Below are 72,089 nucleotides of genomic sequence, written 5' to 3' on the forward strand. Positions count from 1 at the left end.
ATTCACCCCCTGGGGTCCCCACCCCCTCTCATTCACCCCCTGGGGTCCCCTCTCATTCACCCCCTGGGGTCCCTTCTCATTCACCCCCTGGGGTCCCCTCTCATTCACCCCCCTGGGGTCCCCTCTCATTCACCCCCTGGGGTCCCCTCTCATTCACCCCCTGGGGTCCCCTCTCATTCACCCCCTGGGGTCCCCTCTCATTCACCCCCTGGAGTCCCCTCTCATTCACCCCCCTGGGGTCCCCTCTCATTCACCCCCCTGTGTCCCCCTCTCATTCACCTCCTGGGGTCCCCTCTCATTCACCCCCCTGTGCCCCCCCTCTCTCTCGGTGTTGGTGGTGTTTGGGGAGTTTATCTCCCGCTCGCGGCTCAACCCACACCCAGTGACGGCCGTTATCTGAACCGGTCCTGGGCCTCCCCCAGTCCGACTCAGCCGCAAATAAGTAGCCGGTGTGGCGGTGTAGTAGAGCGGTGAACATCGTTAGCACTGGGGGAGACAAAGGCGGCCGGGCCTGGTGCTGGCCACCCGCCCCCTCGTGTGCCACAGTGACGGTAGCCTTCATAGGTGCTGCTACTCGCTAACAGCACTTAACAGCACTTGTCCCTGTCGCACCCCAAGGTGTACAGGGAATGGCTCTGACTCCCTGCCACGTAGTTTTACCCGGGCCCGCTCACCATCATGAAGGTCCTTAATGATCTTGATCAGAGGGTCAGGGACTCCAAAAGTACGAAGAACAACCCAGAGCCCAGGCCTACTGATGGTATCATAGGTCTTGACCAGGTCAATAAAGCAGAAATGTAGGTCCTGTTGGAATTCCCTACATCTCTGCTGTAGCAGACGGACAGAAAATATGGCATCTGTGCAGGACCGCCCTTTCCTGAAACCGCGTTGGGGCTCCGCAAGCTTCTCCTCAGCGTGCCTGGCAAGGCGATGCTGAATAATCCTTGCCAGGACCTTTCCCGGCACACTGAGGAGTGAGGTGCCCCTGTAGTTGTTACAGTCTGTGCGGTCCCCCTTCTTAAAGAGGGGGACCACCAGGGCATCCTTCCAATCCTGCGGAACCCGTCCAGTGGTCCAGACTGTTGTTATGATGTCATATAGGGCAGTCTGTGCACAAACGCCACCCTCCCTCAGCATTTCGCTTAGGAGATCATCTCTGCCCGGTGCCTTTCCTGGTCTCAGACTCTGGATCGCCTTCAGTACTTCCTCAACAGATGGCACCTCAGCCAGCCACTCACAGGGGGTGACTTCTTCCTCCAATATTTGAGGCAACGCAGCCTCGGTAGGGTCATCACCACTTTGTCCCATGTTGTTTTCCTGGGTGAGGGATTTCCCCTCCCCCAGGACCTCACAGAAATGCTCAACAAATCTGAAAACCTGTTGCTGGGGGTCGGAGATTGGATCACCGTTCTTTCCCCTAAAATGGTAATAGGAGTGGGGCTGCAGGTTACTTTTATGATGTAATTAAAGAGCGATTTGTGATCGCGGGCCGCTGAGGCAGACTCCATCTCCTCAGCAACCCGCGACCACCACCCATCCTTGCAGCGCCTCACGGCTCTCCGAACGTCCGAGCGAAGGCTGCGGTAAGCCTCCTCATTATCCGACATGGGATGCTGTAGCCGATGAGAGGGGGCCTGTCACTTTTTCTCAGCCAGCTTGAACACCTCCTCTGTCAGCCAGGGTCTCTGGGAAGGTCTGGACTGTGTACCCAAAGCGGCCATTGCAGCTGCATGAGCCACAGTCCTAAACCTCGTCCATTTCCCCTCGACATCAGGAGGAGTCAGGGACGATGCCAACCCCAGCCGCAAGCGATGATGAAATTCTCGCTTGCAACTTTCATCAGCTAGCTGAGACCAGGCCACTGTGGGTTTGAATGGGTTCCTGGGTGTACACCCACCGCCGGAGTGGAAGAATGGCAGGTGCATCTTACAGATGACAAGTCGATGGTCAGTGGGCAGATCAGCTCCATGGTAGGTACTGGTGTCAAGGACATGGGCCCGCATCCGCTGTTCCGTCACTGTAGTCCAGCAGATGTTCTTGCTTAGACCTGGCATGCATCCATGATGTAGTGTGGATGCGCCGATGATGGAAACACATTTGGTAATTACAAGCCCATGGGCTACACAAAAATCTAGCAGCCTCCTGCCGTTGTTATTGAGCTGATCTGGTCCATGCCTTCTAATTACTCCAGACCAGGTGCCCGCATCATGACCAAGATGACTATCCCGAGGAGTCACTTTAGCTAGCGCCTGTGACAGGAGGTCATAGAAGGCAGCTGACTCATCGGCCTTGCCTGCATCCCTCCATGGATGTTCGTTTTCAGTGGGGGCATAAGTAACCACTACCACCATTCTTCGCCTCTGGTTGATGGGAAGGCGAGCCCAGAGTAGCCTGGGGCTTACAGCTTCCCACACCTCACCGCCACGCTCCCACGCCTCATTCATTCTTTTATTCAGAAGAAGAGCCACACCCTGTTGTTTGGCAGTCTGCTGCCCCGAGGAGAGGACTGTCCACCTCTCATGGTGGCAGGAGCCAGAGCCGGTCCATCGGACCTCCTGAATACCACAGAGATCCAGGCGCTACCGGTCCAGCTCCCGACAGAGGAGTGGCAGCCTCTCCTCCGCAGTGAGCGTTCGAACATTCCACGTGGCCACACAGTGGTTTTTTGTTGTTTCTTGAGGAGCCCCGAGGGTAAGGATTCAGTCTCCTGGCTCTGCCAAATGGAGTTTTCGCCAGGAGACGTCATAGATGCTTATCCCCCCGAGGCCTCGTGTACAAGCTTATTAATTAGATATTTTAAACGTGGTTTAGTGGTAATTAATTGAAGGTGAAGGGGTTACCAGCCCTTCGCACCCATCCAGAGCCCCCAATTAGCTGCTGTGGTGGTTACATGGGACAAAAAGCCAATCGGAATTCGCCCTCCCCCCACGGCACTGCCCACGACAGCGTTGCCCGTCCGGCACACACGTACACACACACTTACACGCATACACACACACGTACACACAGAGACACACACACGTACACACACTTACACACATACACACACACGTACACACACGCGTCACTATCTGGCCAAATTCCGTGTCGTTAAGAATCCCTCCACCAGCCGACAAAAGGAATGAAGTGGCCTCGCTCACGATGACGTTTGGTGTCGTCTTCACCGCACCCCGCACAGGGAGAGCGCGGGGAGAGACGCGTGGAGGTGGTGGAGGTGGTGGAGGTGGTGCAGCTGGAGGAGAGAGACGAGGAGGAGGTGGAGAAGGAGGTGGAGGAGGTGGAGGAGGAGGTTGAGAAGGAGGTGGAGGAGGAGGTAGAGGAGGTGGAGGAGGAGGAGGAGGAGGAGGAGAGAGACGAGGAGGTGGAGAAGGAGGTGGAGGAGGTGGAGGAGGAGAGAGACGAGGAGGAGGTGGAGGAGGAGGTGGAGGAGGAGAGAGACGAGGAGGAGGTGAAGGAGGTGGAGGTGGTGGAGCTGGAGGAGAGAAATGAGGAGGAGGAGGTGGAGAAGGAGGTGGAGGAGGAGGTGGAGGAGGTGGAGGAGGAGAGAGACGAGGAGGAGGTGGAGAAGGAGGTGGAGAAGGAGGTGGAGGAGGAGGTGGAGGAAGAGAGGGATGAGGAGGAGGTGAAGGAGGTGGAGAAGGAGGTGGAGGTGGTGGAGCTGGAGGAGAGAAATGAGGAGGAGGTGGAGAAGGAGGTGGAGAAGGAGGTGGAGGAAGAGAGAGACGAGGAGGAGGTGAAGGAGGTGGAGAAGGAGGTGGAGGTGGTGGAGGTGGAGAAGGAGGTGGAGAAGGAGGTGGAGGAGGTGGTGGTGAGGTTCCAGCAGCCAGGCCAAGGTGCGAGTCGTCGTCGCTGGAGACGGGCCTGGCTCATCCCCAAGGTGTCCGTGCCCGAGAATGACCGCGGGCCCTTCCCCAAGCTGCTGGTGCAGGTGCGCTGTGTGATGGACGTGGCGCGTTCTCATTCTTATTGTCGTATAACCTCATCCTAGCCCTAACCTACCCCTAACATAACCCTCAACTAGCCCTAACCTAACCATTAACTAACTCTAAACTAGCCCTCAACTAACCCTAAACTAACCCTAACATGACCCTCAACTAACCCTAACCTAACCATTAACTAACTCTAACCTAACCCTAACTTAACCCTAAACTAACCCTCAACTAACCCTAACCTAACCATGAACTAACTCTTAAACTAACCCTAAACTAACCCTAACCTAACCCTAACCTACCCCTAACATAACCCTCAACTAGCCCTAACCTAACCATTAACTAACTCTAAACTAGCCCTCAACTAACCCTAAACTAACCCTAACCTAACCATGAACTAACTCTATACTAACCCTAACCTAACCCTAAACTAACCCTAAACTAACCATGAACTAACTCTATACTAACCCTAACCTAACCCTTAACTAACCCTAAACTAACCCTAAACTAACCCTAACCTAACCATTAACTAACCTAACCCTAACTTAACCCTAAACTAACCCTCAACTAACCCTAACCTAACCATAAACTAACCCTAAACTAACCCTGAACTAGCCCTTAACTAGCCCTTAACTAGCCCTAAACTAACCCTAGCCTAAGGTTAGGACGCGTGGAGAAGGTGGAGGTGGTGGAGCTGGACCAGAGAGACGAGGAGGAGGAGGTAGAGGAGGAGGAGGGGGAGGAATCCGTAGAGCCGGGAAGCTCTTTTCTGCCACGCTCAGTAGGGGGCACGGTGGGGGGTGACAGAAACGCTTCTGGCGGTGGCGCAGAGTCCAGGGAAAGGTCAACGAATCGACGAGACGCGGACAGCCGAGACATCCGCACGCCGCCGTGGGAGGTCTGTGGGGCATTGTCGAGAGTCGAGGGTGAGGTGAGCGTGAGAGCGCTGGAAGAAGTCCAGCGTAGGAGCAGCCGTCACAGCATCATCGCCGCCCCCACGTTCGTCACGGCACCCCAACAGGTGAAGTCCGACACCGCCGGGGTGGACATCCGCTATGCCTTGCTGGGGGACGGCGCCGACCAGCATCCCGTGGGGTTGTTCGTCATGGACACCGTGACGGGGAGAGTCTCAGTCACCAGGAGCCTGGACCGGGAGGTGATCGCTCAGTATCGGGTACGGACCACTCACGCTACACTACACTATGCACTGCTACACCATATACTATACACTACACTACTACACCATACACTACACTACTACACTACACTATACACTACACTATACACTACACCATACACTACACTATACACTACACTACTATACATTACACTATACACTACACTACTATGCTACACTATACACTACACCATACACTACACTACTACACTACACTATACACTACACTATACACTACACCATACACTACACTATACACTACACTATACACTACACTATACACTACTACACTATACACTACACTACACTATACACTACACTATACACTACACTATACACTACACTATACACTACACTATACTACACTACACTATACACTACACTATACACTACACTATACACTACACCATACACTACACTATACACTACACTACTATACATTACACTATACACTACACTACTATGCTACACTATACACTACACCATACACTACACTACTACACTACACTATACACTACACTATACACTACACCATACACTACACTATACACTACACTATACACTACACTATACACTACACTATACTACACTACACTATACACTACACTATACACTACTACACTATACACTACACTATACACTACACTATACACTACTACACTATACACTACTACACTATACACTACACTATACACTACACTATACACTACTACACTATACACTACTACACTACACTATACACTACACTATACACTACTACACTATACACTTCACTATACACTACTACACTATACACTACACTACACTATACACTACACTACTACACTATACACTACTACACTACACTATACACTACTACACTATACACTACTACACTATACACTACTAGACTATGCACTACACTATACACTACACTATACACTACACTATACACTACTACACTATACACTACACTATACACTACACTATACACTACTACACTATACACTACTACACTATACACTACACTATACACTACTACACTATACACCACTACACTATACACTACTACACTATACACTACTACACTATACACTACTACACTATACACTACTACACTATACACTACTACACTATACACTACTACACTATACACTACTACACTATACACTACTACACTATACACTACTACACTATACACTACTACACTATACACTACTACACTATACACTACTACACTATACACTACTACACTATACACTACTACACTATACACTTCTACACTATACACTACACTATATACACTACACTATATACACTACACTATACACTACACTACTATACACTACTACACTATACACTACTACACTATACACTACTATACTATACACTACTACACTACACTATACTACACTATACACTACAACACTATACACTACACTATACACTACTACACTATACACTACTACACTATACACTACTACACTATACACTACTACACTATACACTACTACACTATACACTACTACACTATACACTACTACACTATACACTACTACACTATACACTACTACACCACAGTGTTGTGACTGCAGCTCAAGTGCTACGCTGTGGACACGAGTGGGCGTCATCTGGAGAAGCCAGTGGACCTCGTCGTTGATGTCATTGACGTCAACGACAACCGTCCCACGTTCGCCAAGGAAGTCTTTCACAGCAGCGTCGTCGAAGGATCCCCGCGAGGTGCGCTGACGATGATGACGATGATGACGATGATGATGATGATGACGATGATGATGATGATGATGACGATGATGTTGATGATGATGACGATGATGACGATGATGACGACGATCATGACGATGACGATGATGACGATGATGATGATGATGACGATGATGGTGATGACGATGATGACGATGATGACGACGATCATGACGATGACGATGATGACGATGATGACGATGATGATGATGATGACGATGACGATGATGACGATGACGATGATAACGATGATGATGACGACGATGATGATGACGATGGCGACGATGATGATGATGATGACGATGATGATGACGATGATGACGATGATAACGATGACGACGATGATGATGACGATGATGATGATTATGACGATGGCGACGATGATGATGACGATGATGATGACGACGACGATGGCGAGGATGATGACGATGATGTCGCCATGGCAACCACTCACTCACACACTCACTCATGCACTCACTCACACATACACTCACTAACTCATACACTCACTCATACACTCACTCATACACTCACTAACTCATACACTCACTCACACACTCACTCATACACTCACTCACACACTCACTCACTCATACACTCACTTACTCATACACTCACTCATACACTCACTCATACACTCACTCACTCATACACTCACTCACACACTCACTCACTCACACACTTGCTCATACACTCACTCATACACTCACTCATACACTCACACACTCACTCATACACTCACTCATACACTCACTAACTCATACACTCACTCATACACTCACTCATACACTCACTCATACACTCACTCATACACTCACTCACTCACACACTCACTCATGCACTCACTCACTCATATACTCACTCACTCATACACTCACACACACTCACTCATACACTCATACACTCACTCACACACTCACAGGTACACACACACAGACACACTCACACAACAACCGCCATTCGCCACTAAGTGGCGGTGACGTCACCACGACGCTTGTGCCAGGCTATGTGCACCCTGAGGCCATGTGAAGTGTCGAACGCCCGCTGGCAGGAGGTCACGGGGCAGACCTAGATGTCACAGGTCGACTGACTGAGATGACTGGCTGATGCACCACCTGTGCCCCCTACTGTGCCAACCTGCTGTGCTTTAGCCACCCGGCGCTCTGCTCGTTGTTGTGAGTGTCGCTCCTCCGCCCTCCGTTGTTGTTGGAGGGCAACTACCTCCAACTGCCCAATAGCATCCTTCACGAGCCTCCTCCACAGAGGCCTATCTTGACACCGCTGGTACCAGTCATCGGCAAGTCCACTCAGCTCCACGTCCTCCTGTACCACATCACTCCATCTCTTCTCTAGCCCATGCCGCGTCCGCTTAACCCCCTCAATCCGGCCAAACAAAAGCTGTTTCGGCATGCGGTGGCTGGGCATGCGGGCTACATGACCCAGCCATCGTGCCCGCCGGAGGAGCTCACCGATGGGACCTTGCCCAGATCTTTCAAGGATTTGTGAGCTCCTCACACAATCCAGCCTGGTTTAACCCGGGATGGATCGTAGACAGGCTATCCTAAATGTTTCTAACCGGCGAAGATGTTTCAATAGGGGGGTCCACGTTTCGCAAGCGTAGAGAAGGGAGGGAATGACCGTGGCCGAGAAGACCTGAAGCTTAGTGCGGAGCAACAGACCAGGTAGCTTCCACACAGCGTTACGCAACCGATGAAAAGATATTGCCGCTCGACTGATTGAGTGAGACCTCTGCTGTTAAACTGGAGCCGGTCATAAGCACACTGCCCAGGTATGGGAAACTCTCCACTCGCTCCACAACTGCCCCATCACCGATTGGGAGTTGTGGGGGTGTAGTGTCCGATGGTACAAAATACCCAGGCAGGTGCTTAGTTATGGTGGGGCTGATGGTAAGGCCCCACCTCTTAGTGGCACGCTCCAGTCTCAGCAGCAGCGTCTCCAACTCCTCCTCTGAATGAGCAGCTATTACCAAATCATCAGCATACATAACGTGGTTGAGCAATAGGGAGCCATCCCTTGACCGCACCCGGGCATCGATCAGCCTCCCATTATATCTGTACCATATGGAGATTCCCCCGGTACAGCTATTGAAGGCTTCACGAACTACGTGGTCAAAATAGATGTTAAATAATGTGGGAGCCAGAGGACATCCCTGTCGCACCCCAAGGTGTACAGGGAATGGCTCTGACTCCCGGCCATGTAGTTTTACCCGGGCCCGCTCACCATCATGAAGGTCCTTAATGATTGTGAGCAGAGGGTCAGGTACTCCAAAAGCACGAAGAACAACCAAGAGCCCAGGCCTACTGATGGTATCATAGGCCTTGACCAGGTCAATAAAGCAGAGATGTAGGTCTTTTTGGAATTCCCTACACCTCTGCTGTAGCAGACGGACAGAAAATATGGCATCTGTGCAGGACCGCCCTTTCCTGAAACCGCATTTGGGCTCCGCAAGCCTCTCCTCAGCGTGCCTGGCAAGGCGATGCTGAATAATCCTTGCCAGGACCTTTCCCGGCACACTGAGGAGTGAAATGCCCCTGTAGTTGTTACAGTCTGTGCAGTCCCCCTTCTTAAAAAGGGGGACCACCAGGGCATCCTTTCAATCCTGCGGAACCCGTCCAGTGGTCCAGACTGTTGTTATGATGTCATATAGGGCAGTCTGTGCACAAACGCTCCCCTCCCTCAGCATTTCGCTTGGGAGATCATCTCTGCCCGTTGCCCTTCCTGGTCTCAGACTCCGGATCGCCCTCAGTACTTCCTCAACAGATGGCACCTCAGGCAGCCACTCACAGGGGGTGACTTCTTCCAATATTTGAGGCACCGCAGCCTCAGCAGGGTCATCCTTACTTTGTGCCACGATGTTTTTCTGGCTGAGGGATTTTCCCTCCCCCAGGACCTCACAGAAATGCTCAGCAAATCTGCAAACCTGTTCCTGGGGGTCGGAGATTGGATCACCGTTTTTTCCCCTAATGATGGTAATAGGTGTGGCGCTGCAGGTTACTTTTTTGATGGAGTTAAATAGAGATTTGTGATCACGGGCCACTGAGGCAGACTCCATCTCCTCAGCAACCCGCGACCACCACCCATCCTTGCAGCGCCTCACGGCTCTCCGAACCTCCGAGCGAAGGCTGCGGTAAGCTTCCTCATTCTCTGACGTGGGATTCTATAGCCGATGACAGTGGGCCTGTCGCTTTTTCTCAACCATCCTGAACACCTCCTCTGTCAGCCAGGGTCTCTGGGGAGGTCTGGACCGCATTCCCAAAGCAGCCATTGCAGCTGCATGAGTCACAGTCCTAAACCTCACCCATTTACCCTCGACATCAGAAGGAGTCGGGGACGATGCCAATCCCAGCCGCAAGCGATGATGAAATTCTCGCTTGCAACTTTCATCAGATAACTGAGACCAGGCCACTTTAGGTTGGAATGGGGTCCTGGGTGTACACCCACCACCGGAGTGGAAGAATGGCAGGCGCATCTTACAGATGACTAGTCGATGGTCAGAGGGCAGATCAGCTCCACTGTAGGTCCTGGTGTCAAGGACATGGGCTCGCATCCGCTGGTCCGTCACTATGTAGTCCAGCAGATGTTCTTGCTTGGACCCGGCATGCATCCATGATGTTGTGTGGATGCGCCGATGCCGGAACAGCGTGTTGGTAATTACAAGCCCATGGGCTGCACAAAAATCTAGCAGCCTCCTACCGATGTTATTGAGCTGATCTGGCCCATGCCCTCCAATCACTCCAGACCAGGTGCCAGCATCATGACCAACTCGGGCATTGAAGTCACCCAACATGATGACTCTATCCCGAGGGGCCACTTTAGCCAGCACCTGTGACAGGAGGTCATAGAAGGCATCTGACTCATCGGCTTTGCCTGCATCCCTCCACGGATGTTCATCTTCGGTGGGGGCATAAGTAACCAGGACCACCATTCCTCGCCTCCGGTTGATGGGAAGGCGAGCCCAAACTAGCCTGGGGCTTACAGCTTCCCACACCTCACCGCCACATTCCCACGCCCCCTTCATTCTTTTGTTCAAAAGAATAGCCACACCCTGTTGTTTGGCAGTCTGCTGCCCGGAGTAGAGGACTGTCCAACCCTCATGGTGGCAGAACCGGTCCACCGGACCTCCTGAATGCCACATAGATCCAGGCTGTACCGGCCCAGCTCCCGACAGAGGAGTGGCAGCCTCTCCTCCGCAGTGAGCGTTCGAACATTCCACGTGGTCACTCCTGGCTCCGCCAATTGGGGTTTGGCCAGGAGACGTCATAGACGCCTGGCCCCCCGGGGCCTCCGGCACAAGCTTATTAATTATATATTTCAGTTGTAGTTTAGTGGTAATTAATTGAAGGTGGAGGGGTTACCAGCCCCTCGCACCCGTCCAGAGCCCCCGTTTAGCCCCTGTGGTGGACACAGACGCCATGAGGGGAGGAGCCAATCGAAATTGGACCTCCCCCCACAGCACTGTCCACGACAGAGTTGCCCGTCCGGCACATACACACATACACACACACACATACACACTCACACATACACACTCACACACTCATTCACACATACACACTCACACACTCACACATACACACTCAAACACTCACACACACATACACACTCACACATACACACATACACACTTACACACTCACACACTCACATACACTCACACATACACACTCACACATACACACTCACACACTCATTCACACATACACACTCACACACTCACACATACACACTCAAACACTCACACACACATACACACTCACACATACACACTTACACACTCACACTCACACACTCACATACACTCACACATACACACAGATACACAAACTCACACATACACACATACACACTCACTCACACACACACTCACACACTCACTCACACACTCACACACATACACACTCACACATACACACTCAAACACTCACACACACACATACACACTCAAACACTCACACATGCACACTCACACATACACACTTACACACTCACTCACACTCACTCACACACTCACATACACTCACACATACACACAGATACACACACTCACACATACACACTCACACACTCACACATACACACTCACACACACACACTCACACACTCACACATACACACTCACACACTCACACATACACACATACACAGACACACTCACACATACACACTCACTCACATACACACACATACACACTCACACACTCACACATACACACATACACACACTCACACATACACACTCACTCACACACTCACTCACTCACACACTCAAACACACACAGACACACACACAGACACACACACACATACACACAGATACATTCACACACACTCACTCCTTCCCCTCCCTCTCCCTCCGGCCATGTCAGGCACTTTCGTGATGAGGGTGGTGGCGAGTGACATGGATGACCCCTTGACGCTCAACGGAGCGATTCGCTACCATATAGTGTTGCAGGTTCCCATGGTGACTGCACACCGCGTGTTCACCATCGACAGATTCACAGGCATCATCACCAATACTGTCCGGCTGGACCGAGAGGTGGGTATCACGTCTGTGTGTGTCTGTGTGTGTGTGTCTGTGTGTATGTCTGTGTGTGTGTCTGTGTGTGTCTGTGTGTGTGTCTGTGTGTGTCTGTGTGTGTGTGTGTTTGTCTCTAGTGTGTGTTTGTCTGTGTGTGTGTGTCTGTGTGTGTGTGTCTGTGTGTGTGTGTCTGTGTCTACCGCGTGTTCACCATCGACAGAGTCACAGGCATCATCACCAATACTGTCCGGCTGGACCGAGAGGTGGGTATCACGTCTGTGTGTGTCTGTGTGTGTGTCTGTGTGTGTGCCTGTGTGTGTGTGTGTCTGTGTGTGTCTATGTCTATGTGTGTGTCTGTGTGTGTGTGTTTGTCTCTAGTGTGTGTTTGTCTGTGTGTGTGTGTCTGTGTCTATGTGTGTGTCTGTGTGTTTGTCTCTAGTGTGTGTTTGTCTGTGTGAGGTGTGTGTCTGTGTGTGTCTGTGTGTGTGTGTGTGTCTGTGTGTGTGTCTATGTGTGTGTCTGTGTGTTTGTCTCTACTGTGTGTGTCTGTGTGTCTCTGTGAGGTGTGTGTCTGTGTGAGTCTGTGTCTATGTGTGTGTCTGTGTGTTTGTCTCTACTGTGTGTTTGTCTGTGTGTGTGTCTGTGTGTTTGTCTCTACTGTGTGTGTGTGTCTGTGTGTGTGTCTGTGCGTGTGTGTCTATTTAACTACAAAAAAGTAATCTGCAGCGCCACACCTATTACCATCATTAGGGGAAAAAACGGTGACCCAATCACCAACCCCCAGGAACAGGTTTGCAGATTTGCTGAGCATTTCTGTGATGTCCTGGGGGAGGGAAAATCCCTCAGCCAGGAAAACATCGTGGCACAAAGTGAGGATGACCCTGCTGAGGCTACGGTGCCTCAAATTTTGGAAGAGGTCACCCCCTGTGAGTGGCTGGCTGAGGTGCCATCTGTTGAGGAAGTATTGAAGGCGATCCGGAGTCTGAGACCAGGAAAGGCAGCGGGCAGAGATGATCTCCCAAGCGAAATGCTGAGGGAGGGCGGCGTTTGTGCACAGACTGCCCTATATGACATCATAACAACAGTCTGGACCACTGAACGGGTTCTCACTCTTCAGTGTGCCAGGAAAGGTCCTGGCAAGGATTATTCAACATCGCCTTGCCAGGCACGCTGAGGAGAGGCTTGCGGAGCCCCAATGCGGTTTCAGGAAAGGGCGGTTCTGCACAGATGCCATATTTTCTGTCCGTCTGCTACAGCAGAGGTGTAGGGAATTCCAAAAAGACCTACATCTCTGCTTTATTGACCTGGTCAAGGCCTATGATACCATCAGTAGGCCTGGGCTCTGGGTTGTTCTTCGTGCTTTTGGAGTACCTGACCCTCTGCTCACGATCATTAAGGACCGTCATGATGGTGAGCGGGCCCGGGTAAAACTACGTGGCCGGGAGTCAGAGCCATTCCCTGTTAACCTTGGGGTGCGACAGGGATGTCCTCTGGCTCCCACATTATTTAACATCTATTTTGACCACGTAGTTCGTGAAGCCTTCAATAGCTGTACCGGAGGAATCTCCATATGGTACAGATATAATGGGAGGCTGATCGACGCTCGGGTGCGGTCAAGGGATGGCTCCCGAATGTTCAACCACGTTATGTATGCTGATGATTTGGTAATAGCTGCTCATTCAGAGGAGGAGGTGGAGACGCTGCTGCTGAGACTGGAGCGTGCCACTAAGAGGTGGGGCCTACCATCAGCCCCACCAAAACTAAGCACCTGTCTGCATATTTTGTACCATCGGACACTCCACCCCCACAACTCCCAATCGGTGATGGGGCAGTTGTGGAGAGAGTGGAGAGTTTCCCATACCTGGGCAGTGTGCTTATGACTGGCTCCAGTTTAACAGCAGAGGTCTCACTCCGAATCAGTCGAGCGGCAATATCTTTTCATCGGTTGCGTAACGTGTGCAAGCTACCTGATCTGTCGCTCCGCACTAAGCTTCAGGTCTTCTCGGCCACGGTCATTCCCTTCCTTCTCTACGCTTGCGAAACGTGGACACCCCTAATGGAACATCTTCGCCGGTTAGAAACATTTAGGCTGGCCTGCCTACGATCCATCCTGGGTTTAACCAGACTGGATTGTGTGAGGAGCTCACAAATCCTTGAGAGATCTGGGCAAGGTCCCATCGGTGAGCTCCTCCGGCGGGGAAGGCTGCGATGGCTGGGTCATGTAGCCCGCATGCCCAGCCACCCCATGCCGAAACAGCTTTTGTTCGGCCGGATCGAGGGGGCTAAGCTAGCGCGGCACGGGCTAGAGAAGAGATGGAGTGATGTGGTACAGGAGGACGTGGAGCTGAGTGGACTTGCCGATGACTGGTACCAGCGGTGTCAAGATCGGCCTCTGTGGAGGAGGCTCGTGAAGGACGCTACTGGGCAGTTGGAGGTAGTCGCCCTCCAAAACAACGGAGGGCGGAGGAGCGACGCTCAGAACAACGAGCGGAGCGCCGGGTGGCTAAAGCACAGCAGGTTGGCACAGTAGGGGGCACAGGTGGTGCATCAGCCAGTCATCTCAGTCAGTCGACCCGTGGCACCTGGGTTTGCCTCTTGACCTCCTGCCAGCGGGCGTTCGACACTTCACGTAGCCTCAGGGTGCACATAGCCTGGCACAAGCCTCGTGGTGACGTCACCGCCACTTAGTGGCGAATGGCGGTTGTTGTTGTTGTGTGTGTGTTTGTCTCTACTGTGTGTGTCTCTGTGAGGTGTGTGTCTGTGTGTGTGTCTATGTGTGTGTCTGTGTGTTTGTCTCTACTGTGTGTGTGTGTCTGTGTGTGTGTCTGTGTGTGTCTGTGTGTGTGTCTGTGTGTTTGTCTCTACTGTGTGTGTGTGTCTGTGTGTGTGTGTCTGTGTGTGGCTGTGTGTCTGTGTGTTTGTCTCTACTGTGTGTGTGTGTGTCTGTGTGAGGTGTGTGTCTGTGTGTGTCTGTGTGTGTCTGTGTCTAGAACATCTGACTGTTGTTGTATCTGTAAAGCAAAACAAATACGGTACATTTTGTGCACTGATGCAGTTTTCCGCATCGTTTAATCTGGCTTCTGCCGCACATCACGGACACAACGTTCGTGTGACGATTGTCTGAACCGGTCCCGGGCCCCCCTAGGTCGACTCGGCCTCAAATGAGTACCTGGTGCGGTGTGTAAACATTGCCACTAGGGAGACAAAGGCAGTCGTGCGTGGTGCTGGCCACCCACCCCCTCGTGTACCGTTCCAGCCTTCATAGGTGCTCGCTAACAGCACTTGCCCCTACAGTCTGTTAAGGCTATATGGGGGATCTTTGTCCTTGTATGTGTCTATGTGTGTGTCTGTGTGTTTGTGTCTATGTGTGTGTCTGTGTGTTTGTCTCTACTGTGTGTGTGTGTCTGTGTGAGGTGTGTGTCTGTGTGTGTCTGTATGTGTCTGTGTGTGTGTGTCTGTGTGTGTGTCTGTGTGTGTGTCTGTGTGTATGTCTCTACTGTGTGTGTCTGTGTGTGTGTGTCTGTGTGTGTCTGTGTGTGTGTGTGTCTGTGTGTTTGTCTCTACTGTGTGTGTCTCTGTGAGGTGTTTGTCTGTGTGTGTCTGTGTGTGTGTGTGTCTGTGTGAGGTGTGTGTCTGTGTGTGTCTGTGTGTTTGTCTCTACTGTGTGTGTGTCTCTGTGAGGTGTGTGTCTGTGTGTGTCTGTGTGTGTGTGTCTGTGTGTTTGTCTCTACTGTGTGTGTCTGTGTGAGGTGTGTGTCTTTGTGTCTGTGTATGTGTGTGTGTTTGTCTCTACTGTGTGTGTGTCTGTGTGTGTCTCTGTGTGTGTGTGTCTGTGTGTTTGTCTCGTGTGTGTCTGTGTGTGTGTGTGTGTGTGTTTGTCTCTATTGTGTGTGTGTGTCTCTGTGAGGTGTTTGTCTGTGTGTGTCTATGTCTGTGTGTGTGTCTGTGTGTGTGTCTGTGTCTATGTGTGTGTCTGTGTTTGTCTCTAGTGTGTGTTTGTCTGTCTGAGGTGTGTGTCTGTGTGTGTCTGTGTGTTTGTCTGTGTAAGGTGTGTGTCTGTGTGTGTCTGTGTGTGTGTCTGTGTGTGTCTGTGTGTGTGTCTGTGTGTGTGTGTTTGTCTCTAGTGTGTGTTTGTCTGTGTGAGGTGTGTGTCTGTGTGTGTCTGTGTGTTTGTCTGTGTAAGGTGTGTGTCTGTGTGTGTCTGTGTGTGTGTCTGTGTGTGTCTGTGTGTGTGTCTGTGTGTGTGTGTCTCTGTCTCTCTGTGCACGCCATGTATAGCGGTTACCGCTCTGCACTACAAACCCACTCCGTGCGTGTGCCGGGGGGTGACGGTGTGGGAGTGTCCGCTCTGTGTAGAGAGTGGCGCACTTTTCGCTGGTGGTGATGGCTTCGGACATTGAGGGAGACGCCAACATCGGACTCTCGACCACGGCCACCGCCATCGTCACCATCACCGACATCAATGACCACGCCCCCGAGTTCACGAGTAGAACCGTACGGCACGCCGGCACCACCACCGCCACCACCACACACCACCCACACTCACACCGTCACCACCACCCAACCTCAACACTGCACCGTAGACTCAACACTGCACCATAGACTCAACACTGCACCATAGACTCAACACTGCACCATAGACTAAACACTGTACCATAGACTCAACACTGCACCATAGACTCAACACTGCACCATAGACTCAACACTGCACCATAGACTCAACATTGCCCTTAGACTCAACACTGCACCATAGACTCAGCACTGCACCATAGACTCAACACTGCACCATAGACTCAACACTCCACCATAGACTCAACACTGCACCATAGACTCAACACTGCCCTTAGACTCAACACTGCACGATAGACTCAACACTGCACCATAGACTCAACACTGCCCATAGACTCAACACTGCACCATAGACTCAGCACTGCACCATAGACTCAACACTGCACCATAGACTCAACACTGCACCATAGACCCAACACTGCACCATAGACTCAACACTGCGCCATAGACCAAATACTGTACCATAGACTCAACACTGCACCATAGACTCAACACTGCGCCATAGACCAAATACTGTACCATAGACTCAACACTGCACCAAAGACTCAACACTGCACCATAGACTCAACACTGCACCATAGACTCAACACTGCACCATAGACTCAACACTGCACCATAGACTCAACACTGCACAATAGACTCAACACTGCACCATAGACTCAACACTGCACCATAGACTCAACACTGCACCATAGACTCAACACTGCACCATAGACTCAACACTGCGCAATAGACTCAACACTGCACCATAGACTCAGCACTGCTCCATAGACTAAACACTGCACCATAGACTCAACACTGCACCATAGACTCAACACTGCACCATAGACTCAACACTGCACTATAGACTCAACACTGCACCATAGACTCAACACTGCGCCATAGACTCAACACTGCACCATAGACTCAGCACTGCTCCATAGACTAAACACTGCACCATAGACTCAACACTGCACCATAGACTCAACACTGCGCTTAGACTCAACACTGCACAAGAGACTCAACACTGCACCATAGACTCAACACTGCCCATAGACTCAACACTGCACCATAGACTCAACACTGCACCATAGACTCAACACTGCTCCATAGACTCAACACTGCACCATAGACTCAGCACTGCTCCATAGACTAAACACTGCACCATAGACTCAACACTGCACCATAGACTCAACACTGCACCATAGACTCAACACTGCCCATAGACTCAACACTGCACCATAGACTCAACACTGCACCATAGACTCAACACTGCGCCATAGACCAAACACTGTACCATAGACTCAACACTGCACTATAGACTCAACACTGCACCATAGACTCAACACTGCACCAAAGACTCAACACTGCACCATAGACTCAACACTGCACCATAGACTCAACACTGCACCATAGACTCAACACTGCACCATAGACTCAACACTGCACAATAGACTCAACACTGCACCATAGACTCAACACTGCTCCATAGACTAAACACTGCACCATAGACTCAACACTGCACCATAGACTCAACACTGCACCATAGACTCAACACTGCACCATAGACTCAACACTGCACCATAGACTCAACACTGCGCCATAGACCAAACACTGTACCATAGACTCAGCACTACTCCATAGACTAAACACTGCACCATAGACTCAACACTGCACAATAGACTCAACACTGCACCATAGACTCAACACTGCACCATAGACTCAACACTGCACCATAGACTCAACACTGCTCCATAGACTAAACACTGCACCATAGACTCAACACTGCACCATAGACTCAACACTGCACCATAGACTCAACACTGCACCATAGACTCAACACTGCACCATAGACTCAACACTGCGCCATAGACTCAACACTGCACCATAGACTCAGCACTGCTCCATAGACTAAACACTGCACCATAGACTCAACACTGCACCATAGACTCAACACTGCGCTTAGACTCAACACTGCACAAGAGACTCAACACTGCACCATAGACTCAACACTGCCCATAGACTCAACACTGCACCATAGACTCAACACTGCACCATAGACTCAACACTGCTCCATAGACTCAACACTGCACCATAGACTCAGCACTGCTCCATAGACTAAACACTGCACCATAGACTCAACACTGCCCATAGACTCAACACTGCACCATAGACTCAACACTGCACCATAGACTCAACACTGCTCCATAGACTCAACACTGCACCATAGACTCAACACTGCGCCATAGACTCAACACTGCACCATAGACTCAGCACTGCTCCATAGACTAAACACTGCACCATAGACTCAACACTGCACCATAGACTCAACACTGCGCTTAGACTCAACACTGCACAAGAGACTCAACACTGCACCATAGACTCAACACTGCCCATAGACTCAACACTGCACCATAGACTCAACACTGCACCATAGACTCAACACTGCTCCATAGACTCAACACTGCACCATAGACTCAGCACTGCTCCATAGACTCAACACTGCACCATAGACTCAACACTGCACCATAGACTCAACACTGCTCCATAGACTCAACACTGCTCCATAGACTCAACACTGCACCATAGACTCAGCACTGCTCCATAGACTAAACACTGCACCATAGACTCAACACTGCACCATATACTCAACACTGCACCATAGACTCAACACTGCACCATAGACTCAACACTGCACCATAGACTCAACACTGCCCATAGACTCAACACTGCACCATAGACTCAACATTGCACTATAGACTCAACACTGCACCATAGACTCAACACTGCACCATAGACTCAACACTGCACCATAGACCAAACACTATACCATAGACTCAACACTGCACTATAGACTCACCACTGCACCATAGACTCAGCACTGCACCATAGACTCAACACTGCCCTTAGACTCAACACTGCACGATAGACTCAACACTGCACCATAGACTCAACACTGCCCATAGACTCAACACTGCAACATAGACTCAGCACTGCACCATAGACTCAACACTGCACCATAGACTCAACACTGCACGATAGACTCCACACTGCACCATAGACTCAACACTGCACCATAGACTCAACACTGCCCATAGACTCAACACTGCACCATAGACTCAACACTGCAATATAGACTCAACACTGCACCATAGACTCAACACTGCACAAAAGACTCAACACTGCACCATAGACTCAACACTGCACCATAGACTCAACACTGCACAATAGACCAAACACTATACCATAGACTCAACACTGCACCATAGACTCAACACTGCACCAAAGACTCAACACTGCACCATAGACTCAACACTGCACCATAGACTCAACACTGCACAATAGACTCAACACTGCACCATAGACTCAACACTGCACCATAGACTCAACACTGCACCATAGACTCAACACTGCACCATAGACTCAACACTGCGCCATAGACTCAACACTGCACCATAGACTCAACACTGCACCATAGACTCAACACTGCGCTTAGACTCAACACTGCACAATAGACTCAACACTGCACCATAGACTCAACACTGCCCATAGACTCAACACTGCACCATAGACTCAACACTGCACCATAGACTCAACACTGCTCCATAGACTCAACACTGCACCATAGACTCAGCACTGCTCCATAGACTAAACACTGCACCATAGACTCAACACTGCACCATAGACTCAACACTGCCCTTAGACTCAACAATGCACAATAGACTCAACACTGCACCATAGACTCAACACTGCCCATAGACTCAACACTGCCCTTAGACTCAACACTGCCCCATAGACTCAACACTACACCATAGACTCAACACTGCATCATAGACTCAACACTGCACCATAGACTCAACACTGCACCATAGACTCAACATTGCACCATAGACTCAACACTGCACCATAGACTCAACACTGCACCATAGACTCAACACTGCTCCATAGACTCAACACTACACCATAGACTCAACACTGCACCATAGACTCAACACTGCACCATAGACTCAACACTGCACCATAGGCGGTATACAACAACAACGTCACCCCCCCTGTCCGCCCCCTTCTCTCGGCATCTTCATCGCCGTAGTGGTTCGGCACGGTCCGTGAGAACGCCGTGGGGGTGCCGGTGACGATGCCGCCCCTCTCAGTGATCGACTCGGACGAGGCCGGCACGGCGGCTTGGCGTGTCCGCTATTCCCTCCGCGGGGGGGGGGCAGGGGGGGGGAGTGGGGGGCGGGAGACCCCGGCGACCTGTTTGTCGTGGAGACCGACCCCGGCACCAACAATGGCAGGATCGTCGTTGTCAAGGTAATGCGTGGGAGGGAGGGGAGGGGGTCAAAGGAGGGAGGGGAGGGGAGGGAGGGGAGGGATGGAAGGGGAGGGGGGGAAAGGAGGGGAGGGAGGGAGGGAGGGGAGGGATGGAAGGAGGGGAGGGATGGAGGGGGGGAGGGAGGGAGGGAAGGGAGGGAGGGGAGGGGAGGGGGGGATGGAAGGAGGTGGGGGAGGGAGGGGAGGATGGGGAGGGGAGGGAGGATGGCGAGGGTGGGGAGGGAGGGAGGGGAGGGATGCAAGGAGGGGAGGGGAGGGGGGGATGGAAGGAGGTGGGGGAGGGAGGGGAGGATGGGGAGGGGAGAGGGGGATGGAAGGAAGTGGGGGAGGGAAGGAAGGGGAAGGAGGGGAGGGAGGGGAGGATGGGGAGGGAGAAGATGGAGGCAGCTAGGGAGGTATTTTTTCACAGACGTCCAGTGGGGGGTGAGGGGGGGGGGCACGGGGTCCGAACGTCAACGTCGCGAGCACTGGGGAGACAAAGGCGGATGGGCGTGGTGCTGGCTCCCCACCCCCACGTGTGCCATTCCAGTCTTCATAGGTGCTCGCTAACAACACTTGGCCAAACGGTCTGCTAAGGCTATACGGGGGATCTTTGCCTTTTGTACGTGTGCGTGCGTGTGTGTGAACGTGTGTCCGTGTGTACGTGCGTGTGTACGTGTGTCCGTGTGTGTACGTGTGTGCGTGTGTGTACGTGTGTGTGTGCGTGTGTACGTGTGTACGTGTGTGTACGTGTGTGTACGTGTGTGTGTACGTGTGTACGTGTGTGTACATTTGTACGTGTGTGTGTACGTGCGCGTGTGTACGTGTGTGTACGTGTGTGTGTACGTGTGCATGTGTACGTGCGTGTGTACGTGTGTGTGTACGTGTGTACGTACGTGTGTGTACGTGTGTGTGTACGTGTGCGTGTGTACGTGTGTGTGTACGTGTGTGTGTACATGTGTGTGTACGTGTGTGTACGTGTGTGTGTACGTGTGTGTGTGTACGTGTGTACGTGTGTGTACATGTGTACGTGTGTACGTGTGTGTGTACGTGTGTACGTGTGTGTGTACGTGTGCGTGTGTACGTGTGTGTGTGTACGTGTGTGTGTGCGTGTACGCCGCAGCCCTTAGACTTTGAGACGTCATCGTCATACCAACTCATCGTCTTCGTGGATAACGAGGAGCCGCTCGTGAAAACCATGCGGCCCCCTCCAGAGAGTACCGCCACCGTCACGGTGAGTGACCCCCACGGCCCCCACATGGCCCACGCACGGCCCCCCCACGGTCTTCCCGTGCCACCCGCACCCGGCTCTGGACACCTGCGAGCTGCTCAAGAGCTTCACAGCTGCTGGGATTCTCCCGCCACGAACAAAGATTCCTGCGGAAAAGCCGCCACCCCCGACCTCTCCCCGTGTCTCTCCCCGCATCTCTCCCCGCATCTCTCCCCGCATCTCTCCCCGTGTCTCTCCCCGTACCTATCTCCATGTTTTTACCCGCGTCTTTCCTCGTACCTATCTCCATGTTTTTACCCATGTCTCTCCCCGTACCTATCTCCATGTTTTTACCTGTGTCTCTCCCCGTACCTATCTCCATGTTTTCCCTGTGTCTCTCCCCGTGCGCGTCTCTCCCCGCATCTCTCCCCGCATCTCTCCCCGCATCTCTCCCCGTGTCTCTCCCCGTACCTATCTCCATGTTTTTCCCCGTGTCTCTCCCCGTACCTATCTCCATGTTTTTCCCCGTGTCTCTCCCCGTGCGCGTCTCTCCCCGCATCTCTCCCCGTGTCTCTCCCCGTACCTATCTCCATGTTTTTCCCCATGTCTCTCCCCGTACCTATCTCCATGTTTTTACCCGTGTCTCTCCCCGTACCTATCTCCATGTTTTTCCCTGTGTCTCTCCCCGTGCCTATCTCCATGTTTTTCCCCGTGTCTCTCCCCGTACCTATCTCCATGTTTTTCCCCGCGTCTCTCCCCGTACCTATCTCCATGTTTTTCCCCGTGTCTCTCCCCGTTCCTATATCCATGTTTTTCCCCGTGTCTCTCCCCGTGCGTGTCTCTCCCCGCATCTCTCCCCGCATCTCTCCCCGTGTCTCTCCCCGTACCTATCTCCATGTTTTTCCCCGTGTCTCTCCCCGTGCGCGTCTCTCCCCGCATCTCTCCCCGCATCTCTCCCCGTGTCTCTCCCCGTACCTATCTCCATGTTTTTCCCCGTGTCTCTCCCCGTACCTATCTCCATGTTTTTCCCCGTGTCTCTCCCCGTACCTATCTCTATGTTTTTCCCCGTGTCTCTCCCCGTGCGCCGTGTCTCTCCCCCCCACAGCTTGTCTCCCCGTGCGCCGTGTCTCTCCCCGGCAGGTGAGTGTTGAGGATGAGAACGAGGCTCCGCTGTTTGAGCCGCGGCTACAGCAGGTGATGCTGGCCGAAGGCCTCGCCCTGGGCAGTGCCATCACCACCCTGGTGGCACGGGACCCGGACACCGCACAGAAGCAGAGCCTGCGGTGAGGACAACTCCCCGCCAAGCGGATAACAACCAAAACAACAACCACAACAACAACCACAACAACCACAACAACCAAAACAACAAGCAAAACAACCCCAACAACCACAACAACAACAACCACAACAACCTAAAAAGGACAGCGGGTCTGGGGGTACCTAGGGTCCGACCACGGTCCCACTAAGTCCCTGCCCTCACAAGGACGTCGGGTCTGGGGGTACCCAGGGTCCGACCACTGTCCCACTAAAAACAACCCCAACAACCACAACAACAACAACCACAACAACCTAAAAAGGACAGCGGGTCTGGGGGTACCTAGGGTCCGACCACGGTCCCACTAAGTCCCTGCCCTCACAAGGACGTCGGGTCTGGGGGTACCCAGGGTCCGACCACTGTCCCACTAAGTCCCTGCCCTCACAAGGACGTCGGGTCTGGGGGTACCCAGGGTCCGACCACTGTCCCACTAAGTCCCTGCCCTCACAAGGACGTCGGGTCTGGGGGTACCCAGGGTCCGACCACTGTCCCACTAAGTCCCTGCCCTCACAAGGACGTCGGGTCTGGGGGTACCCAGGGTCCGACCACTGTCCCACTAAGTCCCTGCCCTCACAAGGACGTTGGGTCTGGGGGTACCCAGGGTCCGACCACTGTCCTACTAAGTCCCGGCCCTTACAAGGACGTAGGGTCTGGGGGTTCCCAGGGTCCGACCACTGTCCCACTAAGTCCCTGCCCTCACAAGGACGTCGGGTCTGGGGGTTCCCAGGGTCCTACTCTAAGCCCGGCGGTCTTCAGTCTTCGGCTTGGGGACGACTGCCGAACCCGTTCAAGGGTCCGGCTTTTATAACCCTCCAGGGTCTCTCCGCCCCTGGCCACGCCTCCCTTCCAGAATGTTCTGGGGGATCCTGGAATATTCCCCCAGCCCACCCCCTCTTGGGGTCTGGGGAACCCTAGCAGCCCACATACCACCCCCTGCTGATGTATGTCTGCTACTGCAGGTAAGTTACCACAGTCTGTTGATGGCGTGACACTAGACAACACTATACAATACTATACACTACACACTACACTTCACACTACACTATACACTACACTACTATACACGACACTATACACTACTATACACTATACACTACTATACACTACACTACTATACACTACACTATACACTACACTATACTCGCTAACAGCACTTGCCCCTACATCCTGTTGAGGCTACACGGTGGGGAATCTTCGTCTGTGTGTAGGTGTCTGCCTACTCGCCACTAACAGCACTCGCCGCGACAGTCCGTCGAGGCTACCTGGGGGATCTTTGTGCGTGCGTGCAGCTACCGCAAGCTGCGGGTGCCGGGCGACTGGCTTGACATTGACGCGGCCGACGGCGCGGTGAGCACAGCGGCGGAGCTCGACCGCGAGTCGCCTCTCGTGCAGCGCAACGTCTACACAGCCACGTTCCTGGCGACTGACGACGGTGCGGGGTTACAGGGGAGCGGGGCCCGCGGCCACGCCCACGCTCACAGCCACGCTCGCCGTCGCTGCGTGTGTTTGTGTGTACGTGTGTGTGTACGTGTGTAGAGGTTCACTTCTGAGACGCTGGTAGTAGGAGACACTCTGTTCACACATGGGATCACTGCAGATGGGTCAGGACGCTCGGCATGCTGCCTGACCCACAATGCCGAGCGTGAAGAGCGAGGATCCAGGGGAAGGCGTGGCAGCGAGGACTCCACTCCAGCAGACGGCCCCGACCCGGCCTCGGGACCTCCCTTTTATGGCCCCCGGCGTGGCCTGGGCACGCCCTCGGCCACGCCCCCTTCTGAAACCTACCAGAAGGTGTCTGGGCCGTGCCCCACGTGTCCCATCTGTCACCTTTGGCCTATCACGTGCCCTGCAAGCCAGCCGGGCTGCTACGTCCTCTGACAGCCACCAGCACTACGCCCCCTAGGTCCCGTTCCATGACATTGCATGCCCTGCTGGCAGAGAGGGCTACTGCACCCACAATTCCCCTCTCTGTAACCAACGCTACGCCCCCTAGTGACCCACCTTCACTACATTTTATGTGTGTACGTGTGTGTGTACGTGTGTGTGCGTGCGTATGTGTGTACGTACGTGTGTGGCGTGTGTACGTGTGTACGTATGTGCCTGTGTGTGCGTGCGTGTGTGTGTACGTACGTGTGTGGTGTGTGCATGTGTACGTGTGTTGTGTGTGTGTGTACGTGCGTGTGTGTGTACGTACGTGTGTGTGTGTACGTGTGTGTACGTGTGTGTACGTGCGTGTGTGTGTATACGTATGTGTACGTGTGTGCGCGTGTGTGTGTACATGTGTGTGTGTGCGTGCGTGTGTGTACATGTGTGTACGTGTGTGTGTGTACGTGTGTGTGTGTGCGTGTGTGTGTGTACGTGTGTGTGTACGTGTGTGCGTACGTGTGTGTGTGTGCGTGCGTGTGTGTACGTGTGTGTGTGTGCGTGCGTGCGCACGTCGCGACGGTGGAGCAGGCTCTCCCGTCGCGAGCGGCACCGCCACGCTGGAGTTGATGCTGAGCGATGTCAACGACAACGCCCTCACGGCCGCCGTGTGGCCGCGTGTACGTGTGTGTGTACGTGTGTGTGTACGTGTGTTTGTGTGCGTGCGTGTGTGTACGTGTGTGTACGTTTGTATGTGTGTACTTGTGTGTGTGTACGTGTGTGTGTACGTGTGCGTGTGTGTGTATATGTGTGTGTGTACATGTGTGTGTGTGTGTGTACGTGTGTGTGTGTGTGTACACACGCAAAACAACCCCCTACCTCCTCGCGGTGCCGGACGGGCAACTCTGTCGTGGACAGCGCTGTGGGGGGAGATCCAATTTTGATTGGCTCCTCCCCTCATGGCATATGTGTCCACCACAGTGGCCAGGCGTCTATGACGTCTCCTGGCCAAACCCCAATTGGCGGAGCCAGGAGATTGAATGCCTACCCTCGGGGCTACTCCAGAAACAACGAAAAGCCACTACGGGTGGCCACGTGGAATGTTCGAACGCTCACTGCAGAGGAGAGGCTGCCACTCCTCTCTCGGGAGCTGGACCGGTACCGCCTGGATCTATGCGGCATTCAGGAGGTCCGGTGGACCGGCTCTGGCTCCTGCCACCATGAGGGGTGGACAGTGCTCTACTCGGGGCAGCAGACTGCCAAACAACAGGGTGTGGGTCTTCTTTTGAACAAAAGAATGAAGGGGGCGTGGGAGCGTGGCGGTGAGGTGTGGGAAGCTGTAAGCCCCAGGCTACTTTGGGCTCGCCTTCCCATCAACCGGAGGCGAGGAATGGTGGTCGTGGTTACTTATGCCCCCACTGAAGATGAACATCCGTGGAGGGATGCAGGCAAAGCCGATGAGTCAGATGCCTTCTATGACCTCCTGTCACAGGTGCTGGCTAAAGTGGCCCCTCGGGATAGAGTCATCATGTTGGGTGACTTCAATGCCCGAGTTGGTCATGATACTGGCACCTGGTCTGGAGTGATTGGAGGGCATGGGCCAGATCAGCTCAATAACAACGGTAGGAGGCTGCTAGATTTTTGTGCAGCCCATGGGCTTGTAATTACCAACACGCTGTTCCGGCATCGGCGCATCCACACAACATCATGGATGCATGCTGGGTCCAAGCAAGAACATCTGCTGGACTACATAGTGACGGACCAGCGAATGCGAGCCCATGTCCTTGACACCAGGACCTACCGTGGAGCTGATCTGCCCTCTGACCATTGACTAGTCATCTGTAAGATGCGCCTGCCATTCTTCCACTCCGGTGGTGGGTGTACACCCAGGACCCCATTCCAACATAAAGTGGCCTGGTCTCAGTTATCTGATGAAAGTTGCAAGCGAGAATTTCATCATCGCTTGCGGCTGGGATTGGCATCGTCCCCGACTCCTCCTGATGTCGAGGGTAAATGGGCGAGGTTTAGGACTGTGACTCATGCAGCTGCAATGGCTGCTTTGGGTACGCGGTCCAGACCTCCCCAGAGACCCAGGCTGACAGAGGAGGTGTTCAGGATGGTTGAGAAAAAGCGACAGGCCCACTGTCATCGGCTACAGAATCCCACGTTAGAGAATGAGGAGGCTTACCGCAGCCTTCGCTCGGAGGTTCGGAGAGCCGTGAGGCGCTGCAAGGATGGGTGGTGGTCGCGGGTTGCTGAGGAGATGGAGTCTGCCTCAGTGGCCCGTGATCACAAATCTCTATTTAACTCCATCAAAAAAGTAACCTGCAGCACCACACCTATTGCCATCATTAGGGGAAAAAACGGTGATCCAATCTCCGACCCCCAGGAACAGGTTCGCAGATTTGCTGAGCATTTCTGTGAGGTCCTGGGGGAGGGAAAATCCCTCAGCCAGGAAAACATCGTGGCACAAAGTGAGGATGACCCTGCTGAGGCTGCGGTGCCTCAAATATTGGAAGAAGTCACCCCCTGTGAGTGGCTGGCTGAGGTGCCATCTGCTGAGGAAGTATTGAAGGCGATCCGGAGTCTGAGACCAGGAAAGGCAGCGGGCAGAGATGATCTCCCAAGCGAAATGCTGAGGGAGGGTGGCGTTTGTGCACAGACTGCCCTATATGACATCATAACAACAGTCTGGACCACTGGACGGGTTCCGCAGGATTGGAAGGATGCCCTGGTGGTCCCCCTTTTTAAGAAGGGGGACCGCACAGACTGTAACAACTACAGGGGCATCTCACTCCTCAGTGTGCCGGGAAAGGTCCTGGCAAGGATTATTCAGCATCGCCTTGCCAGGCACGCTGAGGAGAGGCTTGCGGAGCCCCAATGCGGTTTCAGGAAAGGGCGGTCCTGCACAGATGCCATATTTTCTGTCCGTCTGCTACAGCAGAGGTGTAGGGAATTCCAACAAGACCTACATCTCTGCTTTATTGACCTGGTCAAGGCCTATGATACCATCAGTAGGCCTGGGCTCTGGGTCGTTCTTCGTGCTTTTGGAGTACCTGACCCTCTGCTCACGATCATTAAGGACCTTCATGATGGTGAGCGGGCCCGGGAAAAACTACGTGGCCGGGAGTCAGAGCCATTCCCTGTACACCTTGGGGTGCGACAGGGATGTCCTCTGGCTCCCACATTATTTAACATCTATTTTGACCACGTAGTTCGTGAAGCCTTCAATAGCTGTACCGGGGGAATCTCCATATGGTACAGATATAATGGGAGGCTAATCGATGCCCGGGTGCGGTCAAGGGATGGCTCCCTATTGCTCAACCACGTCATGTATGCTGATGATTTGGTAATAGCTGCTCAGTCAGAGGAGGAGTTGGAGATGCTGCTGCTGAGACTGGAGCGTGCCAATAAGAGGTGGGGCCTTACCATCAGCCCCACCAAAACTAAGCACCTGCCTGGGTATTTTGTACCATCGGACACTCCACCCCCACAACTCCCAATCGGTGATGGGGCAGTTGTGGAGAGAGTGGAGAGTTTCCCATACCTGGGCAGTGTGCTTATGACTGGCTCCAGTTTAACAGCAGAGGTCTCACTCCGAATCAGTCGAGTGGCAATATCTTTTCATCGGTTGCGTAACGCTGTGTGGAAGCTACCTGGTCTGTCGCTCCGCACTAAGCTTCAGGTCTTCTCGGCCACGGTCATTCCCTCCCTTCTCTACGCTTGCGAAACGTGGACCCCCCTAATGGAACATCTTCGCCGGTTAGAAACATTTAGGCTGGCCTGCCTACGATCCATCCTGGGTTTAACCAGACTGGATTGTGTGAGGAGCTCACAAATCCTTGAAAGATCTGGGCAGGGTCCCATCGGTGAGCTCCGGCAGGCAAGGCTGCGATGGCTGGGTCATGTAGCCCGCATGCCCAGCCACCGCATGCCGAAACAGCTTTTGTTTGGCCGGATTGAGGGGGCTAAGCGGGCGTGGCACGGGCTAGAGAAGAGATGGAGTGATGTGGTACAGGAGGACGTGGAGCTGAGTGGACTTGCCGATGACTGGTACCAGCGGTGTCAAGATCGGCCTCTGTGGAGGAGGCTCATGAAGGATGCTACTGGGCAGTTGGAGGCAGTCGCCCTCCAACAACAACGGAGGACGGAGGAGCGACGCTCAGAACAACGAGCGGAGCGCCGGGTGGCTAAAGCACAGCAGGTTGGCACAGTAGGGGGCACAGGTGGTGCATCAGCCAGTCATCTCAGTCAGTCGACCCGTGGCACCTGGGTCTGCCCCGTGACCTCCTGCCAGCGGGCGTTCGACACTTCACGTGGCCTCAGGGTGCACATAGCCTGGCACAAGCGTCGTGGTGACGTCACCGCCACTTAGTGGCGAATGGCGGTTGTTGTTGTGTGTGTACATGTGTGTGTGTACGTGTGTGTACGTGTGTGTGTGTACGTGTGTGTGTGTACGTGTGTATGTGTGCGTGTGTGTGAGCAGGCTCCCCCGTCGCGAGCGGTACCGCCACGCTGGAGTTGCTGCTGAGCGACGTCAACGACAACGCCCCCACGGCCGCCGTCTGGCCGCGTGGGGCCGCCGCGTGCCCCCGCACCGGCGTCGCCGTCGTCGCCTCGGACGCCGACGAGGACCCCAACGGCCGCCCCTTCCGCTTCCGGCTGGCGCCCGGCGGCGGCGGCGATGACGACTGGACGCTCCGCCAGGTCGACGGTGAGCGCGGCCGGGGGGAACGCACCGCTCGGGAGATGGCGCTCGCCGTCGTCGTCATTGTCATCATCATTGTCGTCATCGTCGTCATCATCAACGTCGTCGTCATTGTCATTATCGACGTCGTCATCGTCGTCATTGTTGTCGTCGTCATCGCCGTCATCATCGTCATTATGAACGTCGTCGTCATCGTCGTCATCATCATTGTCATCATTGTCGTCATCGTCGTCATCATCAACGTCGTCATCATTGTCGTCTTCTTTTGTTCTTTCGGTAAGTTCACGTAGAATGAGAATAAAATAATAAAATAACACAATTAAATTCTCATGACATTTCGGCCACAGGTGAAAGGTACAGACCTGTCGGGACGACAGAGCTTCAATGAACGATGTTAAGATTTGTAGCGACTTTAAGCTGGTTGGGAGAAGTGAGGCACCTTGACAAAGGTGTTTACATATTAAATAGCTGAGGGATTAGCTTGTGACTGGTCACAGGAATGGCTATGTTAAAGTCAAAACCTACACATCCACAGAAGCAACTAGTAATTTAGCATTGAAATAGCTAAGGGATTAGCTTGTGACTGGTCACAGAAATAGATGTTAAAGTAAAGGCCTACACATCCACAGAGCTTCAATGAACGCTGTTAAGATTCGTAGCGACTTTAAGCTGGTTGGGAGAAGTGAGGCACCTTGACAAAGGGGTTTACATATCAAATAGCTGAGGGATTAGCTTGTGCGTGTGTGTGTGTACGTGTGTGTAGCTTGTGACTGGTCACGGAAATGGCTATGTTAAAGTCAACAGCATTAATTGATCAGACCAAACAGTTCTCATTGAAACCCTCTGCTGCCAGACCACCAAGATTATATGGCCTCCCAAAGATACACAAAGAAGATACACCCCTTCTTCTTTGGTTCTTTCGGTAAAGTCACGTAGAATGAGAATAAAATAATAAATTGATAAAATAAAATAACACAATAATATTCTCACGACGTTTCGGCCACAACACAAGCGGCCTTCATCAGGTGAAGGGACGAGACTGTCTGGAGGACAGCGCTGGAGTGAAAAAAGCCACGCTCAGATCGCAACCTTTAAGCTGTGTGAGACGAAACAAAGCACCTTGACAAAAGAATTAGCATAGAATTTAGCATTGAAATGGCTGAGTGATTAGCTTGTGACTGGTCACAGAAATGGCTATGTTAAAGTTAAAGCATACACATCCGCAGAGGCACCTCTTGACAAAGGAATTAGCATAGAATTTAGCATTGAAATAGCTAAGTTAAAGCATACACATCCGCAGAGGCACCCCTTGACAAAGGAATTAGCATAGAATTTAGCATTGAAATAGCTGAGTGATTAGCTTGTAACTGGTCACAGAAATAGCTATGTTAAAGTCAGAGCATACACATTCACAGAGGCACCTAGTACAAATCAAACAGGAGAATTTAGCATTGAAATAACTAGGCGAATTTAGCATTGAAATAACTGAGTGATTAGCTTGTGACTGGTCACAGAAATGGCTATGTTGAAGTCAAGGCCTACACATCTGAGCTATTCACAGTAACTGGGTATACACTACAATATATAATGAATAATATATAGTGAACCAATAAAAAAAACTAAAATATATATTACCTCAATGTTATCAATAAACTCTATATATTCTCCAATCAGCTAAGCTCCCAACAATAAGTCGTTATATATCACAATGCTATATGGCGAAAAAATGGGTGGATTCTTACCCTCAACTTTAGCAACACGGATAGCTACGGGCCCCGTTCAGACGGACGAGTTCATCTATGGTCGGAACAGAGGAGGGGGAGAGAGACAGCTGCGAGGCGCTGTTATACTCCATGTTGTAAACCATACCATTAACCGTGGTGTGAGAGGTATTAAGAGTCAATGTCAGCGAAAGAGCTGCGGTCTGAAGGTCATCGTAAAATACAATTAATTAAGAACGGAAATGGTTTAAAACATCTTTCCAATGGTTTCTAAGCCAGAATCCATCTTCTCGGTTGAAATTGTCTCTGTGCTTGTATATGTGAATGGCCTCATCAACGAATCTCTCATGGTAGCCGGTTGGTTTGCAAAGAACCTCCGTCTTGGAGCAGTCAATGTCATGTGAGCCCACTGAATTATAACAATGATCTGTCACGGCAGAGGAGTTCGTTCTACCGTGTTTCAAGTCTGCTTTATGTTCGCGGATGCGGTCCGAGATATGTTGTTTGGTTTCCCCAATGTAGCTACTACCACAGAGGCACTTTAGTTTGTAAACGCCCGGGTACTGTATGTCTGGAACAGCATCTTTTACAGATGGAACTAGATCACGGATTTTATGTACTGTGTTGAATCGGACCTGGATCTTGTGTTTATTCAGGATTTTGGAGATCTTTTTAGTGACCTCTGCAATGTAGGGTAAGGTGATGGTTTTGAGTGACTCCACAAGAGGATCCTTCTTCATGACTGGAGTGATGGCTTTGCGGATTGTGTAGTCGGAGTAACCATTAGCCCTGAGAGCCTGGTGTACGTGCTTGAGTTCACTGGTAATGTGTTCCTGGTCGGAAATGCATTGGGCTCTATGGTATAGAGTCTTGATGAGGGAGTTCTTCTGGGATGGATGGTGGTGGCAATCCGGTTTCAAGTAAGCATCTGTATGGGTAGCTTTCCTGTAGACAGAGTGGCTCATTGAACCATCATGTCTCCTTTTAAATAAGACATCCAAAAAGGGTGGTTTGCCATCTTTTTCGACCTCCATGGTAAATCTGATGGCTGGGTGTATGGAATTGATGTGGTCCCCCCTATCTCCGGTTGTAGCCAACGTATTCATGGAAAAATTTGAAACTGACGCCATCTAGACTGCCACTCTACGCCCGACCTTATGGAAGAGGTACGTGGATGGCACCTTTGTCATCTGGCCACATGGCCAGCCTGCTCTAGACCAATTCCGCGACCACATCAATTCCATACACCCAGCCATCAGATTTACCATGGAGGTCGAAAAAAATGGCAAACTACCCTTTTTGGATGTCTTAATTAAAAGGAGACATGATGGTTCAATGAGCCACTCTGTCTACAGGAAAGCTACCCATACAGATGCTTACTTGAAACCGGATTGCCACCACCATCCATCCCAGAAGAACTCCATCATCAAGACTCTATACCATAGAGCCCAATGCATTTCCGACCAGGAACACATTACCAGTGAACTCAAGCACGTACACCAGGCTCTCAGGGCTAATGGTTACTCCGACTACACAATCCGCAAAGCCATCACTCCAGTCATGAAGAAGGATCCTCTTGTGGAGGCACTCAAAACCATCACCTTACCCTACATTGCAGGGGTCACTAAAAAGATCTCCAAAATCCTGAATAAACACAAGATCCAGGTCCGATTCAACACATTACATAAAATCCGTGATCTAGTTCCATCTGTAAAAGATGCTGTTCCAGACATACAGTACCCGGGCGTTTACAAACTAAAGTGCCTCTGTGGTAGTAGCTACATTGGAGAAACCAAACAACATATCTCGGACCGCATCCGCGAACATAAAGCAGACTTGAAACACGGTAGAACGAACTCCTCTGCCGTGACAGATCATTGTTATAATTCAGTGGGCTCACATGACATTGACTGCTCCAAGACGGAGGTTCTTTGCAAACCAACCGGCTACCATGAGAGATTCGTTGATGAGGCCATTCACATATACAAGCACAGAGACAATTTCAACCGAGAAGATGGATTCTGGCTTAGTAACCATTGGAAAGATGTTTTAAACCATTTCCATTCTTAATTAATTGTATTTTACGATGACCTACAGACCGCAGCTCTTTCGCTGACATTGACTTTTAATACCTCTCACACCACGGTTAATGGTATGGTTTACAACATGGAGTATAACAGCGCCTCGCAGCTGTCTCTCTCCCCCTCCTCTGTTCCGACCATGGATGAACTCGTCCGTCTGAACGGGGCCCGTAGCTATCCGTGTTGCTAAAGTTGAGGGTAAGAATCCACCCATTTTTTTCGCCATATAGCATTGTGATATATAACGACTTTTTGTTGGTAGCTTAGCTGATTGGAGAATATATAGAGTTTATTGATAACATTGAGGTAATTTATATTTTAGTTTTTTATTGGTTCACTATGTAGTATTCATTATATATTGTAGTGTATACCCAGTTACTGTGAATAGCTCAGATGTGTAGGCCTTGACTTCAACATAGCCATTTCTGTGACCAGTCACAAGCTAATCACTCAGTTATTTCAATGTTAAATTCGCCTAGTTATTTAAATGCTAAATTCTCCTGTTTGATTTGTACTAGGTGCCTCTGTGAATGTGTATGCTCTGACTTTAACATAGCTATTTCTGTGACCTCTTACAAGCTAATCACTCAGCTATTTCAATGCTAAATTCTATGCTAATTCCTTTGTCAAGGGGTGCCTCTGCGGATGTGTATGCTTTAACTTAGCTATTTCAATGCTAAATTCTATGCTAATTCCTTTGTGAAGGGGTGTCTCTGCGGATGTGTATGCTTTAACTTTAACATAGCCATTTCTGTGACCAGTCACAAGCTAATCACTCAGCCATTTCAATGCTAAATTCTATGCTAATTCTTTTGTCAAGGCGCTTTGTTTCTTCTCACACAGCTTAAAGGTCACGATCTGAGCGTGGCTTTTTTCACTCCAGCGCTGTCCTCCAGACAGTCTCGTCCCTTCACCTGATGAAGGCCGCTTGTGTTGTGGCCGAAACTTCGTGAGAATATTATTGTGTTATTTTATTTGATCAATTTATTATTTTATTCTCATTCTACGTGACTTTACCGAAAGAACCAAAGAAGATGAATCCTTGCAGTCACGAAAGCTTTAAATCGAAAGATACACCCCTTCGTCCCATCGTCTCTACTATCAACTCCCCCACCTATAAACTGGCACGTTTTCTTTCTGATATACTACGACCTTTCACTGGAAAAAACACCTCTGCGGTACTAAATTCCACTCACTTGGTATCGATAATCAAAGGCATTTCCCTGTCCCCAGACGACCTGCTTGTCAGTTTTGATGTGGTGTCCTTGTTCACCAAAGTTCCGGTACCTGACACCATCGCTATCATTGAAGACCTGGTTCATCAAGGACTGCACACTGATGTACCCCCCCTGGTGAGACATTGCTTAACCAACACATACTTCACCTGGAATGGAACTTTCTACAAACAAACTGAGGGCACCCCAATGGGCTCCCCCCTATCTCCGGTTGTAGCCAACGTATTCATGGAAAAATTCGAAACTGACGCCATCCAGACTGCCACTCTACGCCCGACCTTATGGAAGAACGGGGCTCGTAGCTGTCCGTGGTGCTGAAGTGGAAGGTAAGAATCCACCCGTTTTTTCACCATATAACATTGTGATATATCATTGAGGTAGTTTATATATTTTTTTTATTGGTTTACTATATGGTATTCATTATATAGTGTAGTGTATACCCAGTTAATGTTAATAGCTCAGCTTATTGAAGAATATATTCAGTACATTTATTATATTGATGTCATTTAGAATTAGGTTTTTCGCATCGGTTTACTGTATGACAGTTGATTTGTTGCAGCCCCCTTTTGCGTCCATGTACGAGGTGCCTCTCTGGATGTGTAGGCTTTGACTTTAACATCTATTTCTGTGACCAGTCACAAGATAATCACTTAGCTATTTCAATGCTAAATTACTAGTTGCCTCTGTGGTAGTGTAGGTTTTGACTTTAACATAGCCATTCCTGTGACCAGTCACAAGCTAATCCCTCAGCTATTTGCACAAGCTAACCCCTTTGTCAAGGTGCCTCACCTCTCCCAACCAGCTTAAAGTCGCTATGAATCTCAACAGCATTCATAGAAGCTCTGTGGATGTGTAGGCCTTTACTTTAACATCTATTTCTGTGACCAGTCACAAGCTAATCCCTTAGCTATTTCAATGCTATATTACTAGTTGCCTCTGTGGATGTGTAGGTTTTGACTTTAACATAGCCATTCCTGTGACCAGTCACAAGCTAATCCCTCAGCTATTTGATATGTAAACACCTTTGTCAAGGTGCCTCAATTCTCCCAACCAGCTTAAAAGTCGCTACGAATCTTAACATCGTTCATTGAAGCTCTGTCGTCCCGACAGTTCTGTACCTTTCACCTGAAGACGGCCGCTTGCGTTATGGCCGAAACGTCGTGAGAATTTCATTGTGTTATTTTATTATTTTATTCTCATTCTACGTGACTTTACCGAAAGAACCAAAGAAGATGAATCCTTGCAGTCACGAAAGCTTTAAATCAAAATTTAAATCATCGTCGTCGTCGTTGTCATTGTCGTCATTTACATTGACAAACTAATTTCTGTGACGCTTGCCATTGTTGTTTTGATTTAAATCTTTCCTGACTGCAGGGATTCAAATTCTTGCTTCTCTCGGTAAAGTCACCACCACGTAGAAGGGAAACAATAAAATAATAAAAATATAAAACAATAAAATTATCACGACGTTTCGACTGCAACACAAGCAATCATCGTCAGGTGTGAAAAACACAGCGAGAACATTCGAAATTTTCTTGCTGTGGTTTTTCTTGCTGTGGTTTCCACACTTGATGATTGCTTGTGCTGCAGTCGAAACGTCGTGAGAATTTCATCATTTTATTTTTAAATTATTTTATTGTTTCCCTTTCTACGTGGTGACTTTACCGAAAGAACCAAGAATATTGTTTCTAGATTTGAAGCTTTTGTGACTGCAAAGATCCATGCTCTTTGGTTCTATTCGGTAAAGTCACGTAGGTAAAATTAAAAGAACAAAAATCACGAGGATTCGGCCACAACACAAGTGGCCTTCATCAGGTGAAGGGACCGTGCTGTCATGAGGACAGCGTTGGAGTGCGGTCCCTTCACCTGATGAAGGCCACTTGTGTTGTGGCCAAAACGTCGTGATTTTTGTTGTTTTATTTTTTACCTACGTGGTGACTTTACCGAATAGAACCAAGAATAATGTTGTTGTTGTTTACTTCCTCGCCCCTCCCCCCGGCACCTCCGACGGCCCCGCGTCTGTCCACGTGCTGTGTCCCCCCGGCGGCGGCGGGGGCGCAGGCAACAGCTCGCAGCTGCTGGCCAAGTCGTCGTTGGCGGAGGGGCTCCACTGGGTGGCGCTGCTCGTCGGGGACTCGGGCACGCCGCCACTGAGCGCCGTGCGGCAGCTGCAGGTGGCGCTCTGCGCCGCGTGCGACCGCCGCGGCCGCTGCCTCCACGCCAGCACCGCCAGCGGAGCCGCCAGCGCCGTCTCGGCCATCGTCGTGTTGGTGATCTTACTGGGTCAGCTCCTCACTCACTCCTACTACTCACTCCTTCTCCTCCTCCTCCTCCTCCTCCTCCCTCACTCACTCCTCACTCACTCACTCACTCCTCCTTCTCCTTCACTCACTCACTCCTCACTCACTCACTCCTCCTTCTCCTCCTCCTCCTCCTCCTCCTCCTCCCTCACTCACTCCTCACTCACTCACTCACTCCTCCTTCTCCTTCACTCACTCACTCCTCACTCACTCACTCCTCCTTCTCCTCCCTCCCCCTCCTCCCTCTCCTCATCCGCCCTCCTCCCGCACCTCATCCTGACCCACGACCCCCGCTCCGACCCCGTGACCCCGGCACCTCATCTTGACCCACGACCCCGCTCCGACCCCGTGACCCCACCCTGCCCCCACACCTCATCCTGACCCACGACCCCCGCTCCGACCTCGTGACCCCGTGACCCCCGCACAGGCGTTCTAGGCTCCCTTCTCTTGGCGTTGGCGTTGAAACGGCGTCGCCATGGAGACAAAGTGGGCAGGTGGAGCCTCGCGGAGCCGCTCGTAAATGCGGCCACCGACTACACGGAGCAGGGTGGGGGGGAGGAGGATCGGGTGAGGTGGTGACATCACCCACAGTGACATCACCCACTGTGACACCACCCACAGTGACACCACCCACAGTGACACCACCCACAGTGACACCACCCACAGTGATACCACCCACGGTGACACCACCCACGGTGACACCACCCACAGTGACATCACCCACAGTGACACCACCCACAGTGACACCACCCACAGTGACACCACCCACAGTGACATCACCCACAGTGATACCACCCACGGTGACACCACCCACGGTGACACCACCCACGGTGACACCACCCACAGTGACATCACCCACAGTGACACCACCCACAGTGACATCACCCACAGTGACACCACCCACAGTGACACCACCCACAGTGACATCACCCACAGTGACACCACCCACAGTGACACCAACAACAACAACCGCCATTCACCACTAAGTGGCGGTGACATCACCACGACGCTTGTGCCAGGCTATGTGCACCCTGAGGCCGCGTGAAGTGTCGAACGCCAGCGGGCAGGATGTCACGGGGCAGACCCAGGTGCCACGGGTCGACTGACTGTGCCAACTTGCTATGCTTTAGCCACCCAGCGCTCCGCTCATTGTTGTGAGTGTCGCTCCTCCGCCCTCCGTTGTTGTTGGAGGGCGAATGCCTCCAACTGCCCAGTAGCAGCGTCCTTCACAAGCCTCCACAGAGGCCAATCTTGACACCGCTGGTACCAGTCATCGGCAAGTCCACTCATCTCCACGTCCTCCTGTACCACATCACTCCATCCCTTCTCTAGCCCGTGCCGCACCCGTTTAACCCCCTCGATCCGGCCGAACAAAAGCTGTTTCGGCATGCGGTGGCTAGGCATGCGGGCTACATGACCCAGCCATCGCATTTCAAGGATTTTTGAGCTCCTCACACAAACCAGCCTGGTTAAACCCAGGATGGATCGTAGGCAGGCTAGCCTAAATGTTTCTAACCGGCGAAGATGTTCCATTAGGGGGGTCCACGTTTCGCAAGCGTAGAGAAGGAAGGGAATGACCGTGGCCGAGAAGACCTGAGGCTTAGTGCGGAGCGACAGACCAGGTAGCTTCCACACAGCGTTACGCAACCGATGAAAAGATATTGCCGCACAACTGTGACACAGTGACACCACCCACAGTGACACGGACGATGCGGTGTAATGAGATGGCGTGCGCTGAGACTGTGATGAGGCTGTGGTGAGGTTGTGGTGAGGCTGCGGTGAGACTGTGGTGAGGCTGTGGTGAGACTGTGGTGAGACTGCGGTGAGGCTGTGGTGAGGCCGTGGTGAGACTGTGGTGAGGCTGTGGTGAGACTGTGGTGAGGCTGCGGTGTCTGCACTGCAGGACTACGATGCGACGTTGCTGCGCTTTGAACCACCGCCGTCACCGCCGTCACCGCCGTCACCGCCGTGCGGCGATTGTCCCGGATCACTCCGCCTGGAAGAAACCGTGCTGTCCAGAGACATGGCAGCCTTCATCGGCAAGGTCGGTGCCACCGCCACCATCACAACAACACTCACTTGAACAACATCACCACCATCACACACCGCTCACTTGAACATCATCACACACCACTCACTTGAACATCATCACCACCATCACCATCACACAACACTCACTTGAACCACCACCACCACCATCACACAACAACAACAACCGCCATTCGCCACTAAGTGGCGGTGACGTCACCACGACGCTTGTGCCAGAACATGAGCACCTTGAGGCCACGTGGAGTGTCGAACGCCCGCTGGCAGGAGGTCACGGGGCAGACCCAGGTGCCACGGGTCGACTGACTGAGATGACTGGCTGATGCACCACCTGTGCCTCCTACTGTGCCAACCTGCTGTGCTTTAGCCACCCGGCGCTCCGCTCGTTGTTGTGAGCGTCGCTCCTCTGCCCTCCGTTGTTGTTGGAGGGCGACTACCTCCAACTGCCCAGTAGCGTCCTTCACGAGCCTCCTCCACAGAGGCCGATCTTGACACCGCTGGTACCAGTCATCGGCAAGTCCACTCAGCTCCACGTCCTTCTGTACCACATCACTCCATCTCTTCTCTAGCCTGTGCCGCGCCCGTTTAGCCCCCTCGATCCGGCCGAACAAAAGCTGTTTCGGCATGCGGTGGCTGGGCATGCGGGCTACATGACCCAGCCATCGCAGCCTTGCCCGCCGGAGGAGCTCACCGATGGGACCTTGCCCAGATCTTTCAAGGATTTGTGAGCTCCTCACACAATCCAGTCTGGTTAAACCCAGGATGGATCGTAGGCAGGCCAGCCTAAATGTTTCTAACCGGCGAAGATGTCCCATTAGGGGGGTCCACGTTTCGCAAGCGTAGAGAAGGGAGGGAATGACCGTGGCCGAGAAGACCTGAAGCTTAGTGCGGAGCGACAGACCAGGTAGCGTCCACACAGCGTTACGCAACCGATGAATAGATAGCTGCTCGACTGATTCGGAGTGAGACCTCTGCTGTTAAACTGGAGCCGGTCATAAGCACACTTCCCAGGTATGGGAAACTCTCCACTCTCTCCACAACTGCCCCGTCACCGATTGGGAGTTGTGGGGGTGGAGTGTCTGATGGTACAAAATACCCAGGCAGGTGCTTAGTTTTGGTGGGGCTGATGGTAAGGCCCCATCTCTTAGTGGCACGCTCTAGTCTCAGCAGCAGCGTCTCCAACTCCTCCTCTGAATGAGCAGCTATTACCAAATCATCAGCATACATAACGTGGTTGAGCAATAGGGAGCCATCCCTTGACCGCACCCGGGCATCGATCAGCCTCCCATTATATCTGTACCATATGGAGATTCCCCCAGTACAGCTATTGAAGGCTTCACGAACTACGTGGTCGAAATAGATGTTAAATAATGTGGGAGCCAGAGGACATCCCTGTCGCACCCCAAGGTGTACAGGGAAAGGCTCGGACTCCCGGCCACGTAGTTTTACCCGGGCCCGCTCACCATCATGAACGTCCTTAATGATTGTGAGCAGAGGGTCAGGTACTCCAAAAGCACGAAGAACAACCCAGAGCCCAGGCCTATTGATGGTATCATAGGCCTTGACCAGGTCAATAAAGCAGAGATGTAGGTCTTGCTGGAATTCCCTACACCTCTGCTGTAGCAGACGGACAGAGAATATGGCATCTGTGCAGGACCGCCCTTTCCTGAAACCGCATTGGGGCTCCGCAAGCCTCTCCTCAGCGTACCTGGCAAGGCGATGTTGAATAATCCTTGCCAGGACCTTTCCCAGCACACTGAGGAGTGAGATGCCCCTGTAGTTGTTACAGTCTGTGCGGTCCCCCTTCTTAAAGAGGGGGACCACCAGGGCATCCTTCCAATCCTGCGGAACCCATCCAGTGGTCCAGACTGTTGTTTTGATGTCATATAGGGCAGTCTGTGCACAAACTCCACCTTCCCTCAGCATTTCGCTTGAGAGATCATCTTTGCCCGTTGCCTTTCCTGGTCTCAGACTCCGGATCGCCCTCAGTACTTCCTGAACAGATGGCACTTCAGCCAGCCACTCACAGGGGGTGACTTCCAATATTTGAGGCACCGCAGCCTCAGCAGGGTCATCCTCACTTTGTGCCACGATGTTTTCCTGGCTGAGGGATTTTCCCTCCCCCAGGACCTCACAGAAATGCTCAGCAAATCTGCAAACCTGTTCCTGGGGGTCAGAGATTGGATCACCGATTTTTCCCGTAATGATGGTAATAGGTGTGGCACTGCAGGTTACTTTTTTGATGGAGTTAAATAGAGATTTGTGATCGCGGGCCACTGAGGCAGACTCCATCTCCTCAGCAACCCGCGACCACCACTCATCCTTGCAGCGCCTCACGGCTCTCCGAACCTCCGAGTGAAGGTTGCGTAAGACTCATTCTCTGACGTGGGATTCTGTAGCCGATGACAGTGGGCCTGTCGTTTTTTCTCAACCATCCTGAACACCTCCTCTGTCAGCCAGGGTCTCTGGGGAGGTCCTGACCACGTACCCAAAGCAGACATTGCAGCCACATGAGTCACAGTTCTAAACCTCGCCTATTTACCCTCGACATCAGGAGGAGTGCGGGACGATGCCAACCCCAGCCGCAGGCAATGATGAAATTCTCACTTGCAACTTTCATCAGATAACCGAGACCAGGCCACTTTTGGTTGGAATGGGGTCCTGGATGTACACCCACCACCGGAGCGGAAGAATGGGCGGCGCATCTTACAGATGACAAGTCGATGGTCAGAGGGCAGATCAGCTCCACGGTAGGTCCTGGTGTCAAGGACATGGGCTCGCATCCGCTGGTCCGGCACTATGTAGTCCAGCAGATGTTCTTGCTTGGACCCGGCATGCATCCATGATGTTGTGTGGATGCGCCGATGCTGGAACAGCGTGTTGGTAATTACAAGTCCATGGGCTGCACAAAAATCTAGCAGCCTCCTACCGTTGTTATTAAGCTGATCCGGCCCATGCCCTCCAATCACTCCAGGCCAGGTGACACCATCATGACCAACTCGGGCATTGAAGTCACCCAACAAGATGACTCTATCCCGAGGGGCCACTTTGGCCAGCACCTGTGACAGGAGGCCATAGAAGGCATCTGACTCATCGGCTTTGCCTGCATCCCTCCACGGATGTTCGTCTTCAGTGGGGGCATAAGTAACCACGACCACCAATCCTCGCCTCCGATTGATGGGAAGGCGAGCCCAAAGTAGCCTGGGGTTTACAGCTTCCCACACCTCACCGCCACGCTCCCACGCCCCCTTCATTTTTTTGTTCAAAATAAGAGCCACACCCTGTTTGGCAGTCTCCTGCCCCGAGTAGAGAACTGTCCACCCCTCATGGTGGCAGGAGCCAGAACCGGTACACCGGACCTCCTAAATGCCACAGAGATCCAGGCGGTACCGGTCCAGCTCCCGACAGAGGAGTGGTAGCCTCTCCTCCGCAGTGAGCATTCAAATATTCCACGTGGCCATCCGTAGTGGCTTTTCGTTGTTTCTGGAGGAGCCCCGAGGGTTGAGATTCAATCTCCTGGCTCCGCCAATTGGGGTTTGGCCAGGAAACGTCATAGACGCCTGTCCCCCCGGGGCCTCCGGCACAAGCTTATTTGTTACATATGTAGTGTTGTAAGGATGAGCAGACTTCTTTAGGAGCACACTCTGTTTATTGTATTATTTCCTTATACAATGCTTAACACATACAGAGGGATATTCGGTCCCCTCACCCGATACCCTAGGGAGGTACAGCCTCCGGACTTGGCGGGACTCACACATCTACCGCTAACCTCCTTGATACCTAAGGAGGTACAGCCTCCGGACTTGGCGGGACTCACACGTCTACCGCTAACCTCCTTGATACCTAAGGAGGTACAACCTCCGGACTTGGCGGGACTCACACGTCTACCGCTATCCTAGTCCTCCGGCTAGGACCTAGGGGAGGCTATCTGACCCACCGCTGGCCCGGTGGGTCCTGACCACTGGGTATGCCGAGCCTTAGCCCTTAGAAGGGCTGGGAGGCTGGTCCAGGGTCCTAGCTAGGCTTCAGCCCAGTCTTCGTGCAGGGAAAGAACTCCCCGAGGTCCGTTGGGTCACCCGTCTTATACTCCTTCGTGGCCAGGTAGAACCAATCATACATTCCCACGTGGAACCGTCTGATTGGTTCGTACTAAACCCTGGCTACGATCCGTTTCACCTTGACTGACCCCAACCGTTGTACCCAGGGGTAATGCTGCACTGCCCTGGTGGCAATGCAGGTTACGCAACAGCGCGTAGTTAACACCTCTACATCACCCCCTCCTTCGGAAGCTCCAGCCGTCCTGGCTGCAACAATGGGAAACTCCGAAATTACCAATGGTAGAAGAATTGTGAGTGTGCCTCACGAACAACAAGAACAAGAACAATAAAACCCCTATAAATACCCCCCTTAACAACATAACGTATGTGCAAGGCACTAGACATGCCAAAGAACATGATAACAACCGGCGAGATTTCGCGCGCGTGTGTTTCGCGGGACCATCGTAGGGGATGGCAGGCTTTGTCGGCGGCACAAGGGAAGGAGGAGGATGAGCAAGAGCATCCGGTGGGCCTTTAGGCATCTCCACACGGACACCTGCTGCTCCACGGTCCATTGAGGTTGAACGTGGCCTGCCTGGAGCCGTCACTCCCGCGTCATATGCAGGAGGAATGACACGCCTGCGCTGTGGATTAGGCACCAATGGGGCAACATCTGCCTCGTCGAACGCGTCGCACACTCGGCCCCCGTGTCGTGTGTGTTGTGGAGGGACGCGTGGCGTGACGAAGGGTTTCAACCGAGAGGGGTGAACGCACCAGCGACGCCGTCCCCAGCGAATTTTAACACATTGGGGACGCAGGACTTCCACTACCTCAACCGGGCCTCGCCATGGTCTGAGGAGTTTGGCCGACGTGGACACCGGCACCTGGGGGCAGTGGAGCCATGCCCTGTCTCCCGGTGCCCACGGATGCGTGTACGTCCGAGGGTCACGCAGTCGCAAATTCGCCCATTGGCGGGAAGCAGAATTTTCAATGGCGGCCTCCCGTGCCTCGGCCAACTTACGGAGGCTGAATCGCAAGTGGTCAACGAGCTTTGACTTTTGCGGTGGCTGTTCGATTTCCAGCCGAACGTCGGCGGGAGGAAAGGCATCCCTGCCATACATTAGAAAGAACGGGGAAAATCCCGTCGCCGCGTGAGGTGCCATACGGTATGCGGCGAGGACCCCCGGAACCTGCAAGTCCCAATCGAGGTGGGATTCATCGACCTGATGGCATAACATAGCGGTGAGAGTTCTATGAAGGCGCTCCACCATGCCGTCGGTCTGGGGATGGTAGGGCGAAGTGCGCACTTTCTTAGTGTCCAACAGGCGGCACACATCATTCAGCAAGGCTCCCGAAAAATTTCTTCCCTGATCGGTCAGCAACCGTTCTGATGCGCCCTTGTCCAGGACGTAGCCCTGAACAAAGGCGTCCACAACGGCCGCCGCCGACTGGTTGGGGAGGGCCCAGGCCATAGGCCACCGCGTAAAATACTCTACCCCAACCAGAAGGTACTTATTACCCCGTGGCGTAGTAGGAAAAGGGCCCAAAATATCGAGAGCCACCAACTCATTTATACGAGAGACCGAAATGGGTTGCAGGGGTGGACATGCCGGTTTAGCCGGCGGTTTACGTTGCGCGCAATGGGTGCATCCCAGCAAAATGTCAGTGATGTCGCGCAGCATGCTCGGCCAGAAAAGTTGCAACCGCAACAACCCAATGGTCTTATGAACACCCAGATGCAATAAACGCTCATGCGCCGCCCATACGGCTTTGCATCGCAAGGCGGACGGCACGACGATTTTATGTTGACACGAATCAGCATCCCAATGCATCAACAAGCCGTGCTTCATGACGAATGAATTAAATTTGCCCTGTCTTGGAGCCGCATTATTCGCGTGGCGACGCAACCTCAGTAACGACATGTCATCGCTCTGGTGCCGACTCCATTCGGCCAAAGTTAGCCCCAGCAAATCGTCACTGGCCATTGGATCTGCATGATCCGATATCGGCGCTGAGGCGGCGGGAAGCGTGGCTGACACCGTTGTGAGAGGCGTGACCTGCGCAGGCAGTGGCGGCTTACAACGGCCGAGCCCAAAAAACATGCACATTTTTGAGCCAGCGGGAGGCGAGACAACGCATCGGCATTTGTGTGTTGTGCACCCCTACGGTAAGTGACATTGAAATCGTACTCCTGAAGGACATCGAGCCACCGAGAAAGCAGCCCGGACGGTTGGTCAACCCGCAGAGCGTACTGTAAAGCCGAATGATCAAATCGCACGGTAAAATGCTGACCATACAGGTACGGCCTGTATTGTTGAATCAAAAAAACAATGGCCAGCAGCTCACGTCTGGTCACACAGTATCTTTGTTCAGCAAGAGACAAGACTCTGCTACCATAGGCAACAACCCTTTCAATGCCATCAACTTTTTGGGACAGAACACCCCCAATCCCCGTATTGCTAGTGTCGGTGTCCAACACGAATGGCACGGAAAAATCGGGGTACGCAAGGGACGGTGCCGCCACGAGCGCGTTCCGCAAGGAGTCGAACGCGGCCTGTTCTGCGTCCCCCCAATGAAACGCCACCCCTTTTGACGTAAGGGCGTGGAGCGGCTTGGCAATCGTCGCGAAGCCAGCAACAAACCGGCGGTAGTACGACGCAAAACCAATAAAACTATGAACATTGCCCGCAGATGTAGGGGTCGGCCAATGTCGAACACATTTGGTTTTTTCAGGGTCGGTAGAGATGCCCAAGCGGCTAACTATGTGGCCCAGGTAGCGCACAGACTCACGCAGAAGATGACACTTCTGCGGCTTGGATTTCAAGTTAGCGGCCCGCATTTTCAAGAAGACAGCACGCAACCGTTCGATGTGTTCGCCGAACGTGCGGCTAAAGACGATGACGTCAAGATAAATGAGACATGAGTCCCACTGGAGCCCAGCGAGGACCAGCTCCATGAGCCTCTGGAACGTCCTGGGGCCGAGACGAGACCCATGGGCAATCTATTAAACTCGAAAAGCCCCTGTGGTGTCCGAAAAGCAGTCTTAGGTTTTGACGCTTCGTCGAGGGGGAGTTGCCAAAACCCCGACAGAAGGTCCAAGGTGGAGAAATAGTGCGCCCCTGCCAAGGCATCCAATGACTCGTCCATACGAGGGAGAGGGTAGGCGTCCGCTACCGAGATTTTATTTAGGCGCCGAAAATCAACGCAAAAACGGAGACTGCCATCATGCTTTTTGACCAGCACTATTGGAGCACCCCAGGGACTAGTGGAGGGAGAAATTATATCGGCCTCCAGCATGTCATCCACAGCCGATTTAACATGCTGTTTCTCCGCCGGGCTAAGCCGAAACGGGTTTTGTCGAATCGGGGCAGCATCACCAGTATCAATGTGGTGACGCAGCAGCTTGGTACAGCCAATATCAAATTTAGATTTATTGAAGACATCGGGCATTCTCGCAGAAGAGCGCGCAATTTAATTCGCTGCGAATGAGACAGATTACCCGTGTCTGTGCAAAGCGCGTCCAACCATCTCTCATCCGATTCGGAAGGAGGTGGGACCTGCGGCGTGTCATGCACGTGTCCCACGACTCCGGTCCCCAATGGCACCGGGGTCGCGTGAGCGAGCACAGTTCCTTGCGGAATGACGGTTGTGGACAATCCGACATTCAAAACCTGCAAGAACGGCTCCCTGTCGGCTGCTACGAGGGTCTGTGCAGCCACCAAATCTAACCCCTTAGCAGCTGCGTTTGAAGGCCCCAGCAAAATGCCATGTGCCGAGGCCTCCGGGGCTAGCGTTTTTTTAAGTTGCAAGGGCACGAGCATTTGTGTCCCTGGCGGAATGCGGACTGTGCTCGCAACAAACGCCTGCACCGAGGCACTAGCCATGCGCGGATGTGAGGGTGTGGACAAGAACGCCATCCGCCGACCCGACGGGAGTTCGATGCAGCCTTGATCTACAAGAATCTTAATAGGCATTTTCGCGAGAAAATCAGTGCCTAACAAACACGGCAAGGGAAGAAGAGACCAAAATAGGCCCTGCCAATTTAATGTCTCCAATCGAAATTTGCGCCCGAATTTGCCCAATAATGCCCAGCGAACTGCCATTAGCGGCGAAACACGGGATAGAAACCCGTTTCAAGGGGCGGCATCGTACGGGCAGTATATTGTAAATCAAATCCGAAATGATCATAGCTGATGCACCAGTATCGACTAACACGTGAAATTCCACACCCTCGATTGATCCGACAACCACGGACCAACCTGCCGTCGCCGCGACTACCCTATGGGCCAACTCAGACCACTGCCCAGGTCCGAGTGGCCGCGAACAAACACCAGAATACCCCCCATCACACGCCGAATCGCGAGCCCTTTTTATTGTGCGTTGCGGTGTGTATGGTGTGAATGAGGGCCGAGCGTGAGAGGCGTCGCGACTTGCCTGGTTTTGCCGCGATGCCGTGGACGTCCTGTAGTTCTGGCCCCGGGATGCGGAGTGGCGTTGTCGAGGCGCACGGCAGTCAGAGAAGATGTGGCCTCGTCGGCCACAGTTGAAGCACGTCACGTCGCCGCGTGGAGAAGGCCGTCCCCGCTGCTGGTCGTTGCGACGACCAGCGTGGTCGGACGATCGCACGGCCCGTTGACCTGGTCGCCATGAAGGCCCGGTCGGGGGAGAACTCGGCGTCCCTGCTGGCAGGCTCCGACGTCGAAGCCGAGGCGGCGATGGTCGATTCCGTGTGGAGCAGCAGATGTGCGTGGATGCACCGAGCGGCTCGTAGCGAGCACATACTGTCGTCATCCACCGCTTGGATGACGATGCGCAGCTCGCGCGCCAGCTCCAGCATCTTCTGGAGAATGATGGCGTCGATGGCCTCGTCGTCCATGCGAGGGTAACCCGCTCTTGCCATCGCCAGTAGAGCGGTCCGGAATGCCAACGGAGACTCTTTAGGGCGGCGTCGCCTGTCGTAAAATCGGCTGTGGACGTCGGATGGAGGCCCGTAGACGTCGGACATCCGTCGGAGGGCCGATTGAAGAGTCGCCCTTTTGTGCCTGGGGATGGTGAGGAGCGAGGCGAGAGCGTCGTCGTCCAGAGTGGCCGGTAGCGCTCGGAGCGCCTGTGCGTCCGACCAGCCCACCATCTCTTGGTGGCTCAGGAAGCGACGCTGGAACACCGCCCAGTCGCCCCCTTCAGATGTGAATTCCTGGAAGATGGGCAGGCGTTGTTGGAGGGCGGACGTCATCTCCCCCTCAGCTTGCACCGTCTCGAGCCGGAGATCGGCGATTTCCCGGCCGATAGAGTCTACTGTACCGTGTCGGTACAGTGATGACGCGGCGTCCGCTGAGGAACTTGAATTCGCAGCGTCGCGTGCTGATGACGTTGCGGGTTTTCATTGGCCCCCCGCGTTCCCAGGATGCCCCTGGCTTCCGCTTCCGGCGGGATCACGTGGTTCTCCGGCGGGAAAATCAAAATGTCCGCCCCGGCCGATAGCGGGAACGTCTGCCGGCGGTTGACTCGGCCTGCCCGCGACCTCCAAGTTGATCTCCTCGAGAATGGAGGCCGCGGCATGTAGGAGTTGAGCGAGACGGCCGTGTGCTGCCCTGAGTCCGTCCCCCATGGCAGGGGGAGCGACCGGCTGCTCAACCGGTGGCTGGGCGGCCGTCAACGCGGCAGCATTTTCAGTGGAGCTGGCGGTGCTTGCAGGTGAGACAGCGTTATCTTCGTTCTGGCTCCGCGCGTGGGCTGAACTTCTGGTTTCCATTTCCAACCACTCCTGACACCAGTTGTAGTGTTGTAAGGACGAGCAGACTTCTTAAGGAGGCACACTCTGTTTATTGTATTATTTCCTTATACAATGCTTAACACACACAGAGGGATATTCGGTCCCCTCACCCGATACCCTAGGGAGGTACAGCCTCCGGACTTGGCGGGACTCACACGTCTACTGCTAACCTCCTTGATACCTAAGGAGGTACAGCCTCCGGACTTGGCGGGACTCACACGTCTACCGCTAACCTCCTTGATACCTAAGGAGGTACAACCTCCGGACTTGGCGGGACTCACACGTCTACCGCTATCCTAGTCCTCCGGCTAGGACCTAGGGGAGGCTATCTGACCCACCGCTGGCCCGGTGGGTCCTGACCACTGGGTATGCCGAGCCTTAGCCCTTAGAAGGGCTGGGAGGCTGGTCCAGGGTCCTAGCTAGGCTTCAGCCTAGTCTTCTGTCTTCGTGCAGGGAGAGAACTCCCTGAGGTCCGTTGGGTCACCCGTCTTATACTCCTTCGTGGCCAGGTAGAACCAATCATACATTCCCACGTAGAACCGTCTGATTGGTTCGTACTAAACCCTGGCTACGATCCGTTTCACCTCGACTGACCCCAACCGTTGTACCCAGGGGTAATGCTGCACTGCCCTGGTGGAAATGCAGGTTACGCAACAGCGCGTAGTTAACACCTCTACACATATTTAAGTTTAAGTCGTAGTTTCGCGGTAATTTTTTGAAGGTGGAGGGGTTACCAGCCCCTCTACCCATCCAGAGCCCCCGTTTAGCCCCTGTGGTGGTCACAGACGCCATGAGGGGATGAACCAATCGGAATTAGCCCTCCCCCCACAGCACTGTCCACGACAGAGTTGCCCGTCCGGCACCGCGAGGAGGTAGGGGGTTGAACACCATCACCATCATCACACCACTCACTTGGAACATCACCATCACAACACTCACTTGAACATCATCACCATCACACACCACTCACTTGAACACCATCACCACCATCACACACCACTCACTTGAACACCATCACCACCGTCACACACCACTCACTTGAACATCATCACCACCATCACCACCATCACACACCACTCACTTGAACACCATCACCACCATCACACACCATTCACTTGAACCACCATCACACACCACTCACTTGAACCATCACCATCACCACCATCACAACACTCACTTGAACACCATCACACACCACTCACTTGAACATCACCACCATCACCACCATCACACACCACTCACTTGAACACCATCACCATCACACACCACTCACTTGAACATCACCACCATCACCACCATCACACACCACTCACTTGAACACCATCACCATCACACACCACTCACTTGAACATCACCACCATCACCACCATCACACACCACTTACTTGAACCACCACCGCTGCACCTGCAGAGTTTGCGTGCGGCCGATGCCGATGAGATGTCACCTCCGTACGACTCGCTGGCCGTCTTCGCGTACGAGGGCTCCGGCTCCGAGGCCGGCTCACTGAGCTCACTGAGCTCACTGAGCTCCTCACTGAGCTCCTCACTGAGCGGCTCCTCACCGTGGGACGCCGACCACAGCCACGGGGTCCTGGACACGTGGGGGCCGAACTTCTTCCACAATCTGTCGGACTTCCACAAGCTGGCGGACTTGTACGCTGGCGACTCAGACTGAGAACATCCACTACTACCACTATCACCACTACTACTACACTCACTACTACCACTGCAACTACCACTACTACCACTACAACTACACTCACCACTACTACTACCACTACCACCACTATCACCACTACTACCACTATCACCACTACTACCACTACCACTACTATTACACTCACCACTACTACTACCACCACTACTACCACTACAACTACACTCACCACTACTACTACCACCACTACTACCACTACCACCACTACTACCACTACTACTACCATCACTATCACCACTACCACCACTACCACCACACCTACCACTACCACCACACCCACCACTACCACCACACCCACCACTACCACCACACCCACCACTACAACCACTACTACCACTACCACCACTACTACCACTATTACCACCACACCCACCACTACCACCACTACTACCACTATCACAACTACTACCACTACTACTACCACTACTACCACTACCATCACTATTACCACTACTACCACCACTACCACCACTATCACCACTACCACCACTACCACCACACCCACCACTACCACCACTATCACCACACCCACCACTACCACCACACCCACCTCACGTCCTGCTGCTGATGTTGATGTTTCAGTTCTGTTTTTAATCCGCCCTTGAGGACAAGAGCGTCGTTTGATTATCAAGGGCGTAGTTTAATTATTATAAATTAAGAACCTTAGCTTGATTGATCACTTGCGCTGGTGAGGAATGACACCACCGTGACACTCGTCACGGAACAACAACACATCGTACGGTCCACATGATGTACCGCACAAGCAGCAGAGCAATCCCGTACCGTAATGCCGTACCACCGTGCTCTCACCCTTGCGGGGTAGGCAGAGACTGCTAGTCACGGTGGCTAGGAGATGAACCCACGACCTCCTGGTACGCAGGAGGTTGTGGGTTCACTCCAGACCCTGACACGGCCTCCTGCTGCTGCTCCTGTATATTTGGAGTTTGCGCGTCTCCCCATGGCAGTGCGAGTTTTCTCATGTGCTCCGGTGTTTTCCCCCGCTCCGCATTTAGAAACAACGTCTCTACGGCATGTTTATTTTTCGTGAGCATTTAGCTGCTGCTGTAAGTGTTCCACGCGTTGAGTTATCACTTCTCTATTTTTGTTATATACATGTGTACCCGGTAAAATAAAAAAAATAAACGTTTCTCAGTATCGCGGTCACAGCGCGCGCCCCTTGTACCACGATGTTCGCGAACGTCACCTCGACTCTAAACGCCGCTTTTTTTTTCGCGCCCGTTTAAGAAGGGGGGGGTCAGGTCGTCGCGTCGAGTTTAAAATGTTTCATCTTCTTTGCTTTCGGTAAAGTCACGTAGAATGAGAATAAAATAATAAATTGATAAAATAAAATAACACAATAATATTCTCACGACGTTTCGGCCACAACACAAGTGGCCTTCATCGGGTGAAGGGACGAGACTGTCTGGAGGGCGCTCATTCTCCGTGACTTTACCGAATGAACCAAAGAAGATGAATCCTTGCAGTCACGAAAGCTTTAAATCGAAATTTAAAATGTTTGTTCACGCACCGCCCCCCCCGGTCCTTCACTCGAGGCTGAAGGCGACCTAAGGGATCGATTTTCCGGAGCTCAGCCACGTGCAGCTCCGACCTCATCGAAACCGGTGATGTCAACAACGCCGAAAGTTGCGAAGGGCCGAGTTGACACTCGCGACGGGGTTTCACGAACTCGCGACCTTTCCCAATGTATTTCCTTACGTCGAACAAGCAAAAAAAGGGCACGGAATTACTCGCAGATTTTAAGCGCTTTAATTTCGAGCGTACACTTGACGTCGCCCTTACGAGACGGCACTCGATGAACCGATATTACAGCAACGAACAGAACAAAATTAACATTTACTTTACAATCGCAACGTATATAATACCACGAAAGTCCACACCCGCCAGTGATGTAATACTGCTCCTGTTCTGTCAAGCGTGTTTATTAAACAGTTTATGGCCAGTTCATTGCTACTGACGTGAACCATGTGTTGCCTATTCCGAATGACCCAGCTTGTTGTTTCACCACTTGACTGGCGTAGCCTTCAAACGTCGACCTACACAGAGTTCGCTCTTCATTGCAAGGCCCGCAGGCCACTAGCGGCCACTGATGGGCCTTTAGCGCAGCCCTCTGACGTGCGCCCCACCCCCGACAATACACAAATGTGAAAACACCCCCCCCATCATCATCATCATGATGCTGTCAACCCCAGCTGTGGTTTCAAATGTGTGGCCGCCCAACTCAAACTTATCGGCGAAAGTGTCCCCCCCTCCTCTCTGAAAATTGGTGAAAGACACTTTTATTATTCTTGGTTCTTTCGGTAAAGTCACCACCATGTAGAAGGGAAACAATAAAATAATAAAAATATAAAACAATAAAATTCTCACGACGTTTCGACTGCAACACAAAGCAATCATTGTCAGGTGTGAAACCCACAGCAAGAAAATTTGAAAAAAGTGGCGGTTTTTCCTTAACGTCAGCACCACGGAGAGCGATTTGGCGGTTGTTCAGATGGATGAGTCATCAGTCATGTTTCCGCACAACGGAGAGCGATTTGGCAGTTATTCAGACGAGTCCATCCAAACAAACTGCCAAATCGCTCTCCGTGGTGCTAACGTAAAAAAACGCCACTTTTTTCAAATTTTCTTGCTGTGGTTTTCACACCTGACGATGATTGCTTGTGTTGCGGTCAAAACGCCGTGATAATTTTATTGTTTTATATTTTTATTATTTTATTGTTTCCCTTCTACGTGGTGACTTTACCGAAAGAACCAAGAATATGAATCCCTGCAGTCACGAAAGCTTTAAATCAAAACAAAAACACTTACTTAAAACTGAACACCCAAAATATTTTAACCGCGGTGGCTAAAAGTCTCCACCCTGGCCACCATTTCACCAAGAACATTGAACGCAAAACATAGCGTTAAAACAACGTTAAAACAACGTTAAAACAACGTCAAAACAACGTTAAAACAACGTTAAAACAACGTCGCTCAAAAAAACACTTATTATTTATTAATCCTCAGGTTCAAAAGCGTAGACATCTGGATCCTCAAACCAGTCAAAGATGTTGCCCCACTCTATTGCAGGACGCTTGCTGGGAGGTAACGCAGAGATCATCCTCCCTCGTTTGACCTTTCTTGTCGACGCAGCTTTTCTTGAGATCTCGCTCGCCTGTCACAAATGAACACATCGAAGACGCCACAACAATACCGGCATCGTCAACAGTCACAAAGATGCGGGATGCAAACGCAGAGGCGCTCACAAAGAAGTACGGCGAGATGCTCCCTTGGGATTACACTGAGAGATGGTGAAAGGAACAACGTTTTCGTCGTCCATCCGCCCGCACCTTCGATTAGCACGGTTGGCTACGCACATACACAAGCACGCACGTACGCACGCACGTACACACACACGCACAGACAACACGAGGGACAGATAATGTACACAGGGTTCGTGGCTACGCACGGTGGTGCGAAAGTAGTTCAACACGTACACACGCACGCACGTACAACACGAGGGACAGATAATGCACACAGGGTTCGTGGCTACGCACGGTGGTGCCAAAGAAGTTCAACACGTACACACACACGCACGTACGTACGTATGTACAGACAACACGAGGGTCAGATAATGTACACAGGGTTCGTGGCTACGCACGGTGGTGCCAAAGAAGTTCAACACACGTACTGCACGGACAACACGAGGGTCAGATAATACACACGGGTGTTTCGTGACGTCGTTCAAACTGTCGAGAGAAGCCACCTTGGGCAGGAGAGGGACGATGGGGACGATGGTCAAGGAAAAAACGGACCGGAGTGGCATCCAACGGAAGATACTCGACCGAGGCGGCGCCAACCGAGGAGATGGAGCGATGAATTGAGCCCCGCGTGCACAGGCACTAAGTCTGGATCATTATAGATCTGCAGGATCGCGAGAGATGTGGCGATTGCGCGGGGAGGCCTCCGTCCGGAAAGTGGAATGATTACGGCTGATGGGAGTCTCCATGCCACAAAAACAAGAATGTAGAAGCGTGAAAACGAGGGCACCAAACATGTGACATGAACACAATATTATTGTAAACATTAAACAGCATTTACATAAAAGGTGGGGGGGGGGGGGGAGCACTCAAAAGCTCCACACTGATAGATTCAAGAATCCATGGCTACGCTGCCATCTCCTGACCACCTCGTAGGCCAAGCCTGGTAGTCCCCGGCAGTCTCCCATGCAAGTATTGCACCGGCTAAACCCTGCTTAGTGTCTGTGATCTGACAAGGGTGGGCCCATTTAAAGATCAGTCAAAATTGTTGGCTTGAATGGGTGGGTGACCAATCGGGTGACTGGCATTGACGCTGCTATACGCGGACTGGGAATGAGAGCGACCGCCTAGAAGCAATGCAATGAGATAAGTGGACAATAGAAGTGACGGCGCAGAGCTGCAATTGCTGACTCATGCCACACTGCAGGCAGAAGGAGTTCTACAGAGGGTGACCGCTGTCCACGACGTCTTGGAAGGAGTTCTACAGAGGGTGAGCGGCGCTGTCCATGACGTCTTGGAAGGAGTTCTACAGAGAGTGACCACTGTCCACGACGTCGTGGAAGGAGTTCTACAGAGGGTGAGCGCTGTCCACGACGTCTTGGAAGGAGTTCTACAGAGGGTGACCGCTGTCAACAACGTCTTGGAAGGAGTTCTACAGAGGGTGACCGCTGTCAACAACGTCTTGGAAGGAGTTCTACAGAGGGTGACCACTGTCCACGACGTCTTGGAAGGAGTTCTACAGAGGGTGAGCGGCGCTGTCCACGACGTCTTGGAAGATGGTGGGAGTAACCGCAACTTGACCCCACCACACACAACCAGCCGATCGATTAAATGGCGCACCCATTTATCCAGAATGAGAAGATGTATTTATATTGGAGGAATCCGATGAGCTATGAAACTGTTTTTCACAGATGTCCGGTACTATTAACTATTTTTTTTATTTTCCCAGATAAGGCCCACTGAGCTGTATAGCTCTCGTTCAGAAGTGACCTGGCCACAAATGATAGCTCAACCAAGTGGCTTATCACGTGGAAATGTATAGCAGCCAAATACTCTAAAAAGCCACGTTTTTAAATGTGTAGGGAACAATCGGAGGACCTGGAGAAAAATCCACGCGACCACGTGGAGAACACGCAAGCTCCAAATATACAGCAGGCGTCAGAGTCGGCATGGAATCCACGACCTCCTGTATGCCAGGTGAGGCCGTTAACATTTCTCCACCGGTAAGAAGGCCATGTCAGACGTCACAACAGCAAACAATACAAGAACACCACAATAGGAGTGCAAAGTATAGGAAAGGTTAAAAAAATGAATAAAAAAATATAAACAAAAAAAACTAAACCATTTTGATCTTACTCTTTGTTTTTTTCGGTAAAGTCACGTAGGTAAAAAAATCAATAAAATAAAAATAAATGAAAACCAATTTTTTTTTATCTCAGCAGGTAAGGCCCATTGAACGATGAGCTTCTTTTAGAGCGGCGAACTGGCCACAGACGGCAGCTCTACGAAGCGGCTTGCCGCGTGAAACGTTGCTGGAGAGCAACAATGATCTTTTGGAGCGAGAGACAAAAGTGCGTTACGTCGTGGGCATTGTTGAAACCGCAGCGCCCAGGGAGATCAAGCCGGATTGCAAGCGAAGCGCACTCATTCTAGATTGGAAGTTGTCGTGACTGCAAAGGATCCACACACTCTGGCTCTTTCGGTAAAGTCACGTAGGTAAAGAAAATAAAAATAAAGGTTAAATATAAATTAAACCACGACGTTTCGATTGCGACACAAAGCGGTCATCATCAGGCAAAGGGGTCAGCCTCTAAAGGCAAAGTGTTTGTGAAGGTTTGGGGATGGGGGGCATAGCCCAAGTGTAGCACACCAGAAGCACGGGCGGTGCACGAGTGCCAATGTAGCAACAATGTAGCAACGATGTAGCAACAATGCCAATGTAGCAACAATGCCAATGTAGCAACAATGTAGCAACAATGCCAATGTAGCTAACAATGTAGCAACAATGCCAATGTAGCAACAATGCCAATGCAGCAACAATGCCAATGTAGCAACAATGCCAATGTAACAACAATGCTAATGCAGCAACAATGCCAATGTAACAACAATGCCAATGCAGCAACAATGCCAATGTAGCAACAATGCCAATGTAGCCAACAATGTAGCAACAATGCCAATGTAGCAACAATGCCAATGTAGCAACAATGCCAATGTAACAACAATGCCAATGTAACAACAATGCCAATGCAGTAACAATGCCAATGTAACAACAATGCCAATGCAGCAACAATGCCAATGTAGCAACAATGCCAATGCAGCAACAATGCCAATGTAGCAACAATGCCAATGTAACAACAATGCCAATGCAGCAACAACGCCAATGTAACAACAATGCCAATGTAGCAACAATGCCAATGTAGCCAACAATGTAGCAACAATGCCAATGTAGCAACAATGCCAATGCAGCAACAATGCCAATGTAGCAACAATGCCAATGTATCAACAATGCCAATGCAGCAACAATGCCAATGTAACAACAATGCCAATGCAGCAACAATGCCAATGTAACAACAATGCCAATGTAGCAACAATGCCAATGTAGCCAACAATGTAGCAACAATGCCAATGTAGCAACAATGCCAATGTAGCAACAATGCCAATGTAACAACAATGCTAATGCAGCAACAATGCCAATGTAACAACAATGCCAATGCAGCAACAATGCCAATGTAGCAACAATGCCAATGTAGCCAACAATGTAGCAACAATGCCAATGTAGCAACAATGCCAATGTAGCAACAATGCCAATGTAACAACAATGCCAATGTAACAACAATGCCAATGCAGTAACAATGCCAATGTAACAACAATGCCAATGTAACAACAATGCCAATGCAGTAACAATGCCAATGTAACAACAATGCCAATGCAGCAACAATGCCAATGTAGCAACAATGCCAATGCAGCAACAATGCCAATGTAGCAACAATGCCAATGTAACAACAATGCCAATGCAGCAACAACGCCAATGTAACAACAATGCCAATGTAGCAACAATGCCAATGTAGCCAACAATGTAGCAACAATACCAATGTAGCAACAATGCCAATGCAGCAACAATGCCAATGTAGCAACAATGCCAATGTATCAACAATGTCAATGCAGCAACAATGCCAATGTAACAACAATGCCAATGCAGCAACAATGCCAATGTAACAACAATGCCAATGTAGCAACAATGTAGCCAACAATGTAGCAACAATGCCAATGTAGCAACAATGCCAATGTAGCAACAATGCCAATGTAACAACAATGAAAATGCAGCAACAATGCCAATGTAACAACAATGCCAATGCAGCAACAATGCCAATGTAACAACAATGCCAATGCAGCAACAATGCCAATGTAACAACAATGCCAATGTATCAAACAATGCCAATGCAGCAACAATGCCAATGTAACAACAATGCCAATGTATCAAACAATGCCAATGTAACAACAATGTAGCAACAATGCCAATGTAGCAACAATGCCAATGCAGCAACAATGCCAATGTAGCAACAATGCCAATGTAACAACAATGCTAATGCAGCAACAATGCCAATGTAACAACAATGCCAATGCAGCAACAATGCCAATGTAACAACAATGCCAATGCAGCAACAATGCCAATGTAACAACAATGCCAATGCAGCAACAATGCCAATGTAACAACAATGCCAATGTATCAAACAATGCCAATGCAGCAACAATGCCAATGTAACAACAATGCCAATGTATCAAACAATGCCAATGTAACAACAATGTAGCAACAATGCCAATGTAGCAACAATGCCAATGCAGCAACAATGCCAATGTAGCAACAATGCCAATGTAACAACAATGCCAATGCAGCAACAACGCCAATGTAACAACAATGCCAATGTAGCAACAATGCCAATGTAGCCAACAATGTAGCAACAATGCCAATGTAGCAACAATGCCAATGCAGCAACAATGCCAATGTAGCAACAATGCCAATGTATCAACAATGCCAATGCAGCAACAATGCCAATGTAACAACAATGCCAATGCAGCAACAATGCCAATGTAACAACAATGCCAATGTAGCAACAATGCCAATGTAGCCAACAATGTAGCAACAATACCAATGTAGCAACAATGCCAATGCAGCAACAATGCCAATGTAGCAACAATGCCAATGTATCAACAATGCCAATGCAGCAACAATGCCAATGTAACAACAATGCCAATGCAGTAACAATGCCAATGTAACAACAATGCCAATGCAGCAACAATGCCAATGTAGCAACAATGCCAATGCAGCAACAATGCCAATGTAGCAACAATGCCAATGTAACAACAATGCCAATGCAGCAACAACGCCAATGTAACAACAATGCCAATGTAGCAACAATGCCAATGTAGCCAACAATGTAGCAACAATACCAATGTAGCAACAATGCCAATGCAGCAACAATGCCAATGTAGCAACAATGCCAATGTATCAACAATGCCAATGCAGCAACAATGCCAATGTAACAACAATGCCAATGCAGCAACAATGCCAATGTAACAACAATGCCAATGTAGCAACAATGTAGCCAACAATGTAGCAACAATGCCAATGTAGCAACAATGCCAATGTAGCAACAATGCCAATGTAACAACAATGCCAATGCAGCAACAATGCCAATGTAACAACAATGCCAATGCAGCAACAATGCCAATGTAACAACAATGCCAATGCAGCAACAATGCCAATGTAACAACAATGCCAATGTATCAAACAATGCCAATGCAGCAACAATGCCAATGTAACAACAATGCCAATGTATCAAACAATGCCAATGTAACAACAATGTAGCAACAATGCCAATGTAGCAACAATGCCAATGTAGCAACAATGCCAATGTAGCAGCAATGCCAATGTAGCAACAATGCCAATGCAGCAACAATGCCAATGTAGCAACAATGCCAATGTAACAACAATGCCAATGCAACAACAATGCCAATGTAACAACAATGCCAATGTATCAAACAATGTGAATGCAGCAACAATGCCAATGTAACAACAATGCCAATGTAGCAACAATGCCAATGTAACAACAATGCCAATGCAGCAACAATGCCAATGTAGCAACAATGCCAATGCAGCAACAATGCCAATGTAGCAACAATGCCAATGCAGCAACAATGCCAATGTAGCAACAATGCCAATGTATCAACAATGCCAATGCAGCAACAATGCCAATGTAACAACAATGCCAATGCAGCAACAATGCCAATGTAACAACAATGCCAATGTAGCAACAATGTAGCCAACAATGTAGCAACAATGCCAATGTAGCAACAATGCCAATGTAGCAACAATGCCAATGTAACAACAATGCCAATGCAGCAACAATGCCAATGTAACAACAATGCCAATGCAGCAACAATGCCAATGTAACAACAATGCCAATGCAGCAACAATGCCAATGTAACAACAATGCCAATGTATCAAACAATGCCAATGCAGCAACAATGCCAATGTAACAACAATGCCAATGTATCAAACAATGCCAATGTAACAACAATGTAGCAACAATGCCAATGTAGCAACAATGCCAATGCAGCAACAATGCCAATGTAGCAACAATGCCAATGTAACAACAATGCTAATGCAGCAACAATGCCAATGTAACAACAATGCCAATGCAGCAACAATGCCAATGTAACAACAATGCCAATGCAGCAACAATGCCAATGTAACAACAATGCCAATGCAGCAACAATGCCAATGTAACAACAATGCCAATGTATCAAACAATGCCAATGCAGCAACAATGCCAATGTAACAACAATGCCAATGTATCAAACAATGCCAATGTAACAACAATGTAGCAACAATGCCAATGTAGCAACAATGCCAATGCAGCAACAATGCCAATGTAGCAACAATGCCAATGTAACAACAATGCCAATGCAGCAACAACGCCAATGTAACAACAATGCCAATGTAGCAACAATGCCAATGTAGCCAACAATGTAGCAACAATGCCAATGTAGCAACAATGCCAATGCAGCAACAATGCCAATGTAGCAACAATGCCAATGTATCAACAATGCCAATGCAGCAACAATGCCAATGTAACAACAATGCCAATGCAGCAACAATGCCAATGTAACAACAATGCCAATGTAGCAACAATGCCAATGTAGCCAACAATGTAGCAACAATGCCAATGTAGCAACAATGCCAATGTAGCAACAATGCCAATGTAACAACAATGCTAATGCAGCAACAATGCCAATGTAACAACAATGCCAATGCAGCAACAATGCCAATGTAGCAACAATGCCAATGTAGCCAACAATGTAGCAACAATGCCAATGTAGCAACAATGCCAATGTAGCAACAATGCCAATGTAACAACAATGCCAATGTAACAACAATGCCAATGCAGTAACAATGCCAATGTAACAACAATGCCAATGCAGCAACAATGCCAATGTAGCAACAATGCCAATGCAGCAACAATGCCAATGTAGCAACAATGCCAATGTAACAACAATGCCAATGCAGCAACAACGCCAATGTAACAACAATGCCAATGTAGCAACAATGCCAATGTAGCCAACAATGTAGCAACAATACCAATGTAGCAACAATGCCAATGCAGCAACAATGCCAATGTAGCAACAATGCCAATGTATCAACAATGCCAATGCAGCAACAATGCCAATGTAACAACAATGCCAATGCAGCAACAATGCCAATGTAACAACAATGCCAATGTAGCAACAATGTAGCCAACAATGTAGCAACAATGCCAATGTAGCAACAATGCCAATGTAGCAACAATGCCAATGTAACAACAATGCCAATGCAGCAACAATGCCAATGTAACAACAATGCCAATGCAGCAACAATGCCAATGTAACAACAATGCCAATGCAGCAACAATGCCAATGTAACAACAATGCCAATGTATCAAACAATGCCAATGCAGCAACAATGCCAATGTAACAACAATGCCAATGTATCAAACAATGCCAATGTAACAACAATGTAGCAACAATGCCAATGTAGCAACAATGCCAATGTAGCAACAATGCCAATGTAGCAGCAATGCCAATGTAGCAACAATGCCAATGCAGCAACAATGCCAATGTAACAACAATGCCAATGCAACAACAATGCCAATGTAACAACAATGCCAATGTTTCAAACAATGTGAATGCAGCAACAATGCCAATGTAACAACAATGCCAATGTAGCAACAATGCCAATGTAGCAACAAAACCAATGTAGCAACAATGCCAATGTAGCAACAATGTCAATGTAGCAACAATGCCAATGTAGCAACAATGCCAGTGCAGCAACAATGCCAATGTAGCAACAATGTAGCAACAATGTAGCAACAATGTAGCAACAATGCCAATGTAGCAACAATACCAATGTAGCAACAATGTAGCAACAATGCCAATGTAGCAACAATGCCAATGTAACAACAATGCCAATGTAGCAACAATGCCAATGTAGCCAACAATGTAGCAACAATGCCAATGTAGCAACAATGCCAATGTAGCAACAATGCCAATGTAACAACAATGCTAATGCAGCAACAATGCCAATGTAACAACAATGCCAATGCAGCAACAATGCCAATGTAGCAACAATGCCAATGTAGCCAACAATGTAGCAACAATGCCAATGTAGCAACAATGCCAATGTTGCAACAATGCCAATGTAACAACAATGCCAATGTAACAACAATGCCAATGCAGTAACAATGCCAATGTAACAACAATGCCAATGCAGCAACAATGCCAATGTAGCAACAATGCCAATGCAGCAACAATGCCAATGTAGCAACAATGCCAATGTAACAACAATGCCAATGCAGCAACAACGCCAATGTAACAACAATGCCAATGTAGCAACAATGCCAATGTAGCCAACAATGTAGCAACAATACCAATGTAGCAACAATGCCAATGCAGCAACAATGCCAATGTAGCAACAATGCCAATGTATCAACAATGCCAATGTAACAACAATGCCAATGCAGCAACAATGCCAATGTAACAACAATGCCAATGTAGCAACAATGTAGCCAACAATGTAGCAACAATGCCAATGTAGCAACAATGCCAATGTAGCAACAATGCCAATGTAACAACAATGCCAATGCAGCAACAATGCCAATGTAACAACAATGCCAATGTATCAAACAATGCCAATGCAGCAACAATGCCAATGTAACAACAATGCCAATGTATCAAACAATGCCAATGTAACAACAATGTAGCAACAATGCCAATGTAGCAACAATGCCAATGTAGCAACAATGCCAATGTAACAACAATGCTAATGCAGCAACAATGCCAATGTAACAACAATGCCAATGCAGCAACAATGCCAATGTAGCAACAATGCCAATGTAGCCAACAATGTAGCAACAATGCCAATGTAGCAACAATGCCAATGTTGCAACAATGCCAATGTAACAACAATGCCAATGTAACAACAATGCCAATGCAGTAACAATGCCAATGTAACAACAATGCCAATGCAGCAACAATGCCAATGTAGCAACAATGCCAATGCAGCAACAATGCCAATGTAGCAACAATGCCAATGTAACAACAATGCCAATGCAGCAACAACGCCAATGTAACAACAATGCCAATGTAGCAACAATGCCAATGTAGCCAACAATGTAGCAACAATACCAATGTAGCAACAATGCCAATGCAGCAACAATGCCAATGTAGCAACAATGCCAATGTATCAACAATGCCAATGTAACAACAATGCCAATGCAGCAACAATGCCAATGTAACAACAATGCCAATGTAGCAACAATGTAGCCAACAATGTAGCAACAATGCCAATGTAGCAACAATGCCAATGTAGCAACAATGCCAATGTAACAACAATGCCAATGCAGCAACAATGCCAATGTAACAACAATGCCAATGTATCAAACAATGCCAATGCAGCAACAATGCCAATGTAACAACAATGCCAATGTATCAAACAATGCCAATGTAACAACAATGTAGCAACAATGCCAATGTAGCAACAATGCCAATGTAGCAACAATGCCAATGTAGCAGCAATGCCAATGTAGCAACAATGCCAATGCAGCAACAATGCCAATGTAGCAACAATGCCAATGTAACAACAATGCCAATGCAACAACAATGCCAATGTAACAACAATGCCAATGTATCAAACAATGTGAATGCAGCAACAATGCCAATGTAACAACAATGCCAATGTAGCAACAATGCCAATGTAGCAACAAAACCAATGTAGCAACAATGCCAATGTAGCAACAATGTCAATGTAGCAACAATGCCAATGTAGCAACAATGCCAGTGCAGCAACAATGCCAATGTAGCAACAATGTAGCAACAATGTAGCAACAATGCCAATGTAGCAACAATACCAATGTATCAACAATGTAGCAACAATGCCAATGTAGCAACAATGCCAATGTAGCAACAATGTAGCAACAATGCCAATGTAGCAACAAAACCAATGTAGCAACAATGCCAATGTAGCAACAATGCCAATGTAGCAACAATGCAACAACAATGCCAATGTAGCAACAATGCCAATGTAGCAGCAATGCCAATGTAGCAACAATGTATCAAACAATGCCAATGTAGCAACAATGCCAATGCAGCAACAAAACCAAACGCTGGGGATGCGGGGGGGGGGGGGAAATTAACTAGGAAATTAAATAGTCTAGAACCCGGCAGATATGATGGAACAACCAAAAACATCTTCTTGGTTCTTTCGGTAAAGTCACGTAGAAAGGAAATAATAAAATAATACAAATAAAACAATAATTTTCGTATTGTTTTATTTTTACCGAAAGAACCAAGATTATGAATCCAATACTATACAGGCATATCCTTGGCAACTTCATAGCAACACCTGGTATCGTTAGCAGACCCCACAAGGTATATTCAACATCTGCCACAAACAATTTTGCAAGAATTTAAAGTGTAGTGCTAAAGCCTCACTCGGATTGTGCCCGTGTCATCGTCATCGGAGTCACCTGACCCCTCGGCATCAAAAAGGTTCTGAGGAAAATGTAAACAGTGATTAGCACAAATAAACTTGGGCATCTTCAGAGGTCAAATCAATTTCTAGGTTCACCTCCTCCAACCACATCTTGCACACCGCGTGCACTGCAGCCATGACCAATTTCATTCCACAAATGCCTCAATGACGTAGCTGCTGCACTTGGCACAGCCACGTTTCAAAGCTGCCTGAGTCGTTTCAAGGCCCCGGTTATGGTTATTCAGTTGAGGAAATTGTTTCCATTGAAAATCAAGTCACTTGAAGTAATCAATCCCATTCATTAAAACAGCTCATTCAGGGGGGGGGGGGGCGATGTTTCGGCCACAACACAAGCAGCCATCCTCAGGTGAAGGAACAGAACTGTCTGGACGACAGCGCTCCAGTGAACACCGCTAAGCTTGGCAGCATCTTTTAAGCTGGGTGGGAGGAGCAGAGCCCCTTGACAAAGGAGTTTACATATCAACAGAGGAATTTATCATTGAAGTAGCTAAGTTAATGTGAAAGATTAGCAGGATGTTAATGTGAGGAATGAGCATGTAACTGGGAGATTAGCATGATGTTAGTGTGAGGAATTAGTATGTAACTGGGAGATTAGCAGGATGTTAGTGTGAGGAATTAGCATGTAACTGGGAGATTAGCAGGATGTTAATGTGATGAATTAGCATGTAACTGGGAGATTAGCATGATGTTAATGTGAGAAATTAGCATGTAACTGGGAGATTAGCAGGATGTTAATGTGAGGAACTAGCATGTAACTGGGAGATTAGCAGGATGTTAGTGTGAGGGATTAGCATGTAACTGGGAGATTAGCATGATGTTAGTGTGAGAAATTAGCATGTAACTGGGAGATTAGCATGATGTTAGTGTGATGGATTAGCATGTAACTGGGAGATTAGCATGATGTTAATGTGAGGAATTAACATGTAACTGGGAGATTAGCATGATGTTAATGTGAGGGATTAGCATGTAACTGGGAGATTAGCAGGATGTTAATTTGAGGAATTAGCATGTAACTGGGAGATTAGCATGATGTTAGTGTGAGGGATTAGCATGTAACTGGGAGATTAGCATGATGTTTATGTGAGGAATTAGCATGTAACTGGGAGATTAGCATAATGTTAATGTGAGGGATTAGCATGTAACTGGGAGATTAGCAGGATGTTAATGTGAGGAATTAGCATGTAACTGGGAGATTAGCATGATGGTAATGTGAGGAATTAGCATGTAACTGGGAGATTAGCATGATGTTAATGTGAGGGATTAGCATGTAACTAGGAGATTAGCAGGATGTTAATGTGAGGAATTAGCATGTAACTGGGAGATTAGCATGATGTTAGTGTGAGGAATTAGCATGTAACTGGGAGATTAGCATGATGTTAGTGTGAGGGATTAGCATGTAACTGGGAGATTAGCATGATGTTTATGTGAGGAATTAGCATGTAACTGGGAGATTAGCATAATGTTAATGTGAGGGATTAGCATGTAACTGGGAGATTAGCAGGATGTTAATGTGAGAAATTAGCACGTAACTGGGAGATTAGCATGATGTTAATGTGAGGAATTAGCATGTAACTGGGAGATTAGCATGATGTTAATGTGAGGGATTAGCATGTAACTAGGAGATTAGCAGGATGTTAATGTGAGGAATTAGCATGTAACTGGGAGATTAGCATGATGTTAGTGTGAGGGATTAGCATGTAACTGGGAGATTAGTGTAGTGCCGTGAATTCACTCGGACGACAACCGTCTCTTTTTCCGCCGTCACTTTTATTCCATCGTTCCGTACACACAGTAATTCTCTCCGTGCTCCGCCAACTCGGACACTCCGATTTACTTCAGCATTGTCCGTGCATCACCTTCCACACACAGTGTTTCTTCGCCTATCTCTTCACACACAGTATCTTCCCTTCCACACACAGTGGTTCGTCTTCTATCTCCTCACACACAGTATCGCCACTATTTCTTCACACGCAGTGACTTCCATCTATTCACACACAGTGACTCTATCTATCTCCGCTAACGCTGACTCTCCCCATCGCTATTTACTGTCTTTGGGGTCCGGCTCTCTATCTATTCTTCCATAACATTTCCAGCTGTCTTCTTCGTATCTCTTCACCTCTCGCCAACAACTGCCCAGCAACAACTCTCCAGCAAAAACTCCCCAGCAGCAACTCTCCAACAGCAACTCTCCAACAGCAACTCTCCAACAGCAACTCTCCAACAGCAACTCCTTTCCGTTCAAACCACCTCGCGTTTTATCCCCTCTCGCATTAGCCTTAATGAATTGCCACGTGGCTCGCTGGCCGTTTCCCGCCAGCCCGCACCTGTCCCCTTCATCAGACATTCAGACGCCACCACTTAACGCTAACAGCCTCTCGACCAATCACAGCCCTCGTGCCACGACTCCCTTAATTACTTGGGTTTGTTTACGCCACTCGCGACTCGACCACCTGTTCGACCTCGTGTGACCCGTTCTCCTTGTCTGTCTGTATGTACTGTATATGGCCAATTCCTATGCACATTATCTACCCCACTACATTAGCATGATGTTAATGTGAGGAATTAGCATGTAACTGGGAGATTAGCACGATGTTAATGTGAGGGATTAGCATGTAACTGGGAGATTAGCATGATGTTAGTGTGAGGGATTAGCATGTAACTGGGAGATTAGCATGATGTTAACGTGAGGAATTAGCATGTGACTGGTCCATAAACAGTTCAGGTTTAACCTGGTCGAGTGCAGGCACCATTGGTGCCGCGTCAGCGAAACCTCGACATCTACGTGAGGAAGACGTCGGAGACCCTCACCTTGCCTGCTGCCCTGGCCTTGTCACTTCGCTTGGATGGCATCGTGCCAGACGCACTTTCTAGGAGTTGTTCATCCACCTAACGTACATTCATAAATATCGATGAAGATAAATCGTGCACATGCATAGATCCTGCAATTAAACAAAAATTCTTCTTTGGTTCTTTCGGTAAAGTCACGTAGAATGAGAATAAAATAATAAATTGATAAAATAAAATAACAAAATAATATTCTCACGACGTTTCGGCCACAACACAAGCGGCCTTCATCAGGTGAAGGGAGCGAGACTGTCTGGTAGGACAGCGCTGGAGTGAGAGAGCCACGTTCAGATCACGGCTTTTAAGCTGTGTGAGAGGAACAAAGAGCCTTGACGAAGGAATTAGCATAAAATTTAGCATTGAAAAGGCTGAATGATTAGCTTGTGACTGGTCACAGAAATAGCTATGTTAAAAGTTAAAGCATACACATCCGCAGAGGCACCCATTGTTAAAAGGAATTAGCATAGAATTTAGCATTGAAATAGCTAAATTAAGGCATTCGCTTGTAACCGCTACAGAAATAGTTACGTTGAAGTCAGAGCATACACATTCACCGAGGCACTTAGTACAAATCAAAACAGGAGAATTTAGCATTGAAATAACTAGGCGAATTTAGCATTGAAATAACTGGGTGATTTGCTGGTGACTGGTCACAGAAATGACTACACATCTGAGCTATTCACAGTACTATATAGTGAACCAATAAAAACTAAAATATAAATTACCTTCATGTTATCAATAAACTCTATATTCTCCAATCAGCTAAGCTACCAACCATAAGTCGTTATATATCACAATGCTATATGGCGAAAAAATGGGTGGATTCTTACCCTCAAATTTCCGTACCACGGATAGCTACGGGCCCCGTTCAGACGGACGAGTTCGTCCATGGTCGGAACAGAGGAGGGGGAGAGAGACAGCTGCGAAGCCCTAGTATACTCCATGTTGTAAACCATACCATTAACCGTGGTGTGAGAGGTATTAAGAGGCAATGCTGGCGAAAGAGCTGCGGTCTGAAGGTCATCGTAAAATTACAATTAATTAAGAACAGAAATGATTTAACACATCTTTCCAGTGGTTACTAAGCCTGAATCCATCTTCTCGGTTGAAATTGTCTCTGTGCTTGTATATGTGAATGGCCTCATGAACGAATCTCTCATGGTAGCCAGTTGGTTTGCAAAGAACCTCCGTCTTGGAGAAGTCAATGTCATGTGAGCCCACTGAATTGTAACAGTGATCTGCCACGGCCGAGGAGTTCGTCTTACCGTGTTTCAAGTCTGCTTTATGTTCGCGGATGCGGTCCGAGATATGTCTTTTGGTTTCTCCAATGTAGCTACTACCACAGAGGCACTTTAGTTTGTAAACGCCCGGGTACTGTATGTCTGGAAGAGCATCTTTTACAGATGGAACTAAATCACGGATTTTGTGTACTGTGTTGAATCGGACCTGGATCTTGTGTTTATTCAGGATTTTGGAGATCTTTTTAGTGACCCCTGCAATGTAGGGTAAGGTGATGGTTTTGAGTGCCTCCACAAGAGGATCCTTCTTCATGACTGGAGTGATGGCTTTGCGGATTGTGTAGTCGGAGTAGCCATTAGCCCTGAGAGCCTGGTGTACGTGCTTGAGTTCACTGGTAATGTGTTCCTGGTCGGAAATGCATTGGGCTCTATGGTATAGAGTCTTGATGAGGCAGTTCTTCTGGGATGGATGGTGGTGGGAATCCGGTTTCAAGTAAGCATCTGTATGGGTAGCTTTCCTGTAGACAGAGTGACTCATTGAACCATCATGTCTCCTTTTAATTAAGACATCCAGAAAGGGTAGTTTGCCATCTTTTTCGACCTCCATGGTAAATCTGATGGCTGGGTGTATGGAATTGATGTGGTCGCGGAATTGGTCTAGAGCAGGCTGGCCATGTGGCCAGATGACAAAGGTGTCATCAACGTACCTCTTCCATAAGGTCGGGCGTAGAGTGGCAGTCTGGATGGCGTCAGTTTCAAATTTTTCCATGAATACGTTGGCTACAACCGGAGATAGGGGGGAGCCCATTGGGGTGCCCTCAGTTTGTTTGTAGAAAGTTCCATTCCAGGTGAAGTATGTGTTGGTTAAGCAATGTCTCACCAGGGGGGGTACATCAGTATGCAGTCCTTGATGAACCAGGTCTTCAATGATAGCGATGGTGTCAGGTACCGGGACTTTAGTGAACAAGGACACCACATCAAAACTGACAAGCAGGTCGTTTGGGGACAGGGAAATGTCTTTGATTGTCGATACCAGGTGAGTAGAATTTAGTACCGCAGAGGTGGTTTTTCCAGTGAAAGGTCGCAGTATATCAGCCAGAAAACGTGCCAGTTTGTAGGTGGGGGAGCTGATAGTAGAGACGATGGGACGAAGGGGTGTATCTTCTTTGTGTATCTTTGGAAGGCCATATAATCTTGGTGGTCTGGCAGCAGAGGGTTTCAACAAGAACTGTTTGTTCTCATCAATTAATGCTGTTGAATCAGAGATAATTTTGTTCGTTTTGGTGACCAGGCTGTTGGTGGGATCTCTTTTTATTTTTGTATAGCTGCCATCGTTGAGTAGTTCTTGAATTTTGTTGTTATATTCTGTTTTGTCCATGATGACAGTGGCATTGCCTTTGTCGGCTGAGAGAACGACAATATCATCCCTCTTTTTTAATTGAGATAATTCAAAACGTTCGTCTTTGCTGATGTTGCTAGGTGGCAACTTAGCGTTTTTGAGGGTTGCAGCGATTTCAGATCTTGCTACGTCTGCAGAGATGTGACTCAAGCCCTTGAGTGCAACGTCGACATGGGCAATGATATCATTAACCGGTAAGTGTCTCGGTGTGACAGCAAAGTTTAGACCTTTAGCTAAAACGGATTTCAGACCATCAGAAATGGAACTGTTACTGCGATTAATTACGACTTTGTTGACGTCTATCTTTTCGGTGTGTGGATCCGATTTTTTGCTGGAGAGGTGATTGAATTTGGAAATCAAATTGTCCCTACATTTGTTCGACATAGTGGCAGCCGAAGAGGTAGTCATATTGTCTACATGTTCCCAATCCGATGTAGACATTGTTGCTGTCAATTTTAAGTGTGATTTGTAGAGTGTCTTGTCTAACTGATCGAGTTCGGTGCGTGTAAGTCTGATTTTTTCCGAGATAAGAGCGAAGCTAGTTCTAGCTAGAATTCGTTTTGCATTGAGAGAAGTTGCAACAGCAGAGGTTAGTGTAAATGCGGTTGGTATTACCTTAGAGTCGCGGCATCTCTTCAGAAAGATGAGAGACTCGATTAGTTGAGCCTTCTTATCCCGAAGTCTGTTGAATGATCTTAAGGATGTGTGGAATCCCTCCCCGTAGAGGCGGTTAAATTTCGATTTAAAGCTTTCGTGACTGCAATGATTCATCTTCTTTGGTTCTTTCGGTAAAGTCACGTAGAATGAGAATAAAATAATAAATTGATAAAATAAAATAACACAATAATATTCTCACGACGTTTCGGCCACAACACAAGCGGCCTTCATCAGGTGAAGGGAGCGAGACTGTCTGGTAGGACAGCGCTGGTAAAGTCACCACGTAGAAGGGAAACAATAAAATAATAAAAATTAAATTACATTTTATTATGTTTTATTTGTAATACTTACGTAGAAGTGAAATAATAAAAATAAAATAACATTTTATTATGTTTAAATTGTATTACTTACGTAGAAGGGAAATAATAAAAATAAAACAAAATAAAAGAATCTTTTATTATGTTTTATTTGTATTTCTTACATAGAAGGGAAATAATAAAATAATAATATTTTATTATATTTTATTTGTATTACTTATGTAGAGGGGAAATAATAAAATAATAAATAAAATACTCTTT

The 72,089-nt window shown here is 49.9% G+C and overlaps 2 protein-coding genes across 2 annotated transcripts; both read left to right on the forward strand.

Moving 5' to 3' along the window:
* Window positions 1–3,671: 3,671 nt before the first annotated feature.
* LOC142908862 (cadherin-2-like) lies at window positions 3,672–21,143 on the forward strand (the record flags this gene model as incomplete). The annotated part of the gene is made up of 7 exons (XM_076059504.1): window positions 3,672–3,682; window positions 3,721–3,928; window positions 4,951–5,103; window positions 6,681–6,825; window positions 12,234–12,403; window positions 16,742–16,879; window positions 21,024–21,143. Coding segments are annotated over exons 1-7 (945 nt in total), but the record flags the coding sequence as incomplete, so codon positions are not given.
* Window positions 21,144–22,502: 1,359 nt separating this feature from the next.
* Window positions 22,503–53,217, forward strand: LOC142908867 (cadherin-2-like). Its single transcript, XM_076059508.1, has 8 exons — window positions 22,503–22,511; window positions 23,595–23,737; window positions 25,059–25,201; window positions 30,119–30,346; window positions 37,439–37,660; window positions 38,105–38,244; window positions 39,581–39,721; window positions 50,944–53,217. Exons 1-8 carry the CDS (start codon window positions 22,503–22,505, stop codon window positions 51,205–51,207), a joined length of 1,290 nt encoding a protein of 429 aa, XP_075915623.1. The 3' UTR covers window positions 51,208–53,217.
* The last annotated feature ends 18,872 nt before the right edge of the window (window positions 53,218–72,089 follow it).

Source organism: Petromyzon marinus, unplaced genomic scaffold, assembly GCF_048934315.1.
Source record: "Petromyzon marinus isolate PM22_M1 ecotype Great Lakes invasive population unplaced genomic scaffold, UKy_Petmar_22M1.pri1.0 PM_G_Scaffold_105, whole genome shotgun sequence".
NCBI classification, from domain to species: Eukaryota; Metazoa; Chordata; class Hyperoartia; order Petromyzontiformes; family Petromyzontidae; genus Petromyzon; species Petromyzon marinus.

Bases quoted from the DNA above. Each gene is read 5' to 3' on its own strand.
- LOC142908867 (XM_076059508.1), top strand. The intron at 38,245-39,580 runs GTGAGGTGGTGA...TCTGCACTGCAG, and splicing joins GTGGGGGGGAGGAGGATCGG to GACTACGATGCGACGTTGCT. The intron at 39,722-50,943 runs GTCGGTGCCACC...CTGCACCTGCAG, and splicing joins TGGCAGCCTTCATCGGCAAG to AGTTTGCGTGCGGCCGATGC.